Source organism: Scyliorhinus torazame, chromosome 24, assembly GCF_047496885.1.
Source record: "Scyliorhinus torazame isolate Kashiwa2021f chromosome 24, sScyTor2.1, whole genome shotgun sequence".
Taxonomy (NCBI): Eukaryota; Metazoa; Chordata; class Chondrichthyes; order Carcharhiniformes; family Scyliorhinidae; genus Scyliorhinus; species Scyliorhinus torazame.
In genome coordinates this window covers 40,236,669-40,307,266 of record NC_092730.1, presented here as the reverse complement: position 1 = coordinate 40,307,266, position 70,598 = coordinate 40,236,669, and the positions used below count along the sequence as shown (strand labels likewise).

At 46.7% G+C, this 70,598-nt stretch overlaps 6 non-coding genes across 6 annotated transcripts; 4 read left to right on the top strand and 2 right to left on the bottom strand.

The window, feature by feature from the left end:
- Window positions 1-27,291: 27,291 nt before the first annotated feature.
- Window positions 27,292-27,373, top strand: trnas-uga (transfer RNA serine (anticodon UGA)). The gene has a single exon. It is a non-coding gene; the product is annotated as a tRNA-Ser (tRNA).
- Window positions 27,374-34,040: 6,667 nt separating this feature from the next.
- trnar-ucu (transfer RNA arginine (anticodon UCU)) lies at window positions 34,041-34,132 on the top strand. The gene is given in 2 exon segments: window positions 34,041-34,077; window positions 34,097-34,132. It is a non-coding gene; the product is annotated as a tRNA-Arg (tRNA).
- A 2,705-nt stretch (window positions 34,133-36,837) lies between these two features.
- On the top strand, window positions 36,838-36,909 carry trnag-ucc (transfer RNA glycine (anticodon UCC)). The gene has a single exon. It is a non-coding gene; the product is annotated as a tRNA-Gly (tRNA).
- A 15,725-nt stretch (window positions 36,910-52,634) lies between these two features.
- trnas-cga (transfer RNA serine (anticodon CGA)) lies at window positions 52,635-52,716 on the top strand. Its single transcript has one exon. It is a non-coding gene; the product is annotated as a tRNA-Ser (tRNA).
- Window positions 52,717-59,274: 6,558 nt separating this feature from the next.
- trnar-ucu (transfer RNA arginine (anticodon UCU)) lies at window positions 59,275-59,366 on the bottom strand. The gene is given in 2 exon segments: window positions 59,275-59,310; window positions 59,330-59,366. It is a non-coding gene; the product is annotated as a tRNA-Arg (tRNA).
- An 8,118-nt stretch (window positions 59,367-67,484) lies between these two features.
- Window positions 67,485-67,566, bottom strand: trnas-uga (transfer RNA serine (anticodon UGA)). The gene has a single exon. It is a non-coding gene; the product is annotated as a tRNA-Ser (tRNA).
- Window positions 67,567-70,598: the final 3,032 nt, after the last annotated feature.

The following is a 70,598-nucleotide window of genomic DNA, read 5'->3' as shown; positions in this document are numbered from 1 at the left end:
TGCTGTGTAACTGTGCTCTCTGCTGTGTAACTGAGTAACTGCTGTGTACCTGAGCTCTCTGTTGTGTAACTGTGCTCTCTGCTGTGTAAATGTGCTCTCTGCTGTGTAACCTTGCTCTCTGCTATGTAACTGCACACTCTGCTGTGTAACTGAGCTCTCTGCTGTGTAACTGAGCTCTCTGCTGTGTAACTGAGCTCTCTGCTGTATAACCGTGCTCGCTGGTGTGTAACTGTGCTCTCTGCGGTGTAACCTTGCTCTCTGCTGTGTAACTGTGCTCTCTGCTGCGTAACTGTGCTCTCTGATGTGTAACTGTGCTCTCTGCTGTGTAATTGTGCTCTCTGCTGTGTAACTGTGCTCTCTGCTGTTGAACTGTGCTCTCTGCTGTGTAACTGTGCTCTCTGCTGTGTAACCGTGCTCTCTGCTGTGTAACCGTGCTCTCCGCTATCCTATGTAACTGTGCTCTCTGCTGTGTAACTGAGCTCTCTGCTGTGTAATTGTGCTCTCTGCTGTGTAACCGTGCTCTCTGCTATGTAACTGTGCTCTCTGCTGTGTAACTGAGCTCTCTGCTGTGTAATTGTGCTCTCTGCTGTGTAACTGCGCTCTCTGCTGTGTAACTGTGCTCTCTCCTGTGTAACCGTGCTGTCTGCTGTGTAACTGTGCTCTCTGCTCTGTAACTGTGCTCTCTGCTGTGTAACTGAGCTTTCTGCTTTGTAATTGTGCTCACTGCTGTGTAACAGTGCTCTCTGCTGTGTAACTGTGCTCTCTGCTGCGTAACTGTGCTCTCTGCTGTGTAACCGTGCTCTCAGCTATGTAACTGTGCTCTCTGCTGTGTAACTGAGCTCTCTGCTATGTAACTGAGCTCTCTGCTGTGTAACTGTGCTCTCTGCTGTGTAACTGAGCTTTCTGCTGTGTAACTCAGCTCTCTCCTGTGTAACTGAGCTCTCTGCTGTGTAACCGTGCTCGCTGCTGTGTAACTGTGCTCTCTGCTGTGTAACCTTGCTCTCTGCTGTGTAACTGTGCTCTCTGCTGTGTAACGTGCTCGCTGCTGTGTAACTGTGCTCTCTGCTGTGTAACCTTGCTCACTGCTGTGTAACTGTGCTCTCTGTTGTGTAACCGTGCTCTCTGCTGTATAACCGTGCTCTCTGCTGTGTAACCGTGCTCTCTGCTATGCAACTGTTCTCTGTGCTGTGTAACTGAGCTCTCTGCTGTGTAACTGTGCTCTGTGCTGCGTAACTGAGCTCTCTGCTGTGTAACTGTGCTCTCTGCTGTGTAACCTTGCTGTCTGCAGTGTAACTGTGCTCTCTGCTGTGTAACTGTGCTCTCTGCTGTGTAACTGAGCTTTCTGCTGTGTAATTGTGCTCACTGCTGTGTAACTGTGCTCTCTGCTGTGTAACTGTGCTCTCTGCTATGTTACTGTGCTCTCTGCTGTGTAAATGTGCTCACTGTTGTGTAAACTTGATCTCTGCTCTGTAACTGTGCTCTCTGCTGTGTAACTGTGCTCTCTGGTGTGTAACCGTGCTGGCTGCTGTGTAAATGTGCTCTCTGCTGTGTAACCTTGTTGTCTGCTGTGTAACTGTGCTCTCTGCTGTGTAACTGAGTAACTGCTGTGTACCTGAGCTCTCTGTTGTGTAACTGTGCTCTCTGCTGTGTTACTGTTCTCTCTGCTGTGTAAATGTGCTCACTGTTGTGTAAACTTGATCTCTGCTGTGTAACTGTGCTCTCTGCTGTGTAACTGTGCTCTCTGGTGTGTAACCGTGCTGGCTGCTGTGTAAATGTGCTCTCTGCTGTGTAACCTTGTTCTCTGCTGTGTAACTGTGCTCTCTGCTGTGTAACTGAGTAACTGCTGTGTACCTGAGCTCTCTGTTGTGTAACTGTGCTCTCTGCTGTGTAAATGTGCTCTCTGCTGTGTAACCTTGCTCTCTGCTATGTAACTGCACAGTCTGCTGTGTAACTGAGCTCTCTGCTGTGTAACTGAGCTCTCTGCTGTGTAACTGAGCTCTCTGCTGTATAACCGTGCTCGCTGGTGTGTAACTGTGCTCTCTGCGGTGTAACCTTGCTCTCTGCCGTGTAACTGTGCTCTCTGCTGCGTAACTGTGCTCTCTGATGTGTAACTGTGCTCTCTGCTGTGTAATTGTGCTCTCTGCTGTGTAACTGTGCTCTCTGCTGTTGAACTGTGCTCTCTGCTGTGTAACTGTGCTCTCTGCTGTGTAACCGTGCTCTCTGCTGTGTAACCGTGCTCTCCGCTATCCTATGTAACTGTGCTCTCTGCTGTGTAACTGAGCTCTCTGCTGTGTAATTGTGCTCTCTGCTGTGTAACCGTGCTCTCTGCTATGTAACTGTGCTCTCTGCTGTGTAACTGAGCTCTCTGCTGTGTAATTGTGCTCTCTGCTGTGTAACTGCGCTCTCTGCTGTGTAACTGTGCTCTCTCCTGTGTAACCGTGCTGTCTGCTGTGTAACTGTGCTCTCTGCTGTGTAACTGTGCTCTCTGCTGTGTAACTGAGCTTTCTGCTGTGTAATTGTGCTCACTGCTGTGTAACAGTGCTCTCTGCTGTGTAACTGTGCTCTCTGCTGTGTAACCGTAATCTCTGCTGTGTAACCGTGCTCTCTGCTATGTAACTGTGCTCTCTGCTGTGTAACTGAGCTGTCTGCTGTGTAATTGTGCTGTCTGCTGTGTAACTGAGCTCTCTGCTGTGTAACTGAGCTCTCTGCTGTGTAACTGAGCTCTCAGCTGTGTAACTGAGCTCTCTGCTTTGTAACCGTGATCTCTGCTGTGAAACTGTGCTCTCTGCTGTGTAACTGAGCTTTCTGCTGTGTAATTGTGCTCACTGCTGTGTAACTGTGCTCTCTGCTGTGTAAATGTGCTCTATGCTGTGAAACCTTGATCTCTGCTATGTAACCGAGCTCTCTGCTGCTGTGTAACTGTGCTCTCTGCTGTGTAACTGAGCTCTCTGCTGTGTAACTGAGTTCTCTGCTTTGTAACTGAGCTCTCTGCTGTGTAACCGTGCTCGCTGCTGTGCAACTGTGCTCTCTGCTGTGTAACCTTGCTCTCTGCTGTGTAACTGTGCTCTCTGCTGTGTAACTGTGCTCTCTGTTGTGTAACCGTGCTGGCTGCTGTGTAAATGTGCTCTCTGCTGTGTAACCTTGTTCTCTGCTGTGTAACTGTGCTCTCTGCTCTTGAAATGTGTTCTCTGCTGTGTAACTGTGCTCTCTGCTGTGTAACCGGGCTCTCTGCTGTGTAACTGAGCTCGCTGCTGTGTAACTGAGCTCTCAGCTGTGTAACTGAGCTCTCTGCTTTGTAACCGTGATCTCTGCTGTGTAACTGAGCTCTCTGCTGTGTAACTGATCTCTCTGCTGTGTAACTGAGCTCTCTGCTTTGTAACCGTGATCTCTGCTGTGTAACTGAGCTCTCTGCTGTGTAACTGAGCTCTCTGCTGTGTAACTGAGCTCTCTGCTGTGTAACTGAGCTCTCTGCATTGTAACCGTGATCTCTGCTGTGTAACTGAGCTCTCTGCTGTGTAACTGAGGTCTCTGCTGTGTAACTGAGCTCTCTGCTGTGTAACCGTGCTCGCTGCTGTGTAACTGTGCTCTCTGCTGTGTACCCTTGCTCTCTGCTATGTAACTGCACTCTCTGCTGTGTAACTGTGCTCTCTGCTGTTGAACTGTGCTCTCTGCTATGTAACTGTGCTCTCTGCTGTGTAACCGGGCTCTCTGCTGTGTAACTGAGCTCTCTGCTGTGTAACTGAGCTCTCAGCTGTGTAACTGAGCTCTCTGCTTTGTAACCGTGCTCGCTGCTGTGTAACTGTGCTCTCTGCTGTGTAACCTTGCTCTCTGCTGTGTAACTGTGCTCTCTGCTGTGTAACCGTGCTCTCTGCTGTTTAACCGTGCTCTCTGCTGTGTAACTGTGCTCTCTGCTGTGTAACTGAGCTCTCTGCTATGTAACTGAGCTCTCTGCTGTGTAACTGTGCTCTCTGCTGTGTAACTGAGCTCTCTGCTGTGTAACTGAGCTCTCTCCTGTGTAACTGAGCTCTCTGCTGTGTAACCGTGCTCGCCGCTGTGTAACTGTGCTCTCTGCTGTGTAACCTTGCTCTCTGCTGTGTAACTGTGCTCTCTGCTGTGTAACCGTGCTCGTTGCTGTGTAACTGTGCTCTCTGCTGTGTAACCTTGCTCACTGCTGTGTAACTGCTCTCTGTTGTGTAACCGTGCTCTCTGCTGTATAACCGTGCTCTCTGCTGTGTAACCGTGCTCTCTGCTATGCAACTGTTCTCTGTGCTGTGTAACTGAGCTCTCTGCTGTGTAACTGTGCTCTGTGCTTTGTAACTGAGCTCTCTGCTGTGTAACTGTGCTCTCTGCTGTGTAACCTTGCTGTCTGCAGTGTAACTGTGCTCTCTGCTGTGTAACTGTGCTCTATGCTGTGTAACTGAGCTTTCTGCTGTGTAATTGTGCTCACTGCTGTGTAACTGTGCTCTCTGCTGTGTAACTGTGCTCTCTGCTGTGTTACTCTGCTCTCTGCTGTGTAAATGTGCTCACTGTTGTGTAAACTTGATCTCTGCTGTGTAACTGTGCTCTCTGCTGTGTAACTGTGCTCTCTGGTGTGTAACCGTGCTGGCTGCTGTGTAAATGTGCTCTCTGCTGTGTAACCTTGTTGTCTGCTGTGTAACTGTGCTCTCTGCTGTGTAACTGAGTAACTGCTGTGTACCTGAGCTCTCTGTTGTGTAACTGTGCTCTCTGCTGTGTTACTGTTCTCTCTGCTGTGTAAATGTGCTCACTGTTGTGTAAACTTGATCTCTGCTGTGTAACTGTGCTCTCTGCTGTGTAACTGTGCTCTCTGGTGTGTAACCGTGCTGGCTGCTGTGTAAATGTGCTCTCTGCTGTGTAACCTTGTTCTCTGCTGTGTAACTGTGCTCTCTGCTGTGTAACTGAGTAACTGCTGTGTACCTGAGCTCTCTGTTGTGTAACTGTGCTCTCTGCTGTGTAAATGTGCTCTCTGCTGTGTAACCTTGCTCTCTGCTATGTAACTGCACACTCTGCTGTGTAACTGAGCTCTCTGCTGTGTAACTGAGCTCTCTGCTGTGTAACTGAGCTCTCTGCTGTATAACCGTGCTCGCTGGTGTGTAACTGTGCTCTCTGCGGTGTAACCTTGCTCTCTGCTGTGTAACTGTGCTCTCTGCTGCGTAACTGTGCTCTCTGATGTGTAACTGTGCTCTCTGCTGTGTAATTGTGCTCTCTGCTGTGTAACTGTGCTCTCTGCTGTTGAACTGTGCTCTCTGCTGTGTAACTGTGCTCTCTGCTGTGTAACCGTGCTCTCTGCTGTGTAACCGTGCTCTCTGCTGTGTAACCGTGCTCTCCGCTATCCTATGTAACTGTGCTCTCTGCTGTGTAACTGTGCTCTCTGCTGTGTAACTGAGCTCTCTGCTGTGTAATTGTGCTCTCTGCTGTGTAACCGTGCTCTCTGCTATGTAACTGTGCTCTCTGCTGTGTAACTGAGCTCTCTGCTGTGTAACCGTGCTCTCTGCTGTGTAACCGTGCTCTCCGCTATCCTATGTAACTGTGCTCTCTGCTGTGTAACTGAGCTCTCTGCTGTGTAAATGTGCTCACTGTTGTGTAAACTTGATCTCTGCTGTGTAACTGTGCTCTCTGCTGTGTAACTGTGCTCTCTGGTGTGTAACCGTGCTGGCTGCTGTGTAAATGTGCTCTCTGCTGTGTAACCTTGTTCTCTGCTGTGTAACTGTGCTCTCTGCTGTGTAACTGAGTAACTGCTGTGTACCTGAGCTCTCTGTTGTGTAACTGTGCTCTCTGCTGTGTAAATGTGCTCTCTGCTGTGTAACCTTGCTCTCTGCTATGTAACTGCACACTCTGCTGTGTAACTGAGCTCTCTGCTGTGTAACTGAGCTCTCTGCTGTGTAACTGAGCTCTCTGCTGTATAACCGTGCTCGCTGGTGTGTAACTGTGCTCTCTGCGGTGTAACCTTGCTCTCTGCTGTGTAACTGTGCTCTCTGCTGCGTAACTGTGCTCTCTGATGTGTAACTGTGCTCTCTGCTGTGTAATTGTGCTCTCTGCTGTGTAACTGTGCTCTCTGCTGTTGAACTGTGCTCTCTGCTGTGTAACTGTGCTCTCTGCTGTGTAACCGTGCTCTCTGCTGTGTAACCGTGCTCTCCGCTATCCTATGTAACTGTGCTCTCTGCTGTGTAACTGAGCTCTCTGCTGTGTAATTGTGCTCTCTGCTGTGTAACCGTGCTCTCTGCTATGTAACTGTGCTCTCTGCTGTGTAACTGAGCTCTCTGCTGTGTAATTGTGCTCTCTGCTGTGTAACTGCGCTCTCTGCTGTGTAACTGTGCTCTCTCCTGTGTAACCGTGCTGTCTGCTGTGTAACTGTGCTCTCTGCTCTGTAACTGTGCTCTCTGCTGTGTAACTGAGCTTTCTGCTTTGTAATTGTGCTCACTGCTGTGTAACAGTGCTCTCTGCTGTGTAACTGTGCTCTCTGCTGCGTAACTGTGCTCTCTGCTGTGTAACCGTGCTCTCAGCTATGTAACTGTGCTCTCTGCTGTGTAACTGAGCTCTCTGCTATGTAACTGAGCTCTCTGCTGTGTAACTGTGCTCTCTGCTGTGTAACTGAGCTTTCTGCTGTGTAACTCAGCTCTCTCCTGTGTAACTGAGCTCTCTGCTGTGTAACCGTGCTCGCTGCTGTGTAACTGTGCTCTCTGCTGTGTAACCTTGCTCTCTGCTGTGTAACTGTGCTCTCTGCTGTGTAACGTGCTCGCTGCTGTGTAACTGTGCTCTCTGCTGTGTAACCTTGCTCACTGCTGTGTAACTGTGCTCTCTGTTGTGTAACCGTGCTCTCTGCTGTATAACCGTGCTCTCTGCTGTGTAACCGTGCTCTCTGCTATGCAACTGTTCTCTGTGCTGTGTAACTGAGCTCTCTGCTGTGTAACTGTGCTCTGTGCTGCGTAACTGAGCTCTCTGCTGTGTAACTGTGCTCTCTGCTGTGTAACCTTGCTGTCTGCAGTGTAACTGTGCTCTCTGCTGTGTAACTGTGCTCTCTGCTGTGTAACTGAGCTTTCTGCTGTGTAATTGTGCTCACTGCTGTGTAACTGTGCTCTCTGCTGTGTAACTGTGCTCTCTGCTATGTTACTGTGCTCTCTGCTGTGTAAATGTGCTCACTGTTGTGTAAACTTGATCTCTGCTCTGTAACTGTGCTCTCTGCTGTGTAACTGTGCTCTCTGGTGTGTAACCGTGCTGGCTGCTGTGTAAATGTGCTCTCTGCTGTGTAACCTTGTTGTCTGCTGTGTAACTGTGCTCTCTGCTGTGTAACTGAGTAACTGCTGTGTACCTGAGCTCTCTGTTGTGTAACTGTGCTCTCTGCTGTGTTACTGTTCTCTCTGCTGTGTAAATGTGCTCACTGTTGTGTAAACTTGATCTCTGCTGTGTAACTGTGCTCTCTGCTGTGTAACTGTGCTCTTTGGTGTGTAACCGTGCTGGCTGCTGTGTAAATGTGCTCTCTGCTGTGTAACCTTGTTCTCTGCTGTGTAACTGTGCTCTCTGCTGTGTAACTGAGTAACTGCTGTGTACCTGAGCTCTCTGTTGTGTAACTGTGCTCTCTGCTGTGTAAATGTGCTCTCTGCTGTGTAACCTTGCTCTCTGCTATGTAACTGCACACTCTGCTGTGTAACTGAGCTCTCTGCTGTGTAACTGAGCTCTCTGCTGTGTAACTGAGCTCTCTGCTGTATAACCGTGCTCGCTGGTGTGTAACTGTGCTCTCTGCGGTGTAACCTTGCTCTCTGCCGTGTAACTGTGCTCTCTGCTGCGTAACTGTGCTCTCTGATGTGTAACTGTGCTCTCTGCTGTGTAATTGTGCTCTCTGCTGTGTAACTGTGCTCTCTGCTGTTGAACTGTGCTCTCTGCTGTGTAACTGTGCTCTCTGCTGTGTAACCGTGCTCTCTGCTGTGTAACCGTGCTCTCCGCTATCCTATGTAACTGTGCTCTCTGCTGTGTAACTGAGCTCTCTGCTGTGTAATTGTGCTCTCTGCTGTGTAACCGTGCTCTCTGCTATGTAACTGTGCTCTCTGCTGTGTAACTGAGCTCTCTGCTGTGTAATTGTGCTCTCTGCTGTGTAACTGCGCTCTCTGCTGTGTAACTGTGCTCTCTCCTGTGTAACCGTTCTGTCTGCTGTGTAACTGTGCTCTCTGCTGTGTAACTGTGCTCTCTGCTGTGTAACTGAGCTTTCTGCTGTGTAATTGTGCTCACTGCTGTGTAACAGTGCTCTCTGCTGTGTAACTGTGCTCTCTGCTGTGTAACCGTAATCTCTGCTGTGTAACCGTGCTCTCTGCTATGTAACTGTGCTCTCTGCTGTGTAACTGAGCTGTCTGCTGTGTAATTGTGCTGTCTGCTGTGTAACTGAGCTCTCTGCTGTGTAACTGAGCTCTCTGCTGTGTAACTGAGCTCTCAGCTGTGTAACTGAGCTCTCTGCTTTGTAACCGTGATCTCTGCTGTGAAACTGTGCTCTCTGCTGTGTAACTGAGCTTTCTGCTGTGTAATTGTGCTCACTGCTGTGTAACTGTGCTCTCTGCTGTGTAAATGTGCTCTATGCTGTGAAACCTTGATCTCTGCTATGTAACCGAGCTCTCTGCTGCTGTGTAACTGTGCTCTCTGCTGTGTAACTGAGCTCTCTGCTGTGTAACTGAGTTCTCTGCTTTTTAACTGAGCTCTCTGCTGTGTAACCGTGCTCGCTGCTGTGCAACTGTGCTCTCTGCTGTGTAACCTTGCTCTCTGCTGTGTAACTGTGCTCTCTGCTGTGTAACTGTGCTCTCTGTTGTGTAACCGTGCTGGCTGTTGTGTAAATGTGCTCTCTGCTGTGTAACCTTGTTCTCTGCTGTGTAACTGTGCTCTCTGCTCTTGAAATGTGTTCTCTGCTGTGTAACTGTGCTCTCTGCTGTGTAACCGGGCTCTCTGCTGTGTAACTGAGCTCGCTGCTGTGTAACTGAGCTCTCAGCTGTGTAACTGAGCTCTCTGCTTTGTAACCGTGATCTCTGCTGTGTAACTGAGCTCTCTGCTGTGTAACTGATCTCTCTGCTGTGTAACTGAGCTCTCTGCTTTGTAACCGTGATCTCTGCTGTGTAACTGAGCTCTCTGCTGTGTAACTGAGCTCTCTGCTGTGTAACTGAGCTCTCTGCTGTGTAACTGAGCTCTCTGCATTGTAACCGTGATCTCTGCTGTGTAACTGAGCTCTCTGCTGTGTAACTGAGGTCTCTGCTGTGTAACTGAGCTCTCTGCTGTGTAACCGTGCTCGCTGCTGTGTAACTGTGCTCTCTGCTGTGTACCCTTGCTCTCTGCTATGTAACTGCACTCTCTGCTGTGTAACTGTGCTCTCTGCTGTTGAACTGTGCTCTCTGCTATGTAACTGTGCTCTCTGCTGTGTAACCGGGCTCTCTGCTGTGTAACTGAGCTCTCTGCTGTGTAACTGAGCTCTCAGCTGTGTAACTGAGCTCTCTGCTTTGTAACCGTGCTCGCTGCTGTGTAACTGTGCTCTCTGCTGTGTAACCTTGCTCTCTGCTGTGTAACTGTGCTCTCTGCTGTGTAACCGTGCTCTCTGCTGTTTAACCGTGCTCTCTGCTGTGTAACTGTGCTCTCTGCTGTGTAACTGAGCTCTCTGCTATGTAACTGAGCTCTCTGCTGTGTAACTGTGCTCTCTGCTGTGTAACTGAGCTCTCTGCTGTGTAACTGAGCTCTCTCCTGTGTAACTGAGCTCTCTGCTGTGTAACCGTGCTCGCCGCTGTGTAACTGTGCTCTCTGCTGTGTAACCTTGCTCTCTGCTGTGTAACTGTGCTCTCTGCTGTGTAACCGTGCTCGTTGCTGTGTAACTGTGCTCTCTGCTGTGTAACCTTGCTCACTGCTGTGTAACTGCTCTCTGTTGTGTAACCGTGCTCTCTGCTGTATAACCGTGCTCTCTGCTGTGTAACCGTGCTCTCTGCTATGCAACTGTTCTCTGTGCTGTGTAACTGAGCTCTCTGCTGTGTAACTGTGCTCTGTGCTGTGTAACTGAGCTCTCTGCTGTGTAACTGTGCTCTCTGCTGTGTAACCTTGCTGTCTGCAGTGTAACTGTGCTCTCTGCTGTGTAACTGTGCTCTATGCTGTGTAACTGAGCTATCTGCTGTGTAATTGTGCTCACTGCTGTGTAACTGTGCTCTCTGCTGTGTAACTGTGCTCTCTGCTGTGTTACTCTGCTCTCTGCTGTGTAAATGTGCTCACTGTTGTGTAAACTTGATCTCTGCTGTGTAACTGTGCTCTCTGCTGTGTAACTGTGCTCTCTGGTGTGTAACCGTGCTGGCTGCTGTGTAAATGTGCTCTCTGCTGTGTAACCTTGTTGTCTGCTGTGTAACTGTGCTCTCTGCTGTGTAACTGAGTAACTGCTGTGTACCTGAGCTCTCTGTTGTGTAACTGTGCTCTCTGCTGTGTTACTGTTCTCTCTGCTGTGTAAATGTGCTCACTGTTGTGTAAACTTGATCTCTGCTGTGTAACTGTGCTCTCTGCTGTGTAACTGTGCTCTCTGGTGTGTAACCGTGCTGGCTGCTGTGTAAATGTGCTCTCTGCTGTGTAACCTTGTTCTCTGCTGTGTAACTGTGCTCTCTGCTGTGTAACTGAGTAACTGCTGTGTACCTGAGCTCTCTGTTGTGTAACTGTGCTCTCTGCTGTGTAAATGTGCTCTCTGCTGTGTAACCTTGCTCTCTGCTATGTAACTGCACACTCTGCTGTGTAACTGAGCTCTCTGCTGTGCAACTGAGCTCTCTGCTGTGTAACTGAGCTCTCTGCTGTATAACCGTGCTCGCTGGTGTGTAACTGTGCTCTCTGCGGTGTAACCTTGCTCTCTGCTGTGTAACTGTGCTCTCTGCTGCGTAACTGTGCTCTCTGATGTGTAACTGTGCTCTCTGCTGTGTAATTGTGCTCTCTGCTGTGTAACTGTGCTCTCTGCTGTTGAACTGTGCTCTCTGCTGTGTAACTGTGCTCTCTGCTGTGTAACCGTGCTCTCTGCTGTGTAACCGTGCTCTCTGCTGTGTAACCGTGCTCTCCGCTATCCTATGTAACTGTGCTCTCTGCTGTGTAACTGAGCTCTCTGCTGTGTAATTGTGCTCTCTGCTGTGTAACCGTGCTCTCTGCTATGTAACTGTGCTCTCTGCTGTGTAACTGAGCTCTCTGCTGTGTAATTGTGCTCTCTGCTGTGTAACTGCGCTCTCTGCTGTGTAACTGTGCTCTCTCCTGTGTAACCGTGCTGTCTGCTGTGTAACTGTGCTCTCTGCTCTGTAACTGTGCTCTCTGCTTTGTAACTGAGCTTTCTGCTTTGTAATTGTGCTCACTGCTGTGTAACAGTGCTCTCTGCTGTGTAGCTGTGCTCTCTGCTGTGTAACCGTGCTCTCTGCTGTGTAACCGTGCTCTCTGCTATGTAACTGTGCTCTCTGCTGTGTAACTGAGCTGTCTGCTGTGTAATTGTGCTGTCTGCTGTGTAACTGAGCTCTCTGCTGTGTAACTGAGCTCTCTGCTGTGTAACTGAGCTCTCAGCTGTGTAACTGAGCTCTCTGCTTTGTAACCGTGATCTCTGCTGTGAAACTGTGCTCTCTGCTGTGTAACTGAGCTTTCTGCTGTGTAATTGTGCTCACTGCTGTGTAACTGTGCTCTCTGCTGTGTAAATGTGCTCTATGCTGTGAAACCTTGATCTCTGCTATGTAACCGAGCTCTCTGCTGTGTAACTGTGCTCTCTGCTGTGTAACTGAGCTCTCTGCTGTGTAACTGAGTTCTCTGCTTTGTAACTGAGCTCTCTGCTGTGTAACCGTGCTCGCTGCTGTGCAACTGTGCTCTCTGCTGTGTAACCTTGCTCTCTGCTGTGTAACTGTGCTCTCTGCTGTGTAACTGTGCTCTCTGTTGTGTAACCGTGCTGGCTGCTGTGTAAATGTGCTCTCTGCTGTGTAACCTTGTTCTCTGCTGTGTAACTGTGCTCTCTGCTCTTGAACTGTGTTCTCTGCTGTGTAACTGTGCTCTCTGCTGTGTAACCGGGCTCTCTGCTGTGTAACTGAGCTCGCTGCTGTGTAACTGAGCTCTCAGCTGTGTAACTGAGCTCTCTGCTTTGTAACCGTGATCTCTGCTGTGTAACTGAGCTCTCTGCTGTGTAACTGATCTCTCTGCTGTGTAACTGAGCTCTCTGCTTTGTAACCGTGATCTCTGCTGTGTAACTGAGCTCTCTGCTGTGTAACTGAGCTCTCTGCTGTGTAACTGAGCTCTGCATTGTAACCGTGATCTCTGCTGTGTAACTGAGCTCTCTGCTGTGTAACTGAGGTCTCTGCTGTGTAACTGAGCTCTCTGCTGTGTAACCGTGCTCGCTGCTGTGTAACTGTGCTCTCTGCTGTGTACCCTTGCTCTCTGCTATGTAACTGCACTCTCTGCTGTGTAACTGTGCTCTCTGCTGTGTAACTGTGCTCTCTGCTGTGTAACCGGGCTCTCTGCTGTGTAACTGAGCTCGCTGCTGTGTAACTGAGCTCTCAGCTGTGTAACTGAGCTCTCTGCTTTGTAACCGTGATCTCTGCTGTGTAACTGAGCTCTCTGCTGTGTAACTGATCTCTCTGCTGTGTAACTGAGCTCTCTGCTTTGTAACCGTGATCTCTGCTGTGTAACTGAGCTCTCTGCTGTGTAACTGAGCTCTCTGCTGTGTAACTGAGCTCTCTGCATTGTAACCGTGATCTCTGCTGTGTAACTGAGCTCTCTGCTGTGTAACTGAGGTCTCTGCTGTGTAACTGAGCTCTCTGCTGTGTAACCGTGCTCGCTGCTGTGTAACTGTGCTCTCTGCTGTGTACCCTTGCTCTCTGCTATGTAACTGCACTCTCTGCTGTGTAACTGTGCTCTCTGCTGTTGAACTGTGCTCTCTGCTATGTAACTGTGCTCTCTGCTGTGTAACCGGGCTCTCTGCTGTGTAACTGAGCTCTCTGCTGTGTAACTGAGCTCTCAGCTGTGTAACTGAGCTCTCTGCTTTGTAACCGTGCTCGCTGCTGTGTAACTGTGCTCTCTGCTGTGTAACCTTGCTCTCTGCTGTGTAACTGTGCTCTCTGCTGTGTAACCGTGCTCTCTGCTGTTTAACCGTGCTCTCTGCTGTGTAACTGTGCTCTCTGCTGTGTAACTGAGCTCTCTGCTATGTAACTGAGCTCTCTGCTGTGTAACTGTGCTCTCTGCTGTGTAACTGAGCTCTCTGCTGTGTAACTGAGCTCTCTCCTGTGTAACTGAGCTCTCTGCTGTGTAACCGTGCTCGCCGCTGTGTAACTGTGCTCTCTGCTGTGTAACCTTGCTCTCTGCTGTGTAACTGTGCTCTCTGCTGTGTAACCGTGCTCGTTGCTGTGTAACTGTGCTCTCTGCTGTGTAACCTTGCTCACTGCTGTGTAACTGCTCTCTGCTGTGTAACCGTGCTCTCTGCTGTGTAACTGAGCTCTCTGCTATGTAACTGAGCTCTCTGCTGTGTAACTTTGCTCTCTGCTTTGTAACTGAGCTCTCTGCTGTGTAACTGAGCTCCCTCCTGTGTAACTGAGCTCTCTGCTGTGTAAACGTGCTCGCCGCTGTGTAACTGTGCTCTTTGCTGTGTAACCTTGCTCTCTGCTGTGTAACTGTGCTCTCTGCTGTGTAACCGTGCTCGCTGCTGTGTAACTGTGCTCTCTGCTGTGTAACCTTGCTCACTGCTGTGTAACTGTGCTCTCTGTTGTGTAACCGTGCTCTCTGCTGTATAACCGTGCTCTCTGCTGTGTAACCGTGCTCTCTGCTGTGTAACTGTGCTCTGTGCTGTGTAACTGAGCTCTCTGCTGTGTAACTGTGCTCTCTGCTGTGTAACCGTGCTGTCTGCAGTGTAACTGTGCTCTCTGCTGTGTAACTGTGCTCTCTGCTGTGTAACTGAGCTTTCTGCTGTGTAATTGTGCTCACTGCTGTGTAACTGTGCTCTCTGCTGTGTAACTGTGCTCTCTGCCGTGTAACTGTGCTCTCTGCTGTTTAAATGTGCTCACTGTTGTGTAAACTTGATCTCTGCTGTGTAACTGTGCTCTCTGCTGTGTAACTGTGCTCTCTGTTGTGTAACCGTGCTGGCTGCTGTGTAAATGTGCTCTGCACGGTGTAACTTTGTTCTCTGCTGTGTAACTGTGCTCTCTGCTGTGTAACTGTGCTCTCTGCTGTGTAACTGAGCTCTCTGTTGTGTAACTGTGCCCTCTGCTGTGTAAATGTGCTCTCTGCTGTGTAACCTTGCCCTCTGCTGTGTAACCTTGCTCTCTAAAAGCACTTCTCTTTGCAGGGGCAGGCCAGTCGATTTCGGTAGCGTGAGAGCAGCTGGTTAGTCAGTTTCAGCGGGAGCATTGCGGAAGGAGGTTGCTGGGAGGTAAGTCAACCTTTAAAAGCACTTCTCTTTGCAGGGGCAGGCCAGTCGATTTCGGCGGCGTGAGAGCAGCTGGTTAGTCAGTTTCAGCGGGAGCATTGCGGAAGGAGGTTGCTGGGAGGTAAGTCAACCCTTAAAAGCACTTCTCTTTGCAGGGGCTGGCCAGTCGATTTCGGGGCGTGAGAGCAGCTGGTTAGTCAATTTCAGCAGGAGCTGAGAATTTTTCTTTTTTTTTTAAATTAGTTTTTTAGGCGGGATAAGGAAGTCGACCCGCGGACGTCTGAGAAGACCCTCACCAATAAATTCTGGTGGAGAGGAAACCCGAGACACTACACGTGTAGTGTCTCCCTCCCGCCCTCCTCCTCTAACCTAATAATAAAACCCATTGGTCTGAGGTAAGTACCATATTTTTATTATATTATTATTATTTTTTATAAAAATTTAATTTAGTTGTTAGCCAGATCTTGGTAGAAAGTTAGAGGAATGGCAGGGAAGGGAGTGCAATGTTCCTCCTGCAGGATGTTTGAGGTGAGGGATGCAGTTAGTGTCCCTGCTGATTTTACCTGCAGGAAGTGCTGCCATCTCCAGCTCCTCCAAGACCGAGTTAGGGAACTGGAGCTGGAGTTGGAAGAACTTCGGATCATTCGGGAGGCAGAAGGGGTCATAGATAGCAGCTTCAGGGAATTAGTTACACCAAAGATTGGAGATAGGTGGGTAACTGTAAGAGGGACTGGGAAAAAACAGTCAGTGCAGGGATCCCCTGCGGTCGTTCCCCTGAGAAACAAGTATACCGCTTTGGATACTTGTGGGGGGGACGACTTACCAGGGGTAAGCCATGGGGTACGGGCCTCTGGCACGGAGTCTGTCCCTGTTGCTCAGAAGGGAAGGGGGGAGAGGAGCAGAGCATTAGTAATTGGGGACTCTATAGTCAGGGGCACAGATAGGAGATTTTGTGGGAGCGTGAGAGACTCACGTTTGGTATGTTGCCTCCCAGGTGCAAGGGTACGTGATGTCTCGGATCGTGTTTTCCGGGTCCTTAGGGGGGAGGGGGAGCAGCCCCAAGTCGTGGTCCACATTGGCACCAACGACATAGGTAGGAAAGGGGACAAGGATGTCAGGCAGGCTTTCAGGGAGCTAGGATGGAAGCTCAGAACTAGAACAAACAGAGTTGTTATCTCTGGGTTGTTGCCCGTGCCACGTGATAGTGAGATGAGGAATAGGGAGAGAGAGCATTTAAACACGTGGCTACAGGGATGGTGCAGGCGGGAGGGTTTCAGATTTTTGGATAACTGGGGCTCTTTCTGGGGAAGGTGGGACCTCTACAGACAGGATGGTCTACATCTGAACCTGAGGGGCACAAATATCCTGGGGGGGAGATTTGTTAGTGCTCTTTGGGGGGGTTTAAACTAATGCAGCAGGGGCATGGGAACCTGGATTGTAGTTTTAGGGTAAGGGAGAATGAGAGTATAGAGGTCAGGAGCACAGATTTGACGTCGCAGGAGGGGGCCAGCGTTCAGGTAGGTGGTTTGAAGTGTGTCTACTTCAATGCCAGGAGTATACGAAACAAGGTAGGGGAACTGGCAGCGTGGGTTGGTACCTGGGACTTCGATGTTGTGGCCATTTCGGAGACATGGATAGAGCAGGGACAGGAATGGATGTTGCAGGTTCCGGGGTTTAGGTGTTTTAGTAAGCTCAGAGAAGGAGGCAAAAGAGGGGGAGGTGTGGCGCTGCTAGTCAAGAGCAGTATTACGGTGGCGGAGAGGATGCTAGATCTTCTTCCGAGGTAGTATTGGCTGAAGTTAGAAACAGGAAAGGAGAGGTCACCCTGTTGGGAGTTTTTTATAGGCCTCCTAATAGTTCTAGGGATGTAGAGGAAAGGATGGCGAAGATGATTCTGGATATGAGCGAAAGTAACAGGGTAGTTATTATGGGAGACTTTAACTTTCCAAATATTGACTGGAAAATATATAGTTCGAGTACAATAGATGGGTCGTTTTTTGTACAGTGTGTGCAGGAGGGTTTCCTGAAACAATATGTTGACAGGCCAACAAGAGGCGAGGCCACGTTGGATTTGGTTTTGGGTAATGAACCAGGCCAGGTGTTGGATTTGGAGGTAGGAGAGCACTTTGGGGACAGTGACCACAATTCGGTGACGTTTACGTTAATGATGGAAAGGGATAAGTATACACCGCAGGGCAAGAGTTATAGCTGGGGGAAGGGCAATTATGATGCCATTAGACGTGACTTGGGGGGGATAAGGTGGAGAAGTAGGCTGCAAGTGTTGGGCACACTGGATAAGTGGGGCTTGTTCAAGGATCAGCTACTGCGTGTTCTTGATAAGTATGTACCGGTCAGACAGGGAGGAAGGCGTCGAGCGAGGGAACCGTGGTTTACCAAGGAAGTGGAATCTCTTGATAAGAGGAAGAAGAAGGCCTATGTGAAGATGAAGTGTGAAGTTTCGGTTGGGGCGATGGATAGTTACAAGGTAGCGAGGAAGGATCTAAAGAGAGAGCTAAGACGAGCAAGGAGGGGACATGAGAAGTATTTGGCAGGAAGGATCAAGGAAAACCCAAAAGCTTTCGATAGGTATGTCAGGAATAAGCGAATGACTAGGGAAAGAGTAGGACCAGTCAAGGACAGGGATGGGAAATTGTGTGTGGAGTCTGAAGAGATAGGCGAGATACTAAATGAATATTTTTCGTCAGTATTCACTCAGGAAAAAGATAATGTTGTGGAGGAGAATGCTGAGCCCCAGGCTAATAGAATAGATGGCATTGAGGTACGTAGGGAAGAGGTGTTGGCAATTCTGGAAGGCTGAAAATAGATAAGTCCCCGGGACCTGATGGGATTTATCCTAGGATTCTCTGGGAGGCCAGGGAAGAGATTGCTGGACCTTTGGCTTTGATTTTTATGTCATCATTGGCTACAGGAATAGTGCCAGAGGACTGGAGGACAGCAAATGTGGTCCCTTTGTTCAAAAAGGGGAGCAGAGACAACCCCGGCAACTATAGACCGGTGAGCCTCACGTCTGTAGTGGGTAAAGTCTTGGAGGGGATTATAAGGGACAAGGTTTATAATCATCTAGATAGGAATAATATGATCAGGGATAGTCAGCATGGCTTTGTGAAGGGTAGGTCATGCCTCACAAACCTTATTGTGTTCTTTGAGAAGGTGACTGAACAGGTAGACGAGGGTAGAGCAGTTGATGTGGTGTATATGGATTTCAGCAAAGCGTTTGATAAGGTTCCCCACGGTAGGCTATTGCAAAAAATACGGAGGCTGGGGATTGAGGGTGATTTAGAGATGTGGATCAGAAATTGGCTAGCTGAAAGAAGACAGAGGGTGGTGGTTGATGGGAAATGTTCAGAATGGAGTACAGTCACAAGTGGAGTACCACAAGGATCTGTTCTGGGGCCGTTGCTGTTTGTCATTTTTATCAATGACCTAGAGGAAGGCGCAGAAGGGTGGGTGAGTAAATTTGCAGATGATACTAAAGTCGGTGGTGTTGTCGATAGTGTGGAAGGATGTAGCAGGTTACAGAGGGATATAGATAAGCTGCAGAGCTGGGCTGAGAGGTGGCAAATGGAGTTTAATGTAGAGAAGTGTGAGGTGATTCACTTTGGAAGGAATAACAGGAATGCGGAATATTTGGCTAATGGTAAAGTTCTTGAAAGTGTGGCAGAGCAGAGGGATCTAGGTGTCCATGTACATAGATCCCTGAAAGTTGCCACCCAGGTTGATAGGGTTGTGAAGAAGGCCTATGGAGTGTTGGCCTTTATTGGTAGAGGGATTGAGTTCCGGAGTCGGGAGGTCATTTTGCAGCTGTACAGAACTCTGGTACGGCCGCATTTGGAGTATTGCGTACAGTTCTGGTCACCGCATTATAGGAAGGACGTGGAGGCTTTGGAGCGGGTGCAGAGGAGATTTACCAGGATGTTGCCTGGTATGGAGGGAAAATCCTATGAGGAAAGGCTGACGGACTTGAGGTTGTTTTCGTTGGAGAGAAGAAGGTTAAGAGGAGACTTAATAGAGGCATACAAAATGATCAGGGGGTTGGATAGGGTGGACAGTGAGAGCCTTCTCCCGCGGATGGATATGGCTGGCACGAGGGGACATAACTTTAAACTGAGGGGTAATAGATATAGGACAGAGGTCAGAGGTGGGTTCTTTACGCAAAGAGTAGTGAGGCCGTGGAATGCCCTACCTGCTACAGTAGTGAACTCGCCAACATTGAGGGCATTTAAAAGTTTATTGGATAAACATATGGATGATAATGGCATAGTGTAGGTTAGATGGCTTTTGTTTCGGTGCAACATCGTGGGCTGAAGGGCCTGTACTGCGCTGTATTGTTCTATGTTCTATGTTCTATGTTCTGCTATGTAACTGCACACTCTGCTGTGTAACTGTGCTTTCTGCTGTGTAACTGAGGTTTCTACTGTTTAACTGTGTTCTCTGCTGTGTAACTGTGCTGTCTGCAGTGTAACTGTGCTCTCTGCTGTGTAACTGTGCTCTCTGCTGTGTAACTGAGCTTTCTGCTGTGTAATTGTGCTCACTGCTGTGTAACTGTGCTCTCTGCTGTGTAACTGTGCTCTCTGCTGTGTAACTGTGCTCTCTGCTGTGTAACTGTGCTCTCTGCTGTGTAAATGTGCTCACTGTTGTGTAAACGTGATCTCTGCTGTGTAACTGTGCTCTCTGCTGTGTAACTGTGCTCTCTGTTGGGTAACCGTGCTGGCTGCTGTGTAAATGTGCTCTCTGCTGTGTAACCTTGTTCTCTGCTGTGTAACTGTGCTCTCTGCTGTGTAACTGTGCTCTCTGCTGTGTACCTGAGCTCTCTGTTGTGTAACTGTGCTCTCTGCTGTGTAAATGTGCTCTCTGCTGTGTAACCTTGCTCTCTGCTATGTAACTGCACACTCTGCTGTGTAACTGTGCTCTCTGCTGTGTAACTGAGCTTTCTGATGTGTAACTGTGTTCTCTGCTGTGTAACTGTGCTCTCTGCTGTGTAACTGTGCTCTCTGCTGTTGAACTGTGCTCTCTGCTGTGTAACCGTGCTCTCTGCTGTGTAACCGTGCTCTCCACTATCCTATGTAACTGTGCTCTCAGCTGTGTAACTGAGCTCTCTGCTGTGTAATTGTGCTCTCTGCTGTGTAACCGTGCTCTCTGCTATGTAACTGTGCTCTCTGCTGTGTAACTGAGCTCTCTGCTGTGTAATTGTGCTCTCTGCTGTGTAACTGAGCTCTCTGCTGTGTAACTGTGCTCTCTCCTGTGTAACCGTGCTGTCTGCTGTGTAACTGTGCTCTCTGCTGTGTAACTGTGCTCTCTGCTGTGTAACTGAGCTTTCTGCTGTGTAATTGTGCTCACTGCTGTGTAACAGTGCTCTCTGCTGTGTAACTGTGCTCTCTGCTGTGTAACCGTGCTCTCTGCTGTGTAACCGTGCTCTCTGCTATGTAACTCTGCTCTCTGCTGTGTAACTGAGCTCTCTGCTGTGTAATTGTGCTCTATGCTGTGTAACTGAGCTCTCTGCTGTGTAACTGAGCTCTCTGCTGTGTAACTGAGCTCTCAGCTGTGTAACTGAGCTCTCTGCTTTGTAACCGTGATCTCTGCTGTGTAACTGTGCTCTCTGCTGTGTAACTGAGCTTTCTGCTGTGTAATTGTGCTCACTGCTGTGTAACTGTGCTCTCTGCTGTGTAAATGTGCTCTATGCTGTGAAACCTTGATCTCTGCTATGTAACCGAGCTCTCTGCTGTGTAACTGTGCTCTCTGCTGTGTAACTGAGCTCTCTGCTGTGTAACTGAGTTCTCTGCTGTGTAACTGAGCTCTCTGCTGTATAACCGTGCTCGCTGCTGTGCAACTGTGCTCTCTGCTGTGTAACCTTGCTCTCTGCTGTGTAACTGTGCTCTCTGCTGTGTAACCGTGCTCGCTGCTGTGTAACCGTGCCCTCTGCTATGTAACTGAGCTCTCTGCTGTGTAACCGTGCTCGCTGCTGTGTAACTGTGCTCTCTGATGTGTAACCTTGCTCTCTGCTGTGTAACTGTGCTCTCTGCTGTGTAACCGTGCTCTCTGCTGTGTAACCGTGCTCTCTGCTATGTAACTGTGCTCTGTGCTGTGTAACTGTGCTCTCTGCTGTGTAACTGTGCTCTATGCTGAGTAAATGTGCTCTCTGCTGTGTAACCTTGATCTCTGCTGTGTAACTGTGCTCTCTGCTGTGTAACTGTGCTCTCTGTTGTGTAACCGTGCTGGCTGCTGTGTAAATGTGTTCTCTGCTGTGTAACCTTGTTCTCTGCTGTGTAACTGTGCTCTCTGCTGTTGAACTGTGTTCTCTGCTGTGTAACTGTGCTCTCTGCTGTGTAACCGGGCTCTCTGCTGTGTAACTGAGCTCGCTGCTGTGTAACTGAGCTCTCAGCTGTGTAACTGAGCTCTCTGCTTTGTAACCGTGATCTCTGCTGTGTAACTGAGCTCTCTGCTGTGTAACTGAGCTCTCTGCTGTGTAACTGAGCTCTCTGCTTTGTAACCGTGATCTCTGCTGTGTAACTGAGCTCTCTGCTGTGTAACTGAGCTCTCTGATGTGTAACTGAGCTCTCTGCTGTGTAACCGTGCTCGCTGCTGTGTAACTGTGCTCTCTGCTGTGTAACCTTGCTCTCTGCTATGTAACTGCACACTCTGCTGTGTAACTGAGCTCTCTGCTGTGTAACTGTGCTCTCTGCTGTTAAACTGTGCTCTCTGCTATGTAACTGTGCTCTCTGCTGTGTAACCGGGCTCTCTGCTGTGTAACTGAGCTCTCTGCTGTGTAACTGAGCTCTCAGCTGTGTAACTGAGCTCTCTGCTTTGTAACCGTGCTCGCTGCTGTGTAACTGTGCTCTCTGCTGTGTAACTGTGCTCTCTGCTGTGTAACTGTGCTCGCTGCTGTGTAACCTTGCTCTCTGCTGTGTAACTGTGCTCTCTGCTGTGTATCCGTGCTCTCTGCTGTATAACCCTGCTCTCTGCTGTGTAACTGTGCTCTCTGCTGTGTAACTGAGCTCTCTGCTATGTAACTGAGCTCTCTGCTGTGTAACTGTGCTCTCTGCTGTGTAACTGAGCTCTCTGCTGTATAACTGAGCTCTCTCCTGTGTAACTGAGCTCTCTGCTGTGTAACCGTGCTCGCCGCTGTGTAACTGTGCTCTCTGCTGTGTAACCTTGCTCTCTGCTGTGTAACTGTGCTCTCTGCTGTGTAACCGTGCTCGCTGCTGTGTAACTGTGCTCTCTGCTGTGTAACCTTGCTCACTGCTGTGTAACTGTGCTCTCTGTTGTGTAACCGTGCTCTCTGCTGTATAACCGTGCTCTCTGCTGTGTAACCGTGCTCTCTGCTGTGTACCTGAGCTCTCTGCTATGTAACTGAGCTCTCTGCTGTGTAACTGTGCTCTCTGCTGTGTAACCTTGCTCTCTGCTGTGCAACTGTGCTCTCTGCTGTGTAACCGTGCTCGCTGCTGTGTAACTGTGCTCTCTGCTGTGTAACCATGCTCTCTGCTGTGTAACTCTGCACTCTGCTGTGTAACCGTGCTCTCTGCTGTGTAACCGTGCTCTCTGCTTTTTATCTGTGATCTCTGCTGTGTAACTGAGCTCTCTGCTGTGTAATTGTGCTCTCTGCTGTGTAACTGAGCTCTCTGCTGTGTAACTGTCCTCTCTGCTGTTTAACTGCGCTCTCTGCTGTGTAACTGAGCTATCTGCTGTGTAACTGAGCTCTCTGCTGTGTAGCTGTGCTCTCTGCCGTGTAACCGTGCTCTCTGCTGTGTAACCGTGCTCTCTGCTATGTAACTGTGCTCTCTGCTGTGTAACTGAGCTCTCTGCTGTGTAACTGTGCTCTCTGCTGTGTAACTGAGCTCTCTGCTGTGTAACTGTGCTCTCTGCTGTGTAACCGTGCTGTCCGCTGTGTAAATGTGCTCTCCACTGTGTAACCTTGTTCTCTGCTGTGTAACTGTGCTCTCTGCTGTGTAACTGTGCTCTCTGTTGTGTAACCGTGCTGGCTGCTGTGTAAATGTGCTCTCCACTGTGTAACCTTTTTCTCTGCTGTGTAACTGTGCTCTCTGCTGTGTAACTGTGCTCTCTGCTGTGTAATGGTGCTCTCTGCTGTGTAACTGAGCTCTCTGCTGTGTAACTGTGCTCTCTGCTGTGCAACTGCGCTCTCTGCTGTGTAACTGAGCTCTCTGCTGTGTAACTGAGCTCTCTGCTGTGTAACTGTGCTCTCTGCTGTGTAACCGTGCTCTCTGCTGTGTAACCGTGCTCTCTGCTGTGTAACGGAGCTCTCTGCTGTGTAACTGAGCTTCTCAGCTGTGCAACTGTGCTCGCTGCTTTGTAACCGTGATCTCTGCAGTGTAACTGAGCTCTCTGCTGTGTAACTGAGCTCTCTGCTGTGTAACTGTGCTCTCTGCTGTGTAACTGTGCTCTCTTCTGTGTAACTGAGCTTTCTGCTGTGTAATTGTGCTCACTGCTGTGTAACTGTGCTCTCTGCTGTGTAACTGTGCTCTCTGATGTGTAATTGTGCTCTCTGCTGTGTAACTGTGCTCTCTGCTGTGTAACCTTGATCTCTGCTGTGTAACTGTGCTCTCTGCTGTGTAACTGTTCTCTCTGCTGTGTAACCGTGCTGGCTGCTGTGTAAATGTGCTCTCTGCTGTGTAACCTTGTTCTCTGCTGTGTAACTGTGCTCGCTGCTGTGTAACTGTTCTCTCTGCTGTGTAACTGTGCTCTCTGTTGTGTAACCGTGCTGGCTGCTGTGTAAATGTGTTCTCTGCTGTGTAACCTTGTTCTCTGCTGTGTAACTGTGCTCTCTGCTGTTGAACTGTGTTCTCTGCTGTGTAACTGTGCTCTCTGCTGTGTAACCGGGCTCTCTGCTGTGTAACTGAGCTCGCTGCTGTGTAACTGAGCTCTCAGCTGTGTAACTGAGCTCTCTGCTTTGTAACCGTGATCTCTGCTGTGTAACTGAGCTCTCTGCTGTGTAACTGAGCTCTCTGCTTTGTAACTGTGCTCTCTGCTGTGTAACTGTGCTCTCTGCTGTGTAACCGTTCTATCTGCTGTGTAACTGAGCTTTCTGATGTGTAACTGTGCTCTCTGCTGTGTAACAGAGCTCTCTGCTGTGTAACTAAGGTCTTTGCTGTTTAACCGTGCTCCCTGCTGTGTAACCGTACTCTCTACTGTATAACTGTGCTCTCTGCTGTGTAACTGTGCTCTCTGCTGTGTAACTGAGCTCTCTGCTGTGTAACTGAGCTCTCTGCTGTGTAACCGTGCTCGCTGCTGTGTAACTGTGCTCTCTGCTGTGTAACTGAGCTTTCTGCTGCGTAACTGTGTTCTCTGCTGTGTAACTGTGCTCTCTGCTGTGTAACTATGCTCTCTGCTGTGTAACTGTGCTCTCTGCTGTGTAACCGTTCTCTCTGCTGTGTAACTGAGCTCTCTGCTGTGTAACCTTGCTCTCTGCTGTGGAACTGTACTCTCTGCTGTGTAACCGTGCTCTCTGCTTTGTAACCGTGCCCTCTGTTATGTAACTGTGCTCTCTGCTGTGTAACTGAGCTCCCTGCTGTGTAACCGTGCTCGCTGTTGTGTAACTGTGCTCTCTGCTGTGTAACCATGCTCTCTGCTGTGTAACTGTGCACTCTGCTGTGTAACCGTGCTCTCTGCTGTGTAATCGTGCTCTCTGCTTTTTATCTGTGATCTCTGCTGTGTAACTGAGCTCTCTGCTGTGTAATTGTGCTCTCTGTTGTGTAACTGAGCTCTCTGCTGTGTAACTGTCCTCTCTGCTGTTTAACTGCGCTCTCTGCTGTGTAACTGAGCTATCTGCTGTGTAACTGAGCTCTCTGCTGTGTAACTGTGCTCTCTGCTGTGTAACCGTGCTCTCTGCTGTGTAACCGTGCTCTCTGCTATGTAACTGTGCTCTCTGTTGTGTAACTGAGCTCTCTGCTGTGTAACTGTGCTCTCTGCTGTGTAACTGAGCTCTCTGCTGTGTAACTGTGCTCTCTGCTGTGTAACCGTGCTGTCCGCTGTGTAAATGTGCTCTCCACTGTGTAACCTTGTTCTCTGCTGTGTAACTGTGCTCTCTGCTGTGTAACTGTGCTCTCTGTTGTGTAACCGTGCTGGCTGCTGTGTAAATGTGCTCTCCACTGTGTAACCTTGTTCTCTGCTGTGTAACTGTGCTCTCTGCTGTGTAACTGTGCTCTCTGCTGTGTAATGGTGCTCTCTGCTGTGTAACTGAGCTCTCTGCTGTGTAACTGTGCTCTCTGCTGTGCAACTGCGCTCTCTGCTGTGTAACTGAGCTCTCTGCTGTGTAACTGAGCTCTCTGCTGTGTAACTGTGCTCTCTGCTGTGTAACCGTGCTCTCTGCTGTGTAACCGTGCTCTCTGCTGTGTAACGGAGCTCTCTGCTGTGTAACTGAGCTTCTCAGCTGTGTAACTGTGCTCGCTGCTTTGTAACCGTGATCTCTGCAGTGTAACTGAGCTCTCTGCTGTGTAACTGAGCTCTCTGCTGTGTAACTGTGCTCTCTGCTGTGTAACTGTGCTCTCTTCTGTGTAACTGAGCTTTCTGCTGTGTAATTGTGCTCACTGCTGTGTAACTGTGCTCTCTGCTGTGTAACTGTGCTCTCTGATGTGTAATTGTGCTCTCTGCTGTGTAACCGTGCTGGCTGCTGTGTAAATGTGCTCTCTGCTGTGTAACCTTGTTCTCTGCTGTGTAACTGTGCTCGCTGCTGTGTAACTGTTCTCTCTGCTGTGTAACTGTGCTCTCTGCTGTGTAAATGTGCTCTCTGCTGTGTACCCTTGCTCTCTGCTATGTAACTGCACACTCTGCTGTGTAACTGAGCTCTCTGCTGTGCAACTGTGCTCTCTGCTGTGTAACTGTGCTCTCTGCTGTGTAACTGAGCTTTCTGCTGTGTAACTGTGCTCTCTGCTGTGTAACTGTGCTCTCTGCTGTGTAACTGTGCTCTCTGCTGTGTAACCGTGCTGGCTGCTGTGTAACTGTGCTCTCTGCTGTGGAACTGTGCTCCCTGCTGTGTAACTGTGCTTTCTGCTGTGTAACTGTGCTCTCTGCTGTGTAACCGAGCTATCTGCTGTGTAACTGAGCTTTCTGATGTGTAACTGTGCTCTCTGCTGTGTAACAGAGCTCTCTGCTGTGTAACTAAGGTCTTTGCTGTTTAACCGTGCTCCCTGCTGTGTAACCGTACTCTCTACTGTATAACTGTGCTCTCTGCTGTGTAACTGTGCTCTCTGCTGTGTAACTGAGCTCTCTGCTGTGTAACTGAGCTCTCTGCTGTATAACCGTCCTGTCTGCTGTGTAACTGTGCTCTCTGCTGTGTAACTGAGCTTTCTGATGTGCAACTGTGCTCTCTGCTGTGTTAATGAGCTCTCTGCTGTGTAACTGAGGTCTTTGCTGTTTAACCGTTCTCTCTGCTGTGTAAACGAGCTCTCTGCTGTGTAACCGTGCTCTCTGCTGTGTAACTGTGCTCTCTGCTGTGTAACCGTGCTCTCTGCTGTGTAACTGTGCTCTCTGCTATGTAACTGTGCTCTCTGCTGTGTAACTGTGCACTCTGCTGTGTAACCGTGCTCTCTGCTGTGTAACTGTGCTCTCTGCTATGTAACTGAGCTCTCTGCTTTGTAACTGTGCTCTCTGCTGTGTAACTGTTCTCTCTGCTATGTAACTGAGCTCTCTGCTATGTAACTGAGCTCTCTGCTGTGTAACTGAACTCTCTACTGTGTAACTGAGCTCTCTGCTGTGTAACCGTGCTTTCTGCTGTGTAACTGTGCTCTCTGCTGTGGAACTAAGCTTTCTGATGTGTAACTGTGCTCTCTGCTGTGTAACTGAGCTCTCTGCTGTGTAAGTGGTGTCTTTGCTGTTTAACCGTGCTGCCTGCTGTGTAACTGAGCTCCCTGCTGTGTAACTGTTCTCTCTGTCGTGGAACCGTGACTCTGCCGGTGACAGATCTTCACTGTGGTTGTGACAAATCATTACCTGTTGTGTAAATGTGTTCCCAGTTGTGGAAATATGATCCGTCTGAAGCAGAACTTTTCTCGGCCATTACTGAGACGAAATTTCATTTCCAGAGTTATTAAATGTTGTCACGAAAGGTGAGTTCAGGCCTCTGGATTCCCAGTCCAGCGACATAACCTTGTGTTCCTGTTATGAATACAATTAATTCAGCGTCAATATTTTCATGGAAGCGCGCACGACCCGAGGATTAAGGATCCCATGCTCCACCGACTGAGCTAGCCGGGCTGGTGCTGCACTATCTCTTAAACCTCTTCTGGAAGAGAGTTGCTGAGCTGCTCATTCGGAGTGTCAGTGCTGACTGGTTGGGCCGAATGGCCTACTTCTGAGCTGGATATTCTACGATTCTATGATACAAGGAGCTTGATGCGGTGGTGTCCTTCTGCCATACTGCCCACTCCTGACACCATGTAGAAATGCTGCTCTCTCAATGACTGGCGACCAAGGAGTTGTAATAAAAAATAACTGATTTAATCATTGAGCAGCTCCTCCTGGCTTGTGCTCTGACCGCGATCCGGGGACCTGCCGGAATCCCGACACGTGATCATGTTAGATGCGTCATCAGGTCATCATGTGACCATTCGGCCTGCACAGGTCTCCTTCTGTGCTGTAATTTCTAGATTTCATAATTTTAAATTTCTTCCAGAATGGAAAGTGTGGTCCTGTTCCATTTGAATTTCTAATAGATTTCCAATCAGTGGAATTGTGCGTTTAGGGAGCTGAGGTTTTCGATTCTCTCAAGGCTTCTCTCCAAATCCAATGGCCATTTTCCACGAAGATTCAACCCCTCCTCACGTAAACCACGGGGCCCCGTTGATCGTTTGAAGACAACAACTTCCTGGAGTGATTCCAGGCTGGTTTTAGAATGTATTCCATCGACCAAATTAATAATGAATGACTCGCTGGACCCAGCTGCGATGGCCGAGTGGTTAAGGCGTTGGGATTGAAATCCATTGGGGTTTCCCCGCGCAGGTTCGAGCTCTGCTCACAGCGACTGTGATTCGCGATGTTTGTTGAATTCCCGCGCCAGCCGTTGAGTCGGGAATGAATCGCAATGTTTGTAAATGAACGGTTTGAACCTATATCGAGTTTAGTCAGATATTTAACATTTTTTGGGAAACTGAACGAAATATAAAGAATCTCGCACTCAAAACAACAATCAATAAATAATAACGTTTCCTGCAACGTTTGGAAGGAGAAGCCGCAACGGCAGCGAATGGAAACGTGGTTTGGTTTCATTCAGGTGAATGTATTTCTGGGAAAAAAGATCGTGGTAGAAATGGAACATATTTTGTCTCTCTATCTGTTTCTTTATTTCTTTCTCTCTCCCTCACTCACTGTTTTTGTGCTTCTCCGGGGACTGATTGGATACAGTGAAACTCAGCCGTATTTCATCCCAACTCTTTTGGACGAATACGTCCTGGTGATGGACGGTCCTGAATCAGTGGAAGAATCGACAAACTATTCCATCCTTGGCTCTGTGAGAAGTTCCATTCCTGGTTGTGAGGTGGCTCTGGGATAAAGGGATCAAGAGAGAACGAAGTGACTGCAGTCTGACTCTTACTCTGAAAACCAGTTAGTGCGCCCTTGTACAAAGTGGATGTGTCTGAGAACAGGAGGAAAGCAGATCATGGGCCTGTGATTGATTTTATTGAGCCGGACCTTGAAAAGTGAAGCAAACTTCTAACCAGTCGGTGCCTGTCTGAGAACTGGTAAGGAATTACGGCTGACATTGAAACGGTTCATCTTGAATTAGTTACAGCAAATCGATTATTTCAGAGGTGTTGGTGTGTTGTTTTCAGAGACACTGTCATAGTTTCTAAAAATATGATTTCTGCTTGTTTTTGTTTTGTTCAGTAATTAGGGGAATCTATTTGGAGCGGGTGCTGTTGGTCAATATCTGTGCCTCTTGCTTGGCAGCTCCCGGGAAGCAGCAGCTCCATTCCTATCGAGATCTGTGGACACAATCAGGAGACCCAAACTATTGCGCACTGCTGCCATCTCCTGGCTGAAAGCAAGTTGTGCAACAAGGTAACGATGTATTCGTGACACGTTTCAATTGGAGCAAAATAACATTAACATGGTTAAATATTATCATTGTAGTAATCACATTTAAATCCCCAGATATCTGATTTCTGACTGAGCGACCCAGCTCATCCCGATCTATCGGAAAATGAAAGATTCCCATGACAGCCCTATTGGTTACAAGAATATCCAATCTCTGATTTCAAACATTCCCCCGCTTCACTGTTTGTGTATTCGTTCTGTAAATACAGAGGGTGTGACATTACCCGGGGACAGGTGGTGGTATAGTGGTGACTGTCCCAGCATTTGACCCAGCTTCAGTTCCTGGCCATCACAGTGGTGAATTATTTAATTAAATATCGCAGGTCAGGACAGAAAAGGAGGGGACACTCCTCATATAAAATTCACCAACTGTTCTCATCACCCATGGGTTTCTTATCTAATAACCAGCATCAATTTGTTTTGCGTGGAAACATGGTTTAAATAAACAACAATCTTCAACATTATTAACTAAGTTCTCAGTCTGAAACAAGAGTAAATAGGTGGGTTAAACGGGCCAGAATACGAGCCACGCAAAGTTCCGTTTACAGAATGAGCTTAAAACACTCCTAGTGGCTGAATAAATAAATCACTAAGTAAGTTACATAATTAATACCAGTAAATAGTTATTACTGAAACAGGATGAAAAGAGCAGCACCAGGACACAAGGACAAGGTAAGGTCTCAGATCAGAGTAAGAGTCCTATGTAATGACACACAGAACATCAGAAATAAATTGCATAAATACATTTATTGCGGACTGGTGCCATCTCCTGACTGAACGGGAGCCGTGTGACACGGACACTTTCATTCAGGGGCGTTTTAAATTGGAGTGAAATGCACGCAAACAACATGAATTTCTTTCTGCTCACTGTGCCCAGTTATAGTGATCTGTATTAATCAGCAGGAGCGGGACCCGCAGTCTTCACCTTCTTTTAAAAGAATTTAGAGTAACCAAATCATTTTTCCCAATTAAGTGGCAATTTAGCGTGGCCAATCCACCTGGTTTGCACATCTTTGGATTCTGGGGACGGAACCCACGCAAACACGGGAGAATGTGCAAACTCCTCACGGACAGTGACCCAGAGCAGGGATCGAATCTGGGACCTCATCGCCGCGAGGCAGTAGTGCTAACCACTGTACCACCGTGCTGCCCTCGCAGTCTTCACCTTCCCGGTGAGTCTGAATTTCAGTTTGGGGGTTTCAGAGAGAGCGGATGATATTGTGGAAACTGAAGTCACTTTACCTGTGAATGGAGCCGGTTAAAGAGCCGTGGCCGGCCTGAGAGTCCCCGAACCCTGGGTCAGTGGGATCCTGGAGACAAGGCAGATCCCAGAGAAAGGGAAATAGATTAGAGATAGAGGGCGGATAGGAAAAGCGAGGAAGGGTGAGAGGGGGGAAAGGAGGTGAGTGACACAATGGGTGATATTGTGAGAGGAAGAGATGGAGGGAACTGGAGGTAGGGAGGCAGCTGGAGGCAGGATTCCCCTTTATTTATCCTGATCATTACCACTTCAAATAATTCGAACAGATTGTCATGCATGTTGTGACCTTCTTGAAGCCATGCTGAATCTGTTTCATTATGTTATATATTGATAAATGTTCTGCTATTATATCCTTTAGAATAAGAACATAAGAACTAGGAGCAGGAGTAGGCCATCTGGCCCCTCGAGCCTGCTCCACCGTTCAATGAGATCATGGCTGATCTTTTGTGGACTCAGCTCCACTTTCCGGCCCGAACACCATAACCCTTAATCCCTTTATTCTGCAAAAATAATGTACTCTAACAGTTTCCACATGACAGATATTATGCTAACTAGCATTTAGTTATCTGTTTCTGTCTCCCTCCCTTTTCGAATTAGGGTGTTATGTTGGCAGTTTTCCATAAAGAACAGTACAGCACAGGAACAGGCTCTCCGGCACTACCAGCCTGCGCTCATTATGATGCCTGTCTGAAGTAAACACGCTGCGATTTTCCAGAATTTAAGGATTCATGGAAGATTTTCACCAGTGCATCCTTTTCATCGATGAGAAGTTGGTAAGAAGGTCGTGAATCTGCAGCCTGGTTTGCAATATTGGAAATACATCTTCCGGAAGCACACTCTTCACCACTGATACCACTCCAGTCAATCTCCACTGCACAATCTCCTCGGTCTTGGCGGTTTTCCAAAGGATTTGTTTGAACCCTCGCAAGGATCTAACAATCCACAGGAATGCCATATGACTCCAATTCTTTGAATCCCATCTATCAAAGCAATTTTGATAAAAGGAGGTAATGACACATTATAGACAACGACATGCTTCCTTCAATGTTAATCTCCTGAATGACATCAAATACAATTGGCCTGAAATCTCTATTGAATACATAATCAGCAAATTCTGCAGTCAGTCCAGGAACAACCCGCGCCTTCATTCCACATATTGTTACTTTCATTTCCCTAATCCTACTTCTTTATCACAAAGGTTTCTTTAAACTCCCTTCAATAAAAGTGCTCACTGTACTCATCGAGCATTCGTAATTGTTTTCTTTTGTCTCAAACTTATGTCAAAGAGGAACGAGAACGACTGGCTGTCGGTAATGTTCACATGTCATGTGGACGAGATGTGATGCAGCTGAGGATGCTGAGTGATGTAATAGTGGACATTGTGAAGTTACTGGCCAGAAACGTCCGAATTCTATTTGTGTTTTTAATGGAGAGCTACAATCCACTTGTTTATTCCAGGACACAACAATGAATAAAGTGAATCAGTGTTGAACAGTTTCTAACATCCCAATCCTCCAGCTTGTTCTTATTGACAAACCGGTCCTGGATTGAAGTTTTTTGCTTTAAGAATGAGACCACCGCCTCCTGGGAATACAGGAGCGATCCCTCGAGGACCTGAGCTGTAAATGTGAAATTCAGTGAAAGGATTTCACCCTCCGTACGGAATCTGATCACCACCTCAACCCCAACATTCAGCTTGAGTGGGCAGGCAAGACAATTTCCTTCCCCCAGCCCCCCACACAGACTGGGTAATATCCCAAACTCGTATCCTGCTATTATCACATTGCTCCACAACATCGCTCTCTTCCCAAAACTCCAGGAATCTCACCCCAAATCCTCAAACCTATTATTCTGTATTCAAACAACATTTTGTCCCCTGACTAAGTTCATCCTGGGAAGAGAGGTTTGGTATTCCGAGTTCCTCTGCAGATATCCGGTTTTTGTTTAATGACCAAAAGAGGCCTAAAACCTGAAAGAAAGCCTCTCTCACAGCCCTGTGAGCATGTCTCAAATAGACGGTGCAGCCAATACCTGCAGAGTAGATAACAATGGAGAGAACTGTGAGGAATTTCAGCGTCAACATTCGGTGGAAATAAAGGATTCAAAAGAAAACATTATTTTAACTACTGAACAGATTCTCTGGGAGCAGGACTGAAGTCAAAGGGAAACATCCAGCTGATTTCTAGTCGAAAGCATTTACCATTGGACTGAATTCAGTCCTTGTGTTAAAATGTCTGTAAATTATCCACTGGAAAGTGAAGGACAATTTAAACCTGCAATTCTGGAAGAAAGACAGATTTTGCGCTGTTGTATTCTTTGTGGAGAATTACAGAACAACGAGATCTCGGGGTACAAGTTCGGAGCGCCTTGTAGGTAAAGCCGCAGGTGGACAGGGTGGTGAAGAAGCCATTCAGCATGCTCGGTTTTATTGGTCAGGATATTGAATATTGACGCTGTACAAGACATTGGTAAGGGCACACACGAAATACTATGTTCAGTTCTAGTCACCCTATTATGGGAAGTATATTGGTAAACTAGAAAGAGTCCCGAAGAGATTTACGAGGATGCTACCAGGACTTGGTCCCCTGGGTTATAAGGAGAGACTGGACAGGCTTGGATTTTTCCCCTGGAGCGTCGGAGGCTTCGAGGTGAACTGATAGAGGTCTATAAAACAATGAGGAGCATAGATCAGGTAGATAGTCAACATATTTTCCCAAAGGTAGAGGAGCCTAAAGGGCATAGGTTTAAGGTGAGAAGGGAGAGATGCCGAAGAGACCAGAGAGGATTTGCTTTCACGCGGATGGTGGTGAGCATCCGAAATGGGCTGCCAGAGGCAGTGTAGAATCGGTACAATGTTTTCCTGTAAAATACAATGAGATATTTACCTGGGCAGGGTGGATTATAGAGGGACATGGATCAAATATGGGCAAGTGGGACTAACATGGTGATAGAGACTGGGCATCATGGACAAGCTGGGCCGAAGGACCTATTTCCATGCTGTAAACATCTATGACTCTGTGACTTTATGGAGGAAGTGTTCAATCACACAGATCAGGTCAAACGCAGTGACACTCTGCTGGGATTGATCTAAGCTACAGAGTGTGAGGATGTTTAGCTGAACAAACCGGAATGCTTGAAATATTTTACGGGTCCGTGGTATCACTGACAAGAGAAATAGTTAACATTTCAGATCCTGGTCTTTCAATGGAACGACCTATTCCACCGTCCACAGAAGCTTCCGGATCAGCTGAATATTTGCAGCATTTTCTGTCTTTGTTCCAGATTTGCAGCATCCGCAGTATTTTGCTTTAGGGTCAAAGGACAATGAGTTGCCTTTCCTGCACTGAGGGTTATTGCAGGTCTCTCTGGCTGTGATTATCACTGATTATCCATCTCTAGGATCTGTATTATTCAATAAGACTGCCATTTGTGGAGGGTTTCTGAAATCCTGTCAGGGAGCTGGAGTTAAAATACACGGAGCCCTTACTCAATCTAAATGTAGGGCAGAACAGTCTCGAGGTGCTCAACGACCAGCCCAGTTTGTTTGTTCCTGTGAATACAACAGGATATAAACATAGACAGCTGCAAACACATGTTGCATTTCATTCATAAAGTCATCGAATCAGACAGCAGAGAAATGGCCCTTAAGCCCATCGCATCTGTGCCGGTCAAAAACAACAACCGAACCATTCTCATCCCATTTCCCAGCACTTGGAACATCGCCTCGTGTACCCTGGGATCGCAATTGCCCATCTAAACACTTCTTAGATATTATGGGAGTCTCTGCTCCACCAGCCTTTCAGGCAGCGAGTTCCAAACTCCCGCCTCCCTCCAGGGAAAGAGGTTTTCCAATAAACGGTTTCACAAGAAAAGCCTCTGCAGTCAGGAGCTGAAAAGGGAGAGATGACCCCTCTGTCATCTTGTACTCTGTGCCGCTATTAATAAAGTCATGACACTGTTTGATTTATAAACGACTCTTACAGCCTGCCCTGTCACCTTCAATGATTTGTACACATGTCCCGCTGTTCCTGCACTCTTTCTTGTAAATAGACACTTTATTTTATATTGTTCTCTTCTGTTCTTCCTACAAAAATAAATCACTTCATTCCTTGTCTGCTACATGTCCTCCCTTTGCACCAACCTGGCTGTGTCCTTCCGGAGTTTCAGTAGAATTTCTGTAGCGCTTTTTTACAACCATAGGGCGGCCCAAAACATTCCCAGGCAATGAAGTAGTTTTGAAATGTTGTCACTGTGCGAATTACTGAACTTTTGAACTGCCTGTTGGACAACTACAGAAATCCTCATATGGGAAGGGGAAAGCGCTGCAGGTGTGGCTCTGTGGCGCAACGGATAGCGCGTTGGACTTCTAGTCGCTGACGTGATGAGACATTCAAAGGTTGTGGGTTCGAATCCCATCAGAGTCGGATTTTCGGTTTGAAGAAATCAGTAACAGGTTTGTCAATGTTCCGAGATAAGTGTAACTGCCGTCCCGAACTTCCTTCTCAAAAGTGACTCCAGTCACTCTCCGCTTTCCCATCTGAGCGCAAAATATTTGTAAGCTGCTGACCAGAGTCAGTCTGTTCCCTCCTCAGACAAATATACCCGCGGGCAGTTTGTTCCTCACAGGCAGCTCCAAACAAGGGTGATGTTTTTTGTGGGAAAAACCACTGAATGCTCACACCAACACGTTTATCACAGCTGTCATGAACAGCTCATGTTGCAGCTTTAGATCAGACAGTGGAGGATTATCACAGGCGCTCTGTCAGACTGCATGTTCCTTCAGACAGGTTTCCGACTGGACACTTTGAATGAGCGGCCGTGTGAACATTAGTGGTTCAGGGGGAGATTTCTCACTTACCAGACTGGAGTTTCGGTTCCATTCCCAGACCTTTCTCTTTCCTTGTCCTCTTGCTCATTTGCACTTTTCATTGTTCCATCAATGGTGGCCGCGTCTTCAGCTGTCTGAGCCTTGAGCTCTACAATTCATTCTAGAAAAATCTCCAGCTGTCTCTCCGCCGCCCAAGTGCAAAATGAATGAATGCAATTAGAAGCAAAAGACAAACAAACGGACGGGCAAGACACACTCCAAACAAAATGGAGAGATATTTTATAATCTAAAATTACTGAGCTCGATGTTGAGGACGGAATTCTGTGGGTGGCTACTTAAATGTTGAGGTGGTTTTACTCGAGTTTCCGTTAATCTCTATTGGAACACGGATGACCAAGGACAGAAAGGTGAGAGTGGGAGAGGTGGAGAATTGAAATGACAAGTGGCAGGAAGCTCAGAGTCAGGATTGTGGATTGACAGAGATTTCTCAAAGCGGTCACAGACTGTTATTTGACCTGTTGAAGTCGATGAGACCAAATTGTGGCAGCAAATACAGGAGCTTAAACTGAAAAAGCATAAGTGTCTCACTGGTTCACTTGGGATGAGTGTTTTGGGCCCTTGGATAATGAGGAGGGAGGAGGTAAAAAGGCAGGAGTTGCATCTCCTGCACTTGCAAAGAAAGTTGCAGATGGAAAGTGAGCGGATATTGGCGGCGGAGCAGCGGTCGCGGAGGGGATTGTCCCTTCAGTCTGGTGAATGGGGAGAGCAGGGGAGGGTGTTTTTGATGATGTCATAAATGGTCCCTGGGATACAGAGACTGACGGGCTGCAAGGTGAGAACAAGCGGCACCAAATCAGTTCAGCTCGGCTTACACAGGACACAACGATGTCAGTAACGGAAAGATCTTTTGGGATAAGAGCAAGAGTTTTGCAATATCGTTCACTTTTATTTCCATTTCCCACCTCAGCCGCTTTTCCTAAAAATGTTGGCAGCGGTTGGACTTCCACCCGCATCCTCGAAGAGACTGAAACCTAAACCCATCTCCTCAGACCGCTCGGCCTCGCTATCCTAAAGGTTCATTGTTTCTGATACTGATGACTGGCGATTGGCATCTTGCTGTTTATCAGCTGAGTCCAGGATTTCAGATTGAGAGAGAAGGAAATGATCCAATCACAGAGCTGGAACGCTGCTTCTAGTTTTCTCCCCACAGATGATGTTTCGTTTCTGAGCGTTTCCAGCATTTCCTGTGTTTATTATTTATGATTTTCAGCATTTGAAGTAATTTGATTTGTGATTTGTGAACATTCTGAGCTGAGTTCAGGGGACTCGGTTTCCAAAATATTTTAAAAGTTATTTGACGGGATGTGGGTGTCGCTGAATCCGTCAACATTTATTGTCCAAAATGTATTACCCTTGAGAATTTTGCGGTGACGTGATTCTTGAGCCGCTGCAAGTCCATGTGGTGTATGTACACACACAGTGCTGTTAGGGAGGGAGTTCCGGGATTGTGAGCCAGCCACAGAAAGGGTGATATATTTCCCAGGATGGTGTGTGTCTCGGAGTGGAAATTGCAGGTGGTCGCTGTTTCTCTGTATCTGCTCCCCCTTGTGTTTCCAGGTGAGAGATCCCGCGTGTTTGGATGGAGCCTCACGGAGGAAAAGTCAATGTCAGGGGTGGGATTCGAACACACGCCTTCAGAAAAGTCTGCGACCTGAACACTCGGCCACACTGGGAAAAACATTGGGTAACAGCAAATTCCTGCCGATGCTGGAATCTGAAACGAAAGAGAAAGTGCTGGAAAATCTCAGCAAGTCGAACAGCATCTGTAGGGAGAGAAAAGAGTTAACGTTTCGAGACCAATGACTCGGCTTTGACAAAGGGTCATTGGACTCGAAAGGTTAGGTCTTTTCTCTCCCTACAGATGCTGCCGGACCTACTGAGATTTTCCAGCATTTTCTCTTCCGGCCACGCTGACACACTGATGTGATCAATCGGTGAAGTGGGGATTGGGCCAAGGGTCGGAGGCGACTCGATGAGCCTCCTCTTGCACTGGAGGGGCTATGTGATAACTTAAACATGGTGAAAGCGGCAGCATCCGGACACAAGGACAAGGTAAGGTCTCAGGCCAGAGTAAGTGTCCTATGTGATGACACACAGAACATCAGAATTAAATTGGAGAAATACATTTATGGTGGACTCGTGCCATCTGGTGGCTGAACGGTAGCAGTGCGACACGGATACATTCATTCAGGAGCATTTTAAATTGGAGGGAAATAAGCTACGCAGAGATTTCGTCAGTGAGCGATGGTGGTATAGTGGTGAGCATAGCTGCCTTCCAAGCAGTTGACCCGGGCTCGATTCCCGGCCATTGCAGTAGTAATTTGGAAGCGAAGTTTTGCGCGACTTCGTGAGTTTCAAACCGAGAAAGAGAAACAGTTTCTAACTCAGAATGTAGGCGCAATTAGGGAGTGGAGTGAAATAAGTAACTTTCTCATCATTTTTAATATTGTTTCAATATGGACAGTGTTCCACTATTCACCCACAAGCCGTCAAACAACAGCTAAAAGCCGCAGCTTTTTCACTTCACCCTCACGAAGTGGACCAAACAGAGACACAACAGACACGTTACAGACCAGGATGGGATTTGAAGCCACGTGTACAGAGCACAATGGATTATTGTGCATCACCTTAACCACGTGGTACAGCTGCTTTACTTCAGGGCCCTTTAATAACCCTCAATCTAACTTCCTTGAGTTTGTTTCGCACAGTTGCTGATGTACAGAACACAGTCAAAGTGTAAATAAATAAAAATAATCTCTGAGTTCATTTGCGCTTGCGGCGCAACGGGAGCGCGCCTGACTCCAGGTCAGAAGGTTGCGTTGAAATCACATCAGGCGCACGGAATTTTTCTGCAGCCGGTTGCAGGAATTTCTCTCTGTGTGGGAATGTTCTCGAAATGACTCCATTCAAAAGCACGATGCAGATAATATATTTCATATTTACCCGCTTGAGCAAATTTCTCAAATATCAGGAGATTCAAAGTCGTCCTGTTGAAGCAGAATGACAGTGAGTTCAGGAAGAAATGTTGACAAACAACAGCAATTTATTTCTGCTCACCGTACACAGTTATAGTGATCTGTATTAAACAGCAGGAGCGGGAACCGCAGTCCGCAGTCTTCACCTTCACGGTGAGTCTGAATTTCCGTTTGGGGGTTTCAGAGAGAGTGGATGTCATTCCGGAAACTGAAGTCACTTTTCCTGTGAATGGAGGCGGATAAAGAGCCCTGGCCGACCTGAGAGTCCCCGAGCCTCCATGAATCTTCACAGCTCACAGGGTGAAGGGCTTTTCCACTTTGAAAATGACCATGTCCGGCAGCTGGAGCTTTCCCTTGTATTTTCTGGGATCTGGGAAAGAGCGGATCATCAAAAAACAGAAATGAAACACAAATAATCGCAGTATTTTTTCACGTGGGCTAAACATCAGCTCAGATGTTACAGCCGGTGGCCGCGTGGCCTAATGGATAAGGCGTCTGACTTCGGTGGTTCTATTGATGATGTGGAGATGCCGGCGTTGGACTGGGGTGAGCACAGTAAGAAGTCTAGCAACACCAGGTTAAAGTCGAACAGGTTTGTTTCGATGTCACTAGCTTTCGGAGCGCTGCTCCTTCCTCGGGTGAATGAAGAGGTATGTTCCAGAAACATACTATCATCTATTGATGATATCAGACGATTGCAGGTTCGAGTCCTTCCGCGGTCGTTTTATACAGAAATCCGGTGGAACTTGTGCTGACAATCCAGTTTTCCCTCCTCTCTCATCTTAGTCTTTCGTTTACCCCCGAATGAATCTACAATATCTGATTGATTTGGATAAAGAATTGAATAAAATATTATGTATCAATCGGTTCAATACAATTCTGTGGAGGGAATTCTAATGTCCTCAGGAAGATGGTTACAGCCATAGATGTTTCAGCATGCACACTGGCCCTTCGGCCCAGCTTGACCATGCCGCCCAGTTTCTATCACGAAGCTAGTCCCACTTGCCCGCATTTAGCCCACATCCCTCTATATCCACCCGGGGGGGAGGGTCTTGACAGGATAAATGCTGAGAAGCTGGTTCACCATGTGGGAGGGTCTAGGACCAGAAGGAATAATCTCAGAGTAACTGGCCGCCCATTTCAACCAGAAATGAGGAGTAGTTTCTTCTCTAGGAGTATAGAGCATCTGTAGAAATGTTTGTATGAACCGAATATGGCTGTAGAGGGTGAATCATAGAATCATAGACGTTTACAGCATGGAAACAGGCCCTTCGGCCCAACCAGTCCATGCCGCCCAGTTTTTACCATTAAGCTAGTCCCAGTTGCCCGCACTTGGCCCATAACCCTCTATACCCATCTTACCCATGTAACTATCTAAATGCTTTTTGAAAGACACAATTGTACCCGCCTCTACTACTACCTCTGGCAGCCCATTCCAGACACTCACTACCCTCTGAGTGAAGAAATTGCCCCTCTGGGCCCTTCTGAATCTCTACCCTCTCACCTTAAACCTATGCCCTCTAGTTTTAGACTCCCCTACCTTTGGGAAAAGATGTTGACTATCTACCTTATCTGTGCCCCTCATTATTTTATAGACCTCTATAAGATCACCCCTAAGCCTCCTACGCTCCAGGGAAAAAAGTCCCAGTCTATCCAGCCTCTCCTTATAACTCAAACCATCAAGTCCCGGCAACATCCTAGTAAATCTTTTCTGCACTCTTTCTAGTTTAATAATATCCTTTCTATAATAGGGTGACCAGAACTGCACACAGTATTCCAAGTGTGGCCGTACCAATGTCTTGTACAACTTCAACAAGACGTCCCAACTCCTATATTCAATGTTCTGACCAATGAAACCAAGCATGCCGAATGCCTTCTTCACCACCCTGTCCACCTGCGACTCCTCCTTCAAGGAGCTATGAACCTGTACTCCTAGATCTCTTTGTTCTATAACTCTCCCCAACGCCATACCATTAACTGAGTAGGTCCTGGCCTGATTCGATCTGCCAAAATGCATCACCTCACATTTATCTAAATTAAACTCCATCTGCCATTCGTCGGCCCACTGGCCTAATTGATCAAGATCCCGTTGCAATCCTAGATAACCTTCTTCACTATCCACTGTGCCACCAATCTTGGTGTCATCTGCAAACTTACTAACCATGCCTCCTAAATTCTCATCCAAATCATTAATATAAATCACAAATAACAGTGGACCCAGCACCGATCCCTGAGGCACACCACTGGTCACAGGCCTCCAGTTTGAAAAACAACCCTCTACAACCACCCTCTGCCTTCTGTCGTCCAGCCAATTTTGAATCCAATTGGCAACCTCACCCTGGATCCCGTGAGCTTTAACCTTCTGCAACAACCTACCATGCGGTACCATGTCAAAGGCTTTGCTAAAGTCCATGAAGACAACGTCTACTGCACTGCCCTCATCTACCTTCTTGGTCACCCCCTCAAAAAACTCAATCAAATTTGTGAGACATGATTTTCCACGCACAAAGCCATGCTGACTGCCCCGAATCAGTCCTTGCCTCTCTAAATGCTTGTAGATCCTGTCTCTCAGAATACCTTCTAGCAACTTACCTACTACAGATGTTAGGCTCACCGGTCTGTAGTTCCCAGGCTTTTCCCTGCTGCCCTTCTTAAACAAGGGCACAACATTCGCCACTCTCCAATCTTCAGGCACCTCACCTGTGGCTGCCGATGATTCAAATATCTCGGTTAGGGGACCCGCAATTTCCTCCCTAGCCTCCCACAACATCCTGGGATACATTTCATCAGGTCCTGGGGATTTATCTACCTTGATGCGCTTTAAGACTTCCAGCACCTCCTCCTCTGTAATATGCACACTTCTCAAGACATCACTATTTATTTCCCTTAGTTTCCTAACATCCATGCCTTTCTCCACCGTGAATACCGATGAGAAATATTCATTCAGGATCTCACCCAACTCTTGTGGCTCTGCACATAGATGTCCTTGTTGATCCTTAAGAGGCCCGACTCTGTCCCGAGTTACTCTTTTCCCCTTTATGTATCTGTAGAATCTCTTTGGATTCTCCCTTGCATTATTTGCCAAAGCAATTTCATGTCCCCTTTTTGCCCTCCTGATTTCCCTCTTAACTCTATTTCGACAATCTCTATACTCTTCAAGGGATCTACTTGATCCCAGTTGCTTATGTACGTCATATGCCTCCTTCTTATTTTTGACCAGAGTCTCAATATCTCGAGTCATCCAGGGTTCCCTACTTCTACCAGCCTTGCCCTTCACTCTAAAGGGAATGTGCTTACCCTGCATCCTGGTTAACACATTTTTAAAAGCCTCCCATTTACCAGCCGTCCCTTTGTCTGCCAATAGTCTCCCCCAATCTACGTCTGCAAGTTCCTGTCTGATACCATCAAAATTGGCCTTGCCCCAATTAAGAATTTTAACTCTTGGGCCAGACCTATCATTCTCCATAGCTATCTTAAAACTAATGGAATTATGGTCACTTGTCCCAAAGTGATCCCTCACTAGCACTTCTGTCACTTGCCCTTCCTTATTTCCCAAGACGAGGTCAAGTTTTGCCCCCTCTCTAGTCGGTCCATCCACATACTGAATGAGAAATTCCTCCTGAATACACTCAACAAATTTCCCTCCATCCAAGCCTCTAATGCTATGGCTGTCCCAGTCAATGTTGGGAAAGTTAAAGTCCCCTACTACTACCACCCTATTATTCTTGCAGCTATCTGTAATCTCCTTACATATTTGCTCCTCAATTTCCCGCTGACTATTTGGGGGCCTGTAGTACAGTCCTACCAAGGTGATCTCTCCCTTCTTATTTTTCAGTTCCACCCATATAGACTCAGTGGGCGAACCCTCGGATATATCCCCTCTAAGTACTGCCGTGATGTTCTCCCTAATCAAAAACGTCACTCCCCCTCCTCTCTTACCTCCTGTTCTATCCTTTCTATAGCATCTGTACCCCGGAACATTGAGCTGCCAGTCCTGCCCCTCCCTTAGCCATGTTTCAGTCATAGCTATAATATCCCAGTCCCATGTGCCCGTCCATGCCCTGAGTTCATCCACTTTGCCCGTCAGGCCCCTTGCATTGAAATAAATGCAGTTTAATGTAGACCTTCCTTGCTCTCTGCCCTGCTTTCTCTGGTCATGCTTTACACACTCTCCCTTCCTGCCTTTTGTTTCTGTCCCCACTGACTTCCTACATCGGTTCCCATCCCCCTGGCAGATTAGTTTAAACCCTCCCCAACTGCACTAGCAAACACCCCCCCCCCCCGAGAACATTGGTTCCAGTCCCACCCAGATGCAGACCGTCCGATTTGTACAGGTCCCACCTCCCCCAGAATCGGTCCCAATGTCCCAGGAATTTGAAACCCTCCCTCTTGCACCATCTCTCAAGCCACGTATTCATCCTAGCTATCCTGTCATTCCTACTCTGACTATCACGTGGCACTGGTAGCAATCCTGAGATTACTACCTTTGAGGTCCTACTTTTTAGTTTAACTCCTAACTCCCTCAATTCAGCTTGTATGACCTCATCCCGTTTTTTACCTATATCGTTGGTGCCTATATGCACCACGACAGCTGGCTGTTCACGCTCCCCCTCCAGAATGCCCTGCAGCCGCTCCGAGACATCCTTGACCTTTGCACCAGGGAGGCAACATACCAACCTGGATTCTCGTTTGCGTCCGCAGAAACGCCTGCCTATTCCCCTTACAATTGAATCCCCTATCACTATACTCTGCCACTCTTTTTCCCGCCCTTCTGTGCAGCAGAGCCAGCCACGGTGCCATGAACCTTTCCCTGGTGAGCCATCTCCCCCAACAGTTTCCAAAACGGTAAATCTGTTTTGGAGGGAGATGACCGCAGGGCATCCCTGCACTGCCTTCCTACTCTCCCTCTGTCTGTTGGTCACCCTTTCCCTATCTGCCTCAGTAATTTTAATCTGCGGTGTGACCAACTCACTGAATGTGCTTTCCACAACTTCCTCAGCATCGCGGATGCTCCAAAGTGAGTCCATCCGCAGCTCCAGAGCCGTCAAGCGGTCAAACAGGAGCTGCAGTTGGACACACTTCTTGCAGATGAAGGAGTCAGGGACACCAGAAGGGTCCCTGACTTGCCACATCTCACAAGAGGAGCATGACACGGGTCTGAGCTCTCCTGCCATGACTTAAACCTGAAGTTAAATTTCAACTACACTACACAGCTAAGAGAAAGTCAAAGAGAGAGAAATCACTTACCAGTTACAAGCCAATCACTTACCTGCTGGCTGTGATGTAATTGCTCCAGAGACTCCCTCACAGCTCTGCTTCTCTGCACCTCCTTCAGGTGAGCACCAAATTCCCTTAACTAGTTAATTAATTTACTTAATTAATTTGATTTTTTTTTTTGTCACTCCCCTCTTACCCGAACTCAGCCTTACCCAAACTCAGATACACTCTGTTTGCCTTCAGCACTCCGTTGCTATAGGCACTTCAGCCACACCATTTGTATCCTTCCTGATTTACAGTCAGCCAATAGGCCTGCTCCAAAAACTGATCTCTCTCCCGAACAGCTGACCTGCAAGGTAAGGAAGTGGTTAATCAGTACTTACCTCACCCACGGCGCGCCCTTTTAAACTGTCCCCTCTGCCTCGCAGCTCCCGCGCTTTTTGAAACTCTCGCGCTGTTTCCAAGGTCCCGGCTCCCTCTCTCTCCCGAACAGCTGACCTGCAAGGTAAGGAAGTGGTTAAGCAGTACTTACCTCACCCACGGTGCGCCCTTTTAAACTGTCCCCTCTACCTCGCAGCTCCCGCGCTTTTTGAAACTCCCGCGCTGTTTCCAAGGTCCCCATTATGGGGATAAGGCGGGATACTGGGTTTGAGGATTATATCAGTTCAGACATAACCTCTTTGAATGGTGGAGCAGACACGATTGGCCGAATGGGCCACTTCTGCTCCTCCGTCTTACAGTGTAATGAGATCTTCTGATGAACTTGATTTCACGGCTGGGCGGCCGGTTCTGGAAAGACAAAATCTGCCAGCAGTGCCCCAGATGAAGCTGGCGTCTGTTTTGGAGTTTCTGAAGCCGCAAGTTTTCATGGTGCCAAACTCCTGCCCAAAACTGGTGTCGTGATTTAAATCGATTATCAGACAGAGGATTAGGAATATCGGTATAGAGAATGGTGCAAGAAGATTCACTCCTCAGTGCATTCCAGACCCGAAGCACTCGTTGTGCAAAAGTGCTTCTTTTTCAAACATCACAGCTGCTTCCTTTGCAAATCAACGGAAATCTGTGCCCTCTCATTCTTGCTCTTTTTAATCGGGGGAACTGTTTCTCTCTAGTTACTCCGCCTAGCCCCCTCCTGATTTTGAACATCTCCATCATATCTCCTCTCTGCCTTATCCTCTCCAAGGAGAACGTTCCCAATATCTCCAATCTAGCCTCCTAAATGGAATCAATCCTGTAAACCTCTTCTGCACGCTGCCCAATACGTCCACAGCCTTCCAATATTGTGGCTCCCAGAGCTGTGCAAAATATTCCATCTGATGTCTAACTGGTGCCTTGTACAGATTCAGCATATCCTCCTTGCTCTTATTCTCTTTTCCACTCGTAAATAAGCATAAGATTTGCTTTATTACCTGCTCTCTCCACCTTTCCACCTTCAATGATCTATCCACATACACACCCAGCTCTGTCTGCTCCTTCATCCCATAAATAGTTGAGGGGCAGCACGGTAGCATAGTGGTTAGTACTATGGCTTCACAGCGTCGGGTCTCAGGTTCGATTCCCGCTTGGTGTTCTCCGTGGGTTTCGGCTGGGAGCTCCGGTTTCCTCCCACACTCCAAAGATGTGCAGATTAGGTGGATCGGCCATGCTAAATTGCCCTTAGGTTAGATGGGGTTGCTGGGATGTGGGGATAGGGTGGAGGTGTGGGCTTCATGGGGGTGCTCTTTGAAAAACCGGTGGAGATTCTATCGTCCGAATGGCCACCTTCTGCACTGTAAATTGTGTGATTCTATACTTCCCTACCGAAATGCATCATCTCACACGTCTCCAGATTGAAAATCATCTTTTGTTGTTTGAAGTTCTAGACTGTCCGCGTCTCAGTTTTCAAAATTTCCAAGTCTGTACCATCCCCAAATTTGAAACTGTTCCCTGTACACCATGATCTACAAATTGTTATATATCAGGGAAAGCAAATGTTCCAGTAGGAACCCATGTGAAACACTACAAACCTTCTTCCAGTCCGAAAAGTCTCTATTGACCATTATATTCTGTTTCTGATTATTCAACCACATTTATATCCATATTGCTACTGTCCCTTTTATTCCAGGAGCTACACATTTCGCTAATTCTGTGCAGTTTTGGTTTCCTTATTTAGGGAAAGATGTAAATACGTTGGAAACGGTTCAGGAAGGTTTCCTCGATTGGTGGAGAGAATCCTTCGAGACAGGATATACTCCCATTTGGAAGCAAATGGACGTATTAGTGAGAGGCAGCATGGTTTTGTGTCTCACTAACTTGATAGAGTTTTTCGAAGAGGTCACAAAGATGATTGATGCAGGTAGGGCAGTGGATGTTGTCTATATGGACTTCATTAAGGCCTTTGACAAGGTCCCTTATGGTAGAGTGGTATAAAAGGTGAAGTCCCACCGGATCAGGGGTGAGCTGGCAAGGTGGATACAGAACTGGCTAGGTCATAGAAGGCAGAGAGTAGCAATGGAAGGGTGCTTTTCTAATTGGAGGGCTGGGACTAGTGTTGTTCTGCAGGGATCAGTGCTGGGACCTTTGCTGTTTGTAGTGTGTATAAATGATTTGGAGGGAAATGTAACTGGTCTGATTAGCAAGTTTGCAGATGACACAAAGGTTGGGGGAATTGCAGATAGCGACGAGGTCTGTCAGAGGATACAGTAGGATTTAGCCCGTTTGCCGACTTGGGCAGAGAGATGGCAGATGGAGTTTAATCCGGACAAATGTGAGGTAATGCATTTTGGAAGGTCTAATGCAGGTAGGGAATATCCAGTATTGAAAGTCAGAGCGATGTATGTCTACAGGTCCAGAGGTCACTGAAAGGGGCAACACAGGTGGAGAAGGTAGTCAGAACGGCATACGGCATGCTTGCCTTCATTGACCGGGGCATTTAGTACAAGAATTGGCAAGTCATGTTGCAGCTGTGTAGAACCTTAGTTAGGCCACACTTGGCGTATCGTGTTCAATTCTGGTCGCCGCACTACCAGAAGGATGTGGAGGCTTTCGAGAGGGTGCAGAAGAGATTTACCAGGATGTTGCCTGTTATGGAGGGCATTAGCTATGAGGAGCGTTTGAATAAACTCGGTTTGTTCTCACTGGAACGACGGACGTTGAGGGGCGACCTGATAGAGTTCTACAAAACTATGAGGGGCATAGACAGAGTGGATAGTCAGAGGCTTTTCCCCAGGGTAGAGGGGTCAATTACTAGGGGGCATAGGTTTAAGGTGCGAGGGGCAAGGTTTGGAGTAGATGTACGAGGCAAATTTTTAACACAGAGGGTAGTGGGTGCCTGGAACTCGCTACCGGAGGAGGTGTTGGAAGCAGGGACGATAGTGATATTTAAGGGGCATCTTGACAAATACATGAATAGGATGGGAATCGAGGGATACGGACCCAGGAAGTGTAGAAGATTTTAATTTAGTCGGTCAGCATGGTCGGCACACGCTGGGAGGGCCGAAGGGCCTCTTCCTGTGCTGTACTTTTCTTTGTTCTTTGTTGGTCTTTGAGCGGGTTTGCTATTGAGGAAAGGTGAGACAGACTGCACTTGTTTCCAGTGGAGATGTGAAGTGTGACAGTTGATCAGATTGAAGTACAACAGATTTTGAATGGTCTTGACAAAGTGGACGTGGAAAGGATGTCACTGCTTGTGGGTGAGAGCAGAACTACTGGGCAGCGAATAACAAGCAATTAACACGGTTTCGATTCCCGGCCATCGCAATAATGGTTTGATCGGAAGCGTTTGCGTGATTTCGTGGGTTTCACACTGAGGAAACAGAGCTGGAAGAAGAGGCTGGAGGGAGGACTCCGGGTAAAATTCCTCTTCTCTTGTAGTAAATAGTCTGGATGGATTGTTCACATGCGTCCGAGAGTGGAAACTGGGATCTCCGCTCTTATTCTGGTTTATTATTGGATATTGTTAAATATCCTTATTGCCCCTCTGTGGGATATTCCATAAGACCATAAGACCATAAGACATAGGAGTGGAAGTAAGGCCATTCGGCTCATCGAGTCCACTCCGCCATTCAATCATGGCTGATTTCAACTCCATTTACCCGCTCTCCCTCCATAGCCCTTAATTCCTCGAGAAATCAAGAATTTATCAACTTCTGTCTTAAAGACACTCAACATCCCGGCCTCCACCGCCCTCTGTGGCAATGAATTCCACATACCCACCGCTCTCTGGCTGAAGAAATTTCTCCTCATCTCTGTTCTATAGTGACTCCCTTTAATTCTAAGGCTGTGCCCCCGGGTCCTAGTCTCCCCTGCTAAAAGAAACAACTCCCTTCATCCACCCTATCTAAGCCATTTATTATCTTGTAAGTTTCTGTTAGATCTCCCCTCAACCTCCTAAACTCCAATGAATATAATCCCAGGATTCTCAGACGTTCATCGTATGTTAGGCCTACCATTCCTGGGATCATCCGTGTGAATCTCCGCTGGAACCGCTCCAGTGCCAGTATGTCCTTCCTGAGGTGTGGGGCCCAATATTGCTCACAGTATTCTAAATGGGGCCTAACTAATGCTTTATAAAGCTTCAGAAGTACATCCCTGTTTTTATATTCCAAGCCTCTTGAGATGAATGACAACATTGCATTTGCTTTCTTAATTACGGACTCAACTTGCAAGTTTACCTTTAGAGAATCCTGGACTAGGACTCCCAAGTCCCTTTGCACTTCAGAATTATGAATTTTGTCACCGTTTAGAAAATATTCCACGCCTCTATTCTTTTTTCCAAAGTGCAAGACCTCGCACTTGCCCACGTTGAATTTCATCAGCCATTTCTTGGACCACTCTGCTAAACTGTCTAGATCTTTCTGCAGCCTCCCCACCTCCTCCATACTACCTGCCCCTCCACCTATCTTCGTATCATCGGCAAACTTAGCCAGAATGCCCTCAGTCCCGTTATCTGGATCGTTAATATATAAAGAGAACAGCTGTGGTCCCAATACTGAAGTTATATTCTTGGAAGTTATTATATAAACTTTTCCTCTTCTCGCTGTTAAAGGATTTTCAAACATTGAAACACTCCTGGTTCTATCTTTACCAAATGCCATGACTGTGTTAATAAAACATAACCCATTCCAATCAGTGGAGATGTGATGTTGGCACCAATAAAACTCACGCACCACAGCAACAGGACTCTGTTTCCCGCCGAGAGAGTCGATTGAAGAGCTTCCAATTTCGTTACTTTGAACTTCACAGTGATGTAATGCTGTCTGCTTCATTCCCGGGACAATTTTCCGGATCACACTGGAAGCAACACTTTGATTCTAATTTACTGAAAAGAAAATGCGGATGTGCTGGGCAAGAGCGACTTGTTTACTTTTGGTGTGAGTGAGAATAAAAATAGCAGAGGATGGTTTCGATACATCGACCTCTGGGTTATGGGCCCAGCACGCTTCCGCTGCGCCACTCTGCTCTTTAGTTCCACCGTGTCCACAATTGCTGTTCTGTGCCAGCCAGATAACTATTCACTGCCTCCATTTTTTCCTTCAATCAAGAACCCACGTGTTGTGAAGATCACTCTGGCAGGACAATAACACGGAACATCAGCACGTCTGTAACAGACAGAGGACAGAGAAAGACACACCGAAAAGCAGGAAGAGACTATCAGGACAAACACACAATGACACGCAGAATAGGTGCCGAGCAAACCAGCAAGATATTGAGATAGAACAACTAACTATTTAGTAAAATGTGTTTTCTGTTTTACAATGATAGGCCCCGTTTGTAAATATATATCCTGCTGTGCAATTGTGCTCTCCGTTGTGTAACCGTGCTCTCTGATGTGTAACTGCAAACTCTGATGTGTAACAGTGCTCCCGGCTGTGTAACTCTGCTCTCTGCTGTTTAACTGTGCTCTCTGCTGTGTAACTGCACACTCTGCTGTGTAACTGAGCTCTCTGCTGTGTAACTGTGCTTTCTGCTGTGTAACTGAGCTCTCTGCTGTGTAACTGTGCTTTCTGCTGTGTAACTGAGCTTTCTGCTGTGTAACTGAGCTCTCTGCTGTGTAACTGTGCTCTCTGCTGTGTAGCTGTGCTCTATGCAGTGTAACAGAGCTCTTTGCTGTGTAACTGAGCTCTCTGCTGTGTAACTGTGCTTTATGCTGTGTAACTGTGCTCTCTGCTGTGTAACTGTGCTCTCTGCTGTGTAACTGTGCTCTCTGCTGTGTAACTGAGCTCTCTGCTGTGTAACTGAGCTCTCTGCTGTGTAACTGAGGTCTTTGCTGTTTAACCGTGCTTTCTGCTGTGCAATTGAGCTACCTGATGTGTAACTGCACTCTCTGCTGTGTAACTGTGCACCCTGATGTGTAACTGCACACTCTGCTGTGTAACTGTGCTCTCTGCTGTGTAACTGTGCTCTCTGCTGTGTAACTGTGCTCTCTGCTGTGTTACTGTGATCCCTGCTGTGTAAGTGCACACTCTGCAAGTGCACACTCTGCTGTGTAACTATGCTCTCTGCTGTATAACTGTGCTCCCGGCTGTGTAACTGTGCTCTCTGCTGTGTAACCGTGCTCTCTGCTGTGTAACTGCACACTCTGCTGTGTAACTGTGCTCTCTGCTGTGCAACTGTGCTCCCTGCTGTGTAACTGTGCTCTCTGCTGTGTAACTGCACACTCTGCTGTGTAACTGCACACTCTGCTGTGTAACTGTGCTCCCTGCTGTGTAACTGTGCTCCCTGTTGTGTAACTGTGCTCTCTGCTGTGTAATTGAGCACCCTGCTGTGTAACTGCACACTCTGCTGTGTAACTGTGCTCTCAGCTGTGTAACTGTGCTCTCTGCTGTGTAACTATGCACCTTGCTGTGTAACTGCACACTCTGCTGTGTAACTGTGCTCTCTGCTGTGTAACTGTGCTCTCTGCTGTGTAACTGCACACTCTGCAGTGTAACTGCACACCCTGCTGTGTAACTGCTCTCTGCTGTGCAATTGAGCGGTCTGATGTGTAACTGCACTCTCTGTTGTGTAACTGCAAACTCTGCTGTGTAACTGAGCTCTCTGCTATGTAACTATGCTTTCTGCTGTGTAACTGAGCTCTCTGCTGTGTAACTGTGCTTTCTGCTGTGTAACTGAGCTTTCTGCTGTGTAACTGAGCTCTCTGCTGTGTAACTGTGCTCTCTGCTGTGTAACTGTGCTCCCTGCTGTGAAACCGTGCTCTCTGCTGTGTAACTGTGCTTTCTGCTGTGTAACTGTGCTCTCTGCTGTGTAACTGCACACTCTGCTGTGGAACTGCACACTCTGCTGTGGAACTGCACACCCTGCTGTGTAACTGTGCTCTCTGCTGTGCAATTGAGCTGTCTGATGTGTAACTGCACTCTCTGCTGTGTAACTGTGCTCTCTGCTGTGTAACTGTGCTCTCTGCTGTGCAATTGAGCTATCTGATGTGTAACTGCACTCTCTGCTGTGTAACTGTGCACCCTGATGTGTAAATGCACACTCTGCTGTGTAACTGTGCTCTCTGCTGTGTAACTGTGCTCTCTGCTGTGTAACTGCACACTCTGCTGTGTAACTGTGCTCTCTGCTGTGTAACTGTGCTCTCTGCTGTGTAACCGTGCTCTCTGCTGTGTAACCGTGCTCTCTGCTGTGTAACTGCGCTCTATGCAGTGTAACTGTGCTCTCTGCTGTGTAACTGTGCTCTCTGCTGTGTAACTGTGCTCTCTGCTGTGTAACTGTGCTCTCTGCTGTGTAACTGTGCTCTCTGCTGTGTAACTGTGCTCTCTGCTGTGTAACCGTGCTCTCTGCTGTGTAACTGCGCTCTATGCAGTGTAACTGTGCTGTCTGCTGTGTAACTGTGCTCTCTGCTGTGTAACCGTGCTCTCTGCTGTGTAACTGCGCTCTCTGCTGTTTAACCGTGCTTTCTGCTGTGCAATTGAGCTACCTGATGTGTAACTGCACTCTCTGCTGCGTAACTGTGCACCCTGATGTGTAACTGCACACTCTGCTGTGTAACTGTGCTCTCTGCTGTGTAACTGTGCTCTCTGCTGTGTAACCGTGCTCTCTGCTGTGTAACTGCGCTCTATGCAGTGTAACTGTGCTGTCTGCTGTGTAACTGTGCTCTCTGCTGTGTAACCGTGCTCTCTGCTGTGTAACTGCGCTCTCTGCTGTTTAACCGTGCTTTCTGCTGTGCAATTGAGCTACCTGATGTGTAACTGCACTCTCTGCTGCGTAACTGTGCACCCTGATGTGTAACTGCACACTCTGCTGTGTAACTGTGCTCTCTGCTGTGTAACTGTGCTCCCTGCTGTGTAACTGTGCCCTCTAATGTGTAACCGTGCGCTCTCCTCAGTCCCGTTATCTAGATCGTTAATATATAAACACACAATGACACAAACACACAATGACACACAGAATAGCTGCCGAGCAAACCAGCAAGATATTGAGATAGAAAAACTAACTATTTAGTAAAATGTGTTTTATGTTTATGTGCTCCCTGCTGTGTAACCGTGCTCCCTGCTGTGTAACTGTGCTCCCTGCTGTGAAACCGTGCTCTCTGCTGTGTAACTGTGCTTTCTGCTGTGTAACTGTGCTCTCTGCTGTGTAACTGTGCTCTCTGCTGTGTAATTGTGCTCCCGGCTGTGTAACTGAACTCTCTGCTGTCTAACTGAGCTCTCTGCTGTGTAACTGAGCTCTCTGCTGTGTAACTGTGCTCCCTGCTGTGTAACTGTGCCCTCTGATGTGTAACCGTGCGCTCTCCTCAGTACCGTTATCTAGATCGTTAATATATAAACACAAAATGACACAAACACACAATGACACACAGAATAGGTGCCGAGCAAACCAGCAAGATATTGAGATAGAAAAACTAACTATTTAGTAAAATGTGTTTTATGTTTTTGTGCTCCCTGCTGTGTAACCGTGCTCCCTGCTGTGTAACTGTGCTCCCTGCTGTGAAACCGTGCTCTCTGCTGTGTAACTGTGCTTTCTGCTGTGTAACTGTGCTCTCTGCTGTGTAACTGTGCTTTCTGCTGTGTAACTGTGCTCTCTGCTGTGTAACTGAGCTCCCTGCTGTGTAACTGTGCTCCCTGCTGTGAAACCGTGCTCCCTGCTGTGTAACTGTGCTCCCTGCTGTGAAACCGTGCTCTCTGCTGTGTAACTGTGCTTTCTGCTGTGTAACTGTGCTCTCTGCTGTGTAACTGTGCTTTCTGCTGTGTAACTGTGCTCTCTGCTGTGTAACTGAGCTCTCTGCTGTGTAACTGTGCTCTCTGCTGTCTAACTGAGCTCTCTGCTGTGTAACTGTGCTCTCTGCTGTGTAACTGAGCTCTCTGCTGTGTAACTGTGCTCTCTGCTATGTAACTGAGCTCTCTGCTGTGTAACTGAGCTCTCTGCTGAGTAACTGAGCTCTCTGCTGTGTAACTGAGCTCTCTGCTGTGTAACCGTGCTCTGTGCTCTTTAACTGTTCTCTCTCTGTCCTGGAACCGTGACTCTGCCGGGGACAGATCTTCACTGTGGTTGTGTCAAACCATTCCCTGTTGTGTAAATGTGTTCCCAGTTGTGGAAATATGATCCGTCTGAAGCAGAACCTTTCTCCGCCATTACTGAGACTAAATTTCAATTCTAGATTTATTAAATCTTGTCACGAAAGGTGAGTTCAGGCCTCTGGATTCCCAGTCCAGCGACATAACCTTCTGTTCCTGTTATCAAAACAGTTCGTTCATCTCAACATTCTCAATACTGAGAAGTCGTGGCGCCAAATCTAATGTTTTTTTTCCCACGCAGATTCAATCCCGACTCATCGAAAGACTGGGACACCGTTCATCGCATTACTGCAATCCAGCGTGTCTGGTTTTACTATGCTTTCTATAGAACGAATTGGCAGTACAGATATAAGCTGCGATGGCCGAGTGGTTAAGGCGTTGGACTCGAAATCCAATGGGGTTTCCCCGCGTAGATTCGAACCCTACTCGCAGCGAAATAATGGCAATATTGGAGCCATTTGTTCGAAAAATGCGGTATTGTTTTCATCATTCAATGTTTTCTGTTGAAATGTCATTACAGAAGAATCTTCTTGTGCCCTGAAGCTGTGTTTCTCATTCTGCTTTCGCTCTGAATTTTCTGATTTGTCAGGACAAGATCACCACTTCAGTAACGTTCATATTAACTTCATCAGGAACCAGAATTGTGAAAATTCACAAAGCAATGTGAAATTTATTTTTGTCACATCTTTTGCCAGAATTTATCATATGTCAGAATTTTTAATGTCTCTTATTGTGAAACTGACCAGCCGAACTGAAAGTTCTAAATAAAGCAGCGCAACAAATTGAAGGCTTGTCAACAGCCGGGAAGGGAGCAATGCTCCCCATATACCGTCCCTGCTGACTCACCATGGCCCAACTATTGTTTATCTTCACTTTGCATTTGCTTGAGAAACTGTTTTTAATCATTCTTACAATGTTTATGTTATTTCACTCCAATTTAAGAATGTTCCGAAAGTGTCCGTGTCGCACGGCTCCCGTTCAGCCAGGAGATGGCACCAGTCCACAATACATTTATTGATGCTATTTATTTCTGATGTTCTGTGTGTAACAACAATCGCTTATTGTCTCAAGTCGGCTTCAGTGAAGTTACTGTGAATAGCCACTTTCCGGCGCCTGTTTCGGCAGGCCGTACGGTACCATTACATAGGACTCTTACTGCAGCCTGAGACCTCAACTCGTTCTTGTGTCCCGATGCTGCCGTTTGTAACCTGCTGAAATCATCACTTTTATTAATTAGTCATCATTTTGTAAGTAACCTAGGTGCTAATTTCACCAGGTACCAGGAGTGTCCATAACACAGTTTGTAAACTGAAATGTACTTGTCTCATTTTTCTGGCCCGGATAACCCAGCTGTTTACTATTGTTTCTAACTGAGAACTCATGTGTTCTAAAAACATTTGTACTGAAAAAGAATGAAGCTCGATTTTAAGAAAGAAGCGCACGAATGAAGATTATTTTGTGTATTGTATTTGAGGAGTGTCCAAATGTAAAATGCTCATGAATGAAAGTGTCTTTGCCGAAACGCCTCCCGTTCAGCCAGGAGATGGCACCAGTCCACAATAAATGTATTTATGCAGTTTATTTCCAATGTTATGAATCATTACATAGGGCTCTTACTCTGGCCTGAGAGCTTACCTTGTCTCTGTGTCCTGAGGCTGCCATCTTCACCCTGTTTAAGCAATCATAGAATACTTCTTGTGCAGAAGGAGGACATTCGGCCCATCGAGTCTGCACTGATCACCCCAAGGAGCACCCAACCTACGGCCCATACCCACGTAAACGTTTGGACACTAAGGGCCAATTTAACATGGCCAATCCATCTAAACTGGACATCTTCGGACAGTGGAGGAAACTCACGCAGACACGGGAAGAACGTGCAAGACTGTAACCCAAGGCTGGAATTGACCCCGGGTCCCTGAGTGTTAACCACGGTGACACCCAAAAGCCGACTCTGGTGGGATTTGAACCTACCGCCTCATGGCCACGAATTGCATGTTTTTGTATTAGTCGTCATAATGTCAGCCATGATGTGGGGATGCCGGTGTTGGACTTGGGTGGGCTCAGTAAGAAGTCTTACAGCACCAGATTTAAGTCCAACAGGTTACTTTCGATTCACCTGAGGAAAGAGCTGCGCTCCGAAAGCTAGTGATTCGAAAGAAACCTGTTGGACTTTAACCTAGTGTTGTAAGACTTCTTATCACAATGCAAATACATCAGTTGCTGATCTCATCAGGCTCCAGGAGTGTCCCTAAACTGAATGTTGCTTGTGTCGTTTTACTGACACGATTAACCCAACTTTTCAATCTTGTCTCTATTTACGATTTGTTATTGTTTACTAATGTTACTTACATTTATTATTACTGTTATTATTATTTACATTGTGTATTTATGCATGTCTTATGTTTTACATGTATGAACCGATCTGTCTGGACTGTATGTAGAACAATACTTTTCACTGTACCTCGGTCCACGTATTATGGGCCAGGGTTTAGAGAACCCCAAAGTATATCACGGAGTTCACCTGACCCACAACTTTAAATACATTTTGGTTATGGGGAGCACAAGGGCCCATTTTACAGGTGTGATGCAACAGAGATCTAAAGTATGTTTAAAACAAAAGAATTTTAATTACATGAATCCAGTTAACATTTTATAAACACACAGTAAACAGTATATCAACTACAAATCCTGACCACTCCCCAAAAGATACAGGACTCTATAGACAACCCCTGATAACTTTCCAAACACCATCTGGCCTTTGCTTTCGAAATCCGACCAACTGTCCTGGCTTGAAACAATTCACACCTCTTTAACCTGGGGTTACCCCTCTCTCTGGCTCTGTAAAGACTTAATTACCTGCAAATGCTCGCATTTAAAATCTTGCATCTTTGACTTTGTCTATATAAATGTTTCTGGAACCTACCTCTCCATTCAGCTGGGGAAGGAGCAGCGCTCCGAGAGCTAGTGATTTGAAACAAACCTGTTGGACTTTAATTTGGTGTTGTAAGACTTCTTACTGTATGTGAGAAGGGATAGAATCTCCGTGGAAAAAGACCATTGGATTTGGAGTCCAACCCTTGAACTATTCGAAAATCTCAGCTCCCTAAACGCACTGTTCGACTGATTAAATTGCTGGTGTAACAATATCAGTTACAGATATTCCAGAAATTCATGTTTTTTTAAAAAAACATTGCGGTCAGTTTGGCGCAGTTGGTGAAGAAGTGCAGTATTGACTGCGGTGCATTATCTAACCAATCAGAAAAGGTACCAGCTTACACCTGTCTAAAGTTAACCAGCTCCGATGCCTTTCAATTCCAGATTTATTAAATCAGTGAATTTAACTGTCACCAGAGGCCGTGTTGGGATTTATTCTCTGTCCCAAAGATTAGTTCGGGCCGCTGGTTTCCCAATCCAGTGTCATAACCTTTCACCCCAGTTAACAAAAACCGTCCATTCAGCTCATTACTAAACATCTTCCTGAGGAGATTAGAATTCCTGCCACAGAATCTTATTGAACCGATTGACACAAAACATTTTGTTCTGGGTGGAGCTTCGATTGTTTATCCAGATTAAACAGAAATTGTGGATTCCTTAGGATCTAAGCAGAGTACCAAGATGAGAAACAATTGAATGAACAAAATAGCAAGAAAATAGATTCTGAGACAAGTCGGGAAATGTTTAGACGGAAACGCGGAACTTTGAGCTGAGGAAGGAAAACCAGCAATTTGATTTCAGTTTGAAACGGCCGCGGCAGGACTCGAACCTGCAGTTTTCTGATATTGTCACTAGATTCACCTTATCCGTTAGGACACGCAGCCACATGCTGCGCTGAGATAACTGATGTTAACATCATGTGAGAAAATACTGTGACTAGACGTGTTTCATTTCTGTGTTTTGATGATCCGCTGATTTCCAGATTCCATAAAATACAAGGGAAAGCTCCAGCTGCCGGACATGGTCATTTTCGACGTCGAAAACTCCTTTCACCCTGTGAGCCGTGAAGATTCATGGAGCAACATCCACAAACTCGGCTGCTTCCGGACATGTGTCACATCCTCTGCCTGCTCCACAATCACATACAGTCAGTGATCCTCACCAAGTGAACGAACAGAAACTCCCCTCAATAAAAACTGCAGAGAAACAAAGGGAGCGTCATTGCACCAATTCACTTTTCCATTTTCCTCACTTCAATATTGTACCTGTCACCCAGCAACTTCCCCACAGGCCTGGAGAAAATCAAAGGAAGGACAGGAAATTGTTCACACTCCAACCATCTTCATTGGAAGACAAACTCGATCTTCAGTCATTGAGCTCTAGGCTGTAGGTAATGTTTGTGTGGGTGCTGACTCAGAAACTTAGCCCAGGTCACTGCAGTTATGGAGTTGATATCATTTGCGCTGGGAGTTTCTGATAGTGCGTCGTGTGTCAGGATGGCCGAGCGGGTCTAAGGCCAGTTCGCAGTTCAGGTCGCAGTCTCCTCTGGAGGCAAGGATTGAAATCCCACCCCTGACATTGACTGTTCCTCCGCGAGGGTCCATCCAACCCTGCGGGATCTCTCACCTGGAAACACAAGGGGAGCAGATACAGAGAAACAGCGACCACCTGCAAGTTCCACTCCGAGACACACACCATCCTGGGAAATATATCACCCTTTCTGTGGCTGGCTCACAATCCTGGAACTCCCTCCCTAACAGCACTGTGTGTGTACATACACCACATGGACTTGCAGCGGCTCAAGAATCACGTCACCGCCAAATTCTTAAGGGTAATTAATTTTGGACAATAATTGTTGACGGATTCAGCGACACTCACATCCCGTCAAATATTTTTAAAAATATTTTGGAAACCGAGTCCCCTGAACTCAGCTCAGAAAGTTCACAAATCACAAAGCAAATTACTTCAAATGCTGAAAATCATAAATAATAAAGACAGGAAATGCTGGAACTTCTCAGAATTAAACAGCATCTGTGGGGAGAAAACTAGAAGCAGCGTTCCAGCTCTGTGATTGGATCATTTCCTTCTCTCTCAATGTGAAATCCTGGACTCAGCTGATAAACAGCAAGATGCCAATCACCAGTCATCAGTATCAGAAACAATGAACCTTTCGGATAGCGAGGCCGAGCGGTCTGAGGAGATGGGTTTAGGTTTCAGTCTCTTCGAGGATGCGGGTGGAAATCCAACCACTGCCAACATTTGTAGGAAAAGCGGCTAAGGTGGGAAATGGAAATAAAAGTGAACGATGTTGCAAAGCACCTGCTCTTATCCCAAAAGATCATTCCGTTACTGACATTGTTGTGTCCTGTGTAAGTCGAGCTGAACTGATTTGGTGCCGCTTGTTCTCACCTTGCAGCCCGTCAGTCTCCGTATTCCAGGGACCATTTATGACATCATCAAAAACGCCCTCCCCTGCTCTCCCCATTCACCAGACTGAAGGGACAATCCCCTCCGCGACCGCTGCTCCACCGCCAATATCCGCTCACTTTCTATGTGCACCTTTCTTTGCAATTGCAGGAGATGCAACTCCTGCCTTTTTACCCCCTCCCTCCTCATTCGCACAGGCTTTTCCCCAGGGTAGAGGGGTCAATTACTAGGGGGCATAGGTTTAAGGTGAGAGGGGCAAAGTTTAGAGTAGATGTACGAGGCAAGTTTTTTACGCAGAGGGTAGTGGGTGCCTGGAACTCACTACCGGAGGAGGTAGTGGAGGCAGGGACGATAGGGACATTTAAGGGGCATCTTGACAAATATATGAATAGGATGGGAATAGAAGGATACGGACCCAGGAAGTGTAGAAGATTGTAGTTTAGTCGGGCAGTATGGTCGGCACGGGCTTGGAGGGCCGAAGGGCCTGTTCCTGTGCTGTACATTTCTTTGTTCTTTGTTCTTTATTATCCAAGGGCCCAAAACACACATCCCAAGTGAACCAGTGAGACACTTGTGCTTTTCAGTTTAATCTCCTGTATCATAGATTATCATAGAATTTACAGTGCAGAAGGAGGCCATTCGCCCCCATCGGTATTTGCTGCCACAATTTGGTCTCATCTACTTCAACAGGTCAGATAACAGACTGTGACCGCTTTGATAAATCTCTGTTCAATCCACAATCCTGACTCTGAGTTTCCTGCCACTTGTCATTTCAATTCTCCACCTCTCCCACTCTGACCTTTCTGTCGTTGGTCATCCGTGTTCCAATGGAGATTAACGGGAACTCGAGTAAAACCACCTCAACATTTAAGTAGCCACCCACAGAACTCCGTCCTCAACATCGAGCTCAGTAATTTTAGATTATGCTTTGTTTGGTGTGTTTCTTGCCCGTCCCTTTTTTTTGTTGCTTCTAATTGCATTCATTCATTTTGCACTTGGACGGCGGAGAGACAGCTGGAGATTTTTCTAGAATGAATTGTAGAGCTCAAGGCTCAGACAGCTGAAGACGCGGCCGCCATTGATGGAACAATGAAAAGTGCAAATGACAAGAGGACAAGGAAAGAGAAAGGTCTGGGAATGGAACCGGAACTCCAGTGAGAAATCTCCCCTGAACCACTAATGTTCACACGGCCGCTCATTCCACGTGTCCAGTCGGAAACCTGTCTGAAGGAACATGCAGTCTGACAGAGCGCCTGTGATAATCCTCCACTGTCTGATCTGAAGCTGCAACATGAGCTGTTCATCACAGCTGTGATAAACGTGTTGGTGTTAGCATTCAGTGGTGTCGATTCACATCATCCTTGTTTGGAGCTGCCTGTGAGGAACAAACTGCCCGCTGATATATCTGCCCAGTTTGCAATCTGTCTGAGGAGGGAACAGACTGACTCTGGTCAGCAGCTTTCAAAGATTTTATTTGAGTCCAGAATGGGTTTTCTTCTGTGACGTTGCTCTGATGGGAAAGGGGAGAGTGGCTGGAGTCGCCTTTCAGAAGGAAGTTCGGGTCGGCAGTTTCACTTACCTGGAGACATTGATAAACCTGTTGCTGATTTATTCAAACCTTGCCTAAAAACCGACTCTGGTGGGACTCGAACCCACAACCTTTGAATGTCTCATCACGACATCAACTAGAAGTCCAACGCGCTATCCGTTGCGCCACAGAGCCACAACTGCAGCGCTTTCACATCCCCATATGAGGATTTCTGTAGTTGTCCAACAGGCAGTTCAAAAGTTCAGTAATTCGCACAGTGACGACATTTCAAAACTACTTCATTGTCTGGGAATGTTTTGGGCCGCCCTGTGGTTGTGAAAAGCGCTACAGAAATTCTAGTAAAACTCCGAAAGGACACAGCCAGGTTGGTGCAAAGGGAGGACATGGAGCAGACAAGGAATGAGGCGATTTATTTTTGTAGGAAGAACAGAAGTAGACAATATAAAATAAACTGTCTATTTACAAAAAAGAGTGCAGAACAGCGGGACATGTGTCCAAATCATTGAAGGTGACACGGCAGGCTCTAAGAGACGTTTATAAAGCAAACAGTGTCATGACTTTATTAATAGCGGCACAGAGTACAAGATGACAGAGGGGTCATCTCTCCCTTTTCAGCTCCTGACTGCAGAGGCTTTTTTTGTGAAACCGTTTATTGGAAAACCTCTTTCCCTGGGGGGAGGCGGGAGTTTGGAACTCGCTGCCTGAAAGGTTGGTGGAGCAGAGCCCCTCATAATATCTAAGATGTGTTTAGATGGGCATTTGCGATCCCAGGGTACACGAGGCGATGATCCAAGTGCTGGGAAATGGGATGAGAATGGTTCGGTGGTTGTTTCTGACCGGCACAGATGCGATGTGCTGAAGGGCCATTTCTCTGCTGTCTGATTCGATGACTTTATGAATGAAATGCAACATGCGTTTGCAGCTGTCTCTGTTTATATCCTGTTGTATTCACAGGAAAAAAACAAACTGGGCTGGTCGTTGAGCACCTCGAGACTGTTCTGCCCTACATTTAGATTGAGTAAGGGCTCCGTGTATTTTAACTCCAGCTCCCTGACTGGATTTCAGAAACCCTCCACAAACGGCAGTCTTATTGAATAATACAGATCCCAGAGATGGATAATCAGCGACACCCACAGCCAGAGAGACCTTCAATAACCCTCAGAGCTGGAAAGACAACTCATTGTCCTTTGGCCCAGCAGCAAAATACTGCGGATGCCGCAAACCCGAGACAAAGACAGAAAATGCTTCAAATATTCAGCTGATCCGGCAGCTTCTGTGGAGAGAGGATCAGGTCGTTCCAATGAAGGGTCAGGATCTGAAATGTTAACTATTTCTCTTGTCAGTGATACCACAGATTCGTAAAATATTTCAAGCATTCCGGTTTGTTCAGCTAAACATCCTCACACTCTGTAGCTTAGATCAATCCCAGCAGGGTGTCACTGCGTTTGACCTGATCTGTGTGATTGAAAACTTCCTCCATAAAGTCACAGAGTCATAGATGTTTACAGCATGGAAACAGGTCCTTCGGCCCAGCTTGTCCATGTTGCCCAGTTTCTATCACCAAGTTAGTCCCACTTGCCCACATTTGATCCATGTCCCTCTATATTCACCCTGCCCAGGTAAATTTGATTTGATCAAATTAGCATTTGATAAGGTTCCCCATGGCAGGCTTATGCAGAAAGTAAGGAGGCATGGGATAGTGGGAAATTTGGCCAGTTAGATAACGAACTGGCTAACTGATAGAAGTCAGAGAGTGCTGGTGGATGGCAAATATTCAGCCTGGATCCCAGTTACCAGTGGCGTACCGCTGGGTCCTCTGCTGTTTGTGATTTTCATTAATGACTTGGATGAGGGAGTTGAAGTGTGGGTCAGTAAATTTGCAGACGATACGAAGATTGGTGGAGTTGTGGATAGTGAGGAGGGCTGTTGTCGGCTGCAAAGAGACATAGATAGGATGCAGAGCTGGGCTGAGAAGTGGCAGATGGAGTTTAGCCCTGAAAAGTGTGAGATTGTCCATTTTGGAAGGACAAATATGAATGCGGAATACAGGGTTAACGGTAGAGTTCTTGGCAATGTGGAGGAGCAGAGAGATCTTGGGGTCTATGTTCATACATCTTTGAAAGTTGCCACTCAAGTGGATAGAGCTGTGAAGAAGGCCTATGGTGTGCTCGCGTTCATTAACAGAGGGATTGAATTTAAGAGCCGTGAGGTGATGATGCAGCTGTACAAAGCTTTGGTAAGGCCACATTTGGAGTACTGTGTACAGTTCTGGTCGCCTCATTTTAGGAAGGATGTGGAAGCTTTGGAAAAGGTGCAAAGAAGATTTACCAGGATGTTGCCTGGAATGGGGAGTAGGTCTTACGAGGAAAGGTTGAGGGTGCTAGCCCTTTTCTCATTAGAACGGAGAAGGATGAGGGGCGACTTGATAGAGGTTTATAGGATGATCAGGGAACACATAGAGTAGACAGTCAGAGACATTTTCCCCGGGTGGAACAAACCATTACAAGGGGACATAAATTTAAGGTGAAAGGTGGAAGATATAGGAGGGATATCAGAGGTAGGTTCTTTACCCAGAGAGTAGTGGGGGCATGGAATCACTGCCTGTGGAAGTAGTTGAGTCGGAAACATTAGGGACCTTCAAGTAGCTATTGGATAGGTACATGGATTACGGTAAAATTATATAGTGTAGATTTATTTGTTCTTAAGGGCAGCACGGTAGCATTGTGGATAGCACAATTGCTTCAGAGCTCCAGGGTCCCAGGTTCGATTCCGGCTTGGTTCACTGTCTGTGCGGAGTCTGCACGTCCTCCCCGTGTCTGCGTGGGTTTCCGCCTGGTGCTCCGGTTTCCTCCCACAGTCCAAAGATGTGCAGGTTAGGTGAATTGGCCAATGATAAATTGCCCTTAATGTCCAAAATTGCCCTTGGTGTTGGGTGGAGGTGTTGAGTTTGGGTAGGGTGCTCTTTCCAGGAGCCGGTGCAGACTCAAAGTACCGAATGGCCTCCTTCTGCACTGTAAATTCAATGATAATCTATGATTAATCTAGGACAAAGGTTCGGCACAACATCGTGGGCCGAAGGGCCTGTTCTGTGCTGTATGTTCTATGTTCTATGTAAATAGCTCACTGTATTTTAAAGGAAAACATTGTACCGATTCTACACTGCCTCTGGCAGCCCATTTCGGATGCTCACCACCCTCCGCATGAAAGCAAATCCTCTCTGGTCTCTTTTGCATCTCTCCCCTCTCACCTTAAACCTATGCCCTTTAGGCTCCTCTACCTTTGGGAACATATGTTGACTATCTGCCTGATCTATGCTCCTCATTATTTTATAGACCTCTATCAGTTCACCTCGAAGCCTCCGACGCTCCAGGGAAAAAATCCAAGCCTGTCCAGTCTCTCCTTATAACCCAGAGGACCAAGTCCTGGTAGCATCCTCGTAAATCTCTTCGGCACTCTTTCTAGTTTACCAATATACTTCCCATAATAGGGTGACTAGAACTGAACATAGTATTTCATGTGTGCTCTTACCAATGTATTGTACAACTTCAATAAGACGTCCCGACTCCGATACTCAATATCCTGACCAATAAAACCGAGCATGCTGAATGGCTTCTTCACCACCCAGTCCACCTGCGACTCTGCTCTGTGAAATTCCTCACAGTTCTCTCCATTGTTATCTACTCTGCAGGTATTGACTGCACCGTCTCTTTGAGACATGCTCACAGGGCTGTGAGAGAGGCTTTCTTTCAGGTTTTAGGCCTCTTTTGGTCATTAAACAAAAACCGGATATCTGCAGAGGAACTCGGAATACGAAACCTCTCTTCCCAGGATGAACTTAGTCAGGGGACAAAATGTTAGTTGAATACAGAATAAAAGGTTTGAGGATTTGGGGTGAGATTCCTGGAGATTTGGGAAGAGAGCGATGTTGTGGAGCATTGTGATAAGAGCAGGATACGAGTTTGGGATATTACCCAGTCTGTGTGGGGGGCTGGGGGAAGGAAATTGTCTTGCCTGCCCACCCAAGCTGAATGTTGGGGTTGAGGTGGTGATCAGATTCCGTGCGGAGGGTGAAATCCTTTCACTGAATTTCACGTTTACAGCTCAGGTCCTCGAGGAATGGCTGCTGTATTCCCAGGAGGTGGTGGTCTCATTCCTAAAGCAAAAAACTTCAATCCAGGACCGGTTTGTCAATAAGAACAAGCTGGAGGATTGGGATGATAGAAACTGTTCAGCACTGATTCACTTTATTCATTGTTGTGTCCTAGAATAAACAAGTGGATTGTAGCTGTCCATTAAAAACGCAAATAGAATTCGGAAGTTTCTGGCCAGTAACTTCACAATGTCCACTATTACATCACTCGGCATCCTCAGCTGCATCACATCTGGTCCACATGACATGTCACCGTTACCTACAGCCAGTCTTTCTCATTCCTCTTTGACGTAAGTTTTATACAAAAGAAAACAATTACGAATGGTCGATGAGGAACATGAGCACTTTTATTGAAGGGAGTTTAAAGAAACCTTTGTGATAAAGAAGTGGGATTAGGGAAATGAAAGTAAAAATAAGTGGAATGAAGGCGCGGGTTGTTCATGGACTGACTGCAGAATTTGATGTTTATTTATTCAATAGAGATTTCAGGCCAATTGTATCTGATGTCATTAAGGAGATTTACATTGAAGGAAGCATGTCGTTGTCTATAAGGTGTGATTACCTCCTTTTATCAAAATTGCTCTGATAGATGGGATTCAAAGAATTGGAGTCATATGGCATTCCTGTGGATTGTTAGATCCTTGCGAGGATTCAAACAAACCCTTCGGAAAACCGCCAAGACCGAGGAGATTGTGCAGTGGAGATTGACTGGAGTGGTATCAGTGGTGAAGAGTGTGCTTCCGGAAGATGTATTTCCAATATTGCAAACCAGGCTGCACATTCAGAACCTTCTTACCAACTTCTCATCGATGAAAAGGATGCACTGGTGAAAATCTTCCATGAATCCTTAAATTCTGGAAAATCGCAGCGTGTTTACTTCAGACAGGCATCATAATGAGCGCAGGCTGGTAGTGCCGGAGAGCCTGTTCCTGTGCTGTACTGTTCTTTATGGAAAACTGCCAACATAACACCCTTATTCGAAAAGGGAGGGAGACAGAAACAGATAACTAAATGCTAGTTAGCATAATATCTGTCATGTGGAAACTGTTAGAGTACATTCTAAAGGATATAATAGCAGAACATGTAGCAATATATAACATAATGAAACAGATTCAGCATGGCTTCAAGAAGGGCACATTATGCATGACAATCTGTTCGAATTATTTGAAGTGGTAATGATCAGGATAAATAAAGGGGAATCCTGCCTCCAGCTGCCTCCCCACCTCCAGCTCCCTCCAACTGTTCCTGTCACAATATCACCCATTGTGTCACTCACCTCTTTTCCCCCCTCTCACTAATCCTCGCTTTTCCTATCCGCCCTCTATCTCTAATCTATTTCCCTTTCTCTGGGTTCTGCCTCGTCTCCAGGCTCCCACTGACCCCTGCCTCGGGGACTCTCAGGCCGGCCAGGGCTCTTTAACCGGCACCATTCACAGGAAAAGTGACTTCAGTTTCCACAATATCATCCGCTCTCTCGGAAACCCCCAAACTGAAATTCAGACTCACCGTGAAGGTGAAGACTGCGAGGGCGGCATGGCGGCACAGTGGTTAGCACTGCTGCCTCACGTCTCCGAGGTCCCAGATTCGATACCGGCTCTGGGTTACTGTCCGTGTGAAGTTTGCACCTCCTCCCGTGTTTGCGTGAGTTTCGCCCCCAGAATCCAAAGATGTGCAAGCTAGGTGAATTGGCCACGCTAAATTGCCCCTTAATTGGGAAAAATGAATTGGGTACTCTAAATTCTTTTCAAGCAAGGTGAAGACTGCGGGTCCAGCTCCTGCTGTTTAAGACAGATCACTATAACTGGGCACAGTGAGCAGAAATAAATTCATGTTGTTTGTGTACATTTCACTCCAATTTGAAACGCCCCTGAATGAAAGTGTCCGTCTCACACGGCTCCCGATCAGCCAGGAGATTGCACCAGTCCACAATAAATGTATTTATGCAATTTATTTCTGATGTTCTGTGTGTCATTACATAGGACTCTTACTCTGATCTGAGACCTTACCTTGTCCTTGTGTCCAGATGCTGCCCTTTTCATCCTGTTTCAGTAATAGCATTTTACTGGTATTAATTATGTAACTTACTTAGTGATTAATTTATTCAGCCACTAGGAGTGTTTTAAGCTCATTCTGTAAACGGAACTTCGCGTGGCTCGTATTTCTGGCCCGTTTAACACACCTATTTACTATTGTTTCAGAACGAGAACTTAGTTATTAATGTTGAAGATTGTTGTTTATTTAAACCATGTTTCCACGCAAAAAAAATTGATGCTGGTTGTTAGATAAGAAACCCATGGGTGATGAGAACAATTGGTGAATTTTATTTGAGGAGTGTCCCATCCTTTTCTGTCCTGACCTGCGATATTTAATTAAATAATTCACCACTGTGATGGCCAGGAACTGAAGCTGGGTCAAATGCTGGGACAGTCACCACTATACCACCACCTGTCCCCGGGCAATGTCAACCCCTCTGTATTAATAGAACGAATACACAAACAATGAAGCGGGGGAATGTATTAAATCAGAGTTTGGATATTCTTGTAACCAATATGGCTGTAATGGGAATCTTTCATTTTCCGATAGATCGGGATGAGCTGGGTCGCTCAGTCAGAAATCAGATATCTGGGGATTTAAATGTGATTGCTACAATGATAATATTTAACCATGTTAATGTTATTTTGCTCCAACTGAAACGTATCACGAATACATCGTCAACTTGTTGCACAACTTGCTTTCAGCCAGGAGATGGCAGCAGTGCTCCATAGTTTGGGCCTCCTGTTTGTGCCCACAGATCTCGATAGGAATGGAGCTGCTGCTTCGCGGGGAGCTGCCAAGCAAGGGGCACAGATATTGACCAACTGCACCCGCTCCAAATAGATTCCCCAAATTACTGAACAAAACAAAAACAAGCACAAATCATATTTTAAGAAACTATCACAGTGTCTCTGAAAACAATACACCAACACCTCTGAAAGAATCGATTTGCTGAAACTAATTAAAGATGAACCGTTTCAATATCAGCCGTAATTCCTTAGCAGTTCTCACACAGGCACCGACTGGTTAGAAGTTTGCTTCACTTTTCAAGGTCCGGCTCAATAAAATCAATCACAGGCCCATGATCTGCTTTCCTCCTGTTCTCAGACACATCCACTTTCTACAAGGGCGCACTAACTGGTTTTCAGAGTAAGAGTCAGACTGCAGTCACCTCATTCTCTCTCGATGCCTTTATCTCAGAACCACCTCACAACCAGGAATGGAACTTCTCACAAGGACAAGAATGGAATAGTTTGTCGATTCTTCCAATGATTCAGGACCGTCCATCACCAGGACGTATTCGTCCAAAAGAGTTGGGGTGAGATGGGGCTGAGTTTCACTGTGTATCCAATCAGTCCCCGGAGAAGCACACAAAAAGGAGTGAGGAGAGAAAAAGAAACAAAGAAACAGATAGAGAGACAAAGGAAAGAGAACAAGAAAATATTTTTCAAATATGTTCCATTTCTGGCACGGTCTTTTTACACAGAAATCCGTTCACCTGAATGAAAGCAAACCACGTTTCCATTCGCTGCCGTTCCTGCTTCTCCTTCCAAACGTTGCAGGAAACGTTATTATTTATTGATTCATAGAATCATAGAATTTACAGTGCAGAAGGAGGCCATTCGGCCCATCGAGTCTGCACCGGCTCTTGGAGAGAGCACCCTACCCAAAGTCAACACCGCCACCCTATCCCCATAACCCAGTAACCCCACCCAACACTAAGGGCAAATTTGGACACTAAGGGCAATTTATCATGGCCAATCCACCTAACCTGCACATCTTTGGACTGTGGGAGGAAACCGGAGCACCCGGAGGAAACCCACGCACACACGGGGAGGATGTGCAGACTCCGCACAGACAGTGACCCAAGCTGGAATCGAACCTGGGACCCTGGAGCTGTGAAACAATTGTGCTATCCACAAGGCTACCGTCCTGCCCCTTAACACCCCTTTGTTGATTTCAGTGCGAGTTTCTTTATATTTCGCTCAGTTTCCTCCAAAAAATGTTAAATATCTGACTGAACTCGATATAGGTTCAAACCGTTCATTTACAAACATTCCGATTCAGCAGCTTGTGCGGGGAGTCGAACAAACGTTTCGAAACTCAATCGCTGTGAGCGGGATTCGAACCTGCGCGGGGAAACCCCACTAGATTTCAAGTCCAACGCCTTAAGCACTCGGCCATCGCAGCGGTGTCCACTATGTCATTCATTAGTAACTTGGTCGATAGAATATATTCTAAAACCAGCCTGGAATCACTCCAGGAAGTTATTGCATTCAAGCTTGTGTGTGTGTGTGTGTTTCCAGAGAGCTGCAAGTTTGAAAAGAGCTTGGGAGTGTCTGTGTTTGACGGGAACTGGATCTCTGACATAAAATACCATCTCTGGATCATTTGGGTGATTTAAATTCATAATTGTAAACCCTTTAACCTGATGTGATTCTGTTCAAAGGCATTAAGTCGCTTGGAAGTTTGAAGGAACATTTTAAGTATTTAGTTACTGTTGCAATATTTTCTGAGTTATCTTTTAAGTAAGGGGTGTTAAGAGATCGAATGTTTATTTAAGATGTTAAGTTGAGTTCATGGAATAAACGGTGTTTTGTGTTTAAAAACCCACGTGTCCATAATTGTAATCCCACACCTAGGGAAAAAGCCATGTGCTAGGAAAAGCAACAAATCCATTAAAGGGAGAGATTGGTTGAACTTCATGATACATCTTGGTGTTCTGAAAACGCCTCGCCCATAACAATTGGGGGCCCGTCCGCGATAATAGTCTATCTATTGGATTGGCTTTTGTGAACTTAAAGACAGTGAAGGATTGTTGCTTTTCCGCTGTGGTATTTTAGTTTAAGTGGGGAGAGTGTTGTGAACCATGGCTCTTTCAGAGGCGCAGAAGTTTTTGGATGTGGAGAATGTCACACGTACTACTTTACGGACAGAAACGAAAAGCAGACTGTTAGATTTGGCAAGAACATTGCAGTTAACATTACCTGACAAAATGCGAAAAGATGAGGTAGTTATGACGGTGGTTAAGCATTTAAAGTTGCCTGAGATAGAGTTTGACTCATTGGAAATGGCAAAAATTCAGTTGCTAATGAAACAAATGGAACATGAGAACGAATTAAAGCGGCTTGAATACGAGAGTGAGAGAGAGGAAAAAGGAAGAGAAAGAGAGTGAAAGGAAAAAGAAAGGGAGCGAGAAGAAAGAAGAAAAGCAAGAATAGCCCTAGCAGAACAAAAAGAAAAGGAAAGGGAAATACAGATCAGGGAAAAAGATAAAGATAGGGAGTTTGAACTTCAGAAAATGGCCATGAAACTTGACAATCTGTAAAAATTGGCAGATGTGAAGGGAAACGTACAGTTGGATGATAGCGATGAGGATAGTGAGAAAGAGCGTCATAGTCGAAGGCTTGGTGGGAATCTATTTAAATATGTCCAAGCATTACCAACCGTTGACGAGAAGGAAGTGGAAGCATTTTTCATTTCATTTGCGAAGGTAGCGAAACAAATGAAATGGCCACAGGACATGTGGGTGTTACTGATTCAAACAAAGCTGGTAGGTAGAGCGAGTGAAGTGTTTACATCACTCCCGGAGGAGGTATCTGGAACGTATGAGGAGATGAAGAAACCCATCTTGAGTGCATATGAGCTAGTGCCGGAAGCTTCCAGACAAATGTTTAGAAATTTAAGGACAGAATTTGGTCAAACATACATGGAGTTTGAAAGGCTGAAACAGAGTAATTTTGATAGGTGTATAAGGGCTTTGAAAATAGATCAAACGTATGAAGCTCTCAGAGAAATAATACGTTTGAAGGAGTTTAAAAATTCAATTCCTGATGTAGTGAGAACTCATGTGGAAGAACAGGGGGTGAAAACTGCGAGATTAGCAGCGGAAACGGCAGATGATTATGAATTTGTTCATAAATCAAAGATTGGTTTCCGACATCAGTTTCAGCCGGTGAGGGATAGAAACTGGGGACATGAGAAATACTCAAGTGGTAAAGGTAAAGGTGATCTGATGGCAGACACTAAAGAGAGAGTACCTCAGATTAAAAAGACATCCAGGAAGTTGGAAAAGAACTGAAAAGTTTCAAATGTTTTCACTGTGATAAACTAGGCCATGTAAAGTCACAGTGTTGATGGTTGAAGAAAAGCACTGAGAAGGTTGATGTGGTAAAACAGGATAAGACGGTGGGGTTTGTTAGAGTGGTAAAGGAAAGCCCAAGGGAAGTGAAGGAGGTGCAAACAATTGTACAGCCTGTTAAGGAAGTAATTGTTAAGAAGGTGCCAGATGTATGTAAAGAATTTAGTTGTCTGGGTAAAGTTTACTCCTGTGTATCAGGAGGAGCAGGTAAATAAGTCACAATTTTAAGAGATACAGTAGCTAGTCAATCTTTAATTGTAAGAGATGAGGAATTATGTAGTTTGGGAAGAATGTTGCCAGAAAAGGTGGTGATATGTGGAATTCAGTGTGAGAGGAGTAGCGTTCCATTATATAAGGTAAGGTTGGAAAGTCCAATGAAGGGAAGTGCTAGTCGGAGTAATAGATAAACTATCTTGTCCAGGAATACAGTTTATCTTGGGTAATGTATAGCTGCATCGCAGATGGGAGTGATGCCTACCGTGGTTGATAAACCAGTGGAAAATCAGACAACTGAAGTGTTGAAGGACGAAGATCCTGGGATTTTTCCGGATTGTGTAGTAACAAGGTCGCAAAGTCACAGGCTAAGACAAGATGAGAAATCAAAGAGTGAAGATGAAGTTGAAGTGCAATTATCCGAAACGATTTTTGATCAGATGGTTGAAAAAGAACAAGAACAGGTGGAGGATGAGGCGGATATTTTTAGTTCAGGAAAATTGGCGGAGTTACAACGGAAAGATGTAGAAATGAAACGGATATATCAGAAAGCATAAACGGAAGAGGAATCTGAGAGTATACCAGAGTGTTATTCCCGTAAAAATGATGTCCTAATGAGAAAATGGAGACGTGTACATATGCAGGCGGAAGAAAAGTGGGCAGAAGTTCATCAAGTAGTATTGCCGGTAGGGTATACAAAAGAGGTGTTGCGAGTTGCACATGAGGTACCAGTGGGAGGTCATTTGGGAAAAGGGAAAACTCAAGCTAAAATCCAGGAACATTTTTATTGGCCTGGACTACATAAAGATGTAGTTAAATTTTGTCAATCATGTCGCACATGTCAAGTGATATGGAAAACTCTAGCAGT